This window comes from Herpailurus yagouaroundi, unplaced genomic scaffold (genome assembly GCF_014898765.1).
Source record: "Herpailurus yagouaroundi ecotype Mexico unplaced genomic scaffold, PumYag 159, whole genome shotgun sequence".
NCBI classification, from domain to species: Eukaryota; Metazoa; Chordata; class Mammalia; order Carnivora; family Felidae; genus Herpailurus; species Herpailurus yagouaroundi.
Genome location: NW_024412400.1, coordinates 3,605,044 through 3,677,132, shown reverse-complemented (window position 1 = coordinate 3,677,132; position 72,089 = coordinate 3,605,044).

Sequence of the window (72,089 nt, the reverse complement as noted above, 5' to 3'; positions counted from 1 at the left end):
GTTTTTTCTTCTATCTCATAGCATAGAATAAATCAGTCTTGGAAATATACTAAGTCCCTAAAAATACACACACATATACTGGTGCATATATACACATATACAAACCCTGGTCAGGGTATGGTTGCAATATATTTTCCTGAACCATAAAAAATGACCATAACAGTCTGGCTACAGCATAATGTGAAATGTTTTACTATGAAAATGTTTTACTCAGTCAACATTCTAGGAATTTTATTTAAAAAAAAAAATTTGTGTTTATTTATTTTTTGAGAGAGAGAGGGTGTGTGAACAGGGGAGGGGCAGAGAGAGAGAGGGAGACACAGAATCTGAAGCAGGCTCCAGGCTCTGAGCTGTCATCATGGAGCCCAATGTGGGGCTTGAACTTACAAACTGTGAGATCATGACGTGAGCCTAGGTCTGACACTTGCTTAACTGAGCCACTCAGGCACCTCATACAATCTAGGAGTTTTAAAGATTGAGAATGTTGGGGTGCCTGGGTGGCTCGTTGGTTAAGCATCCGACTTCGGCTCAGGTCATGATCTCACAGTTTGTGGGTTCGAGCCCTGCATGGGGCTCTGTACTGACAGCTCGGAGCCTGGAGCCTGCTTCGGATTCTGTGTCTCCCTCTCTCTCCCTACCCCTCCCTCACTCATGCTGTTTCTCTCTCTCTCTGTCTCTCTCTCTCTGTCTCTGAAAATAAATAAAGAAACATTAAGAAAAATTTTTAAAAATAGGTAAAATAAACTTTGAGCCTGTCAATTCTGCAGATTAGGGTTAACATTCCGGGCCCCTCTCATGGCATAGCTAAACATGTTCCTCTGGCAAGAGCTATTCATAATGTTACCCACCAAATTATAAAATTCTAAGATAGTTTTATTTTGTAGTAGTTTTTGTTGGTTAATTTTATTCTCAAAGATTTAAGATGCTTCTTTTTGAAAATGAACTATTGGGTCACATGGGTGGCTCAGTGGGTTGAGCGTTGGACTTTTGATTTCTGCTCAGGTCACGATCCCAGGGTCTTGGAATCAAGCCCAGCATCTGGCTCCATGCTGAGCAGGGAGCCTGCTTAAGATTCTCTCTCTCCTCTCTCTCTCTCTCTCTCTCTGCCCCTCTCCGCTGCTCGCACTCTCTAAAAAATAAGCAACGAATAAAATAAATTTTAAAAATCCATGAAAAAAAGAAAATGAACTATTACCCCTCCATCCAAAAGGAGAGCTTAGGAGGAGACTAGCCACACAATAATTCCTAAGAATTCAATTCTACAAAATAAATAGGTGACCTTGCTACTTCTACAAAGCAGGTGGGAACAATTAAAATTCCACCGACGTATGTCTAGATAAATTGAAATGTTTCTAGAAAGATTTCAAGGGTGTTTTAAAGGACAGGGTCCACCTTTCTTACTGCCTCAGAATGGAGAGGAAAAGTAACTCGTATTTTTAAATTAGCTTTGAGTAATGGTGAAGAGAGACCTGAATGAAAGTAATTATCAGGTACATAATCTCATTAACTCGAAATAGAAGTGAACCAGGGACCTGTAGTTCTGAGTATTAGTTTCCCGAGTCTGTTCATAAAGGCATATATATAATCCAACTTTTCTCCTGTATCGCCAGATATATACTCAGTGGAAATAATTTTGTAATGAACAATAGAAGATTTGGACAACATTATGAAAAGACTAGAGAAAACTTAATTTTGGACCAAGGCTCGTTGATGCATCCGAGGAGTATACAAAATTATTTTATTTTAATTAAAATACTTTAGCACAAACTATTCCTCCCTACTTGTTGTTTTTAAGCTTACAAAATACCAAATATGCACAAATTTTTAAAATTCAGGCAATTAGAAAATATGTAAAATAGAAAGTTGAATTCTTCTGTTAACTTGGTTAACTTCTATTAGTATATCATTTATGGGTTTCTAATAACATCCACTGGGTGTATAATTATATACTTATGGATTTATATTTACAAATATGTATTATATACTTACATTTGTAACATAAAGACAAATATTCCCCACACATTTTCTGCAACTTTTTTTTAATGTCATGTCCCTTTTCTTGACAATTTGTATTTCCTACCTGTGAAAACTTGTAAAGTATTCCATAACATAAGTGTAGTATAATTTATTTATTGAAAGACATTTAGGTGATTTCTATTGATTGTCAATTTTTTTTAGAAAAGCAACATAAAACTGAAAGTAAATCACTGGGTCAATACGTATGTGCATTTTGATTTTTGATGGTCTCAAATTTTCCTTCTAGAGTAACATTAATTTACATTCCCACCAGCTCTAAGAATTTCCTCCAGGAATGGAGTGATCCACTGTCGTCCCAACAGGCAAAAATTCAATTATATTAACAGGGCCCATGAGGACAAAATGGACAATTATAGAAACAATCCATATTTTAATAATATATATTTCAAATATATTTTTATCCTTTTACCAACTGCATTCCAATTTTTTCCTGTACTATATTATAGTATTAGTATAGTATAGTATAGTATAGTAATATTTCCTACACTGTATTATGCTTTAGCTTATGTTTGTACTTTCTAAACATTCAATAAGTATTTCCTGAGGGAAAGGCTGCATGAATTCCCATGCATAACTGTCGCATTAGTTAGGAGGTCCCTGTCTGGCTCCATTTCAAGAGCTATGAGAATATCAAGAAAACAAACAGACAAAAATATTGCTTATCTCACCTCATGGGATTATTGTCAGGATTAAGTGAAGTCTTTAATGCAATTCTTGGCCCCAGAATAAAGTCTCCATGAATAATGAATAAATACGTGTGGTACGCAGGGATTGCAACCAAGGCCAGCTTTTCCAGAAGCAGAGGCTGAGACAGGAGTTTGCTTGTAAGTGATTTATTGAGGAGCTGCCCCTCAGAAAAACTCCAAGAAGGCTGTAGGGTAGAAACAAGGAAAGCACTGAGCCGCGGCAGCTCAGATTAAGTCTGTCCCTGGCCTAATCCATGAGGCACCCTGGAACATAAATGTTGCCACATGGCGTCCTTGCCTTCAGGTAGGAGGGGAAGCCTGTCGTACATACAAGTCAGGCACTGGTCTCCCAGGTGAATGAGAGCCGTGGCTTCCAAAGTGATATATCGCCATTCACAGGAGGACAATCCTCCAAAATAAACGAATAAATAAATAAATGACAAGGGCAGCAGCTACCAAACACAGTAGGAGAGGGACGGGTGCCAAATGGTCAAGTAAAACGGATGAAACAGGCCACGCCTCACATCCACCACGGATACAACCCATTTTAACATTGAAATGTAGTATTAAAATACAGCATGTCACTAAAATATAATATTAAATATAACGCAAGATAGAAATACGCATTTAAAATATTTTCCCCCAAATACTATAGGCTAGGGCATATCAAACTGTGGAAGAAAGGGGTAAAGAATTGGCAAGGAAAAAAATGGTAACACAGAGCCAGTCGGAAGAAACAAACTCCCTAGATTCCATCCCCTAACAAACACCACGCACATCCGCACGTATAAGCACACACACATATAAGCACACACACACACACACACACACACACACACACACACACCCAGACAACACGAGCACAACACCTTCTTAAAAATAGGCACAGGCAGTACCTTTGAAGTGAAAGTTTTGAAATATGTAAAGGATAATGTGCTTTTAATATTCCGCTGAGTGCAATCATAGAAGTGTTCATCTGCCGATGTGCACGTCAGCTGTGAAGTAAACTCGCAGAAAACTTTTACAGGGTTTTTTTTTTTTTTTTTTTTGACCTTGTGATTGGGATTTCATTATGACTGGGAATAATTTTTAAATATGTTTGCATCGAGATGTTAGGTGTCTTTGAACATTGCAGGCCAAAAAGTTTTGAAATAGGCTTTTATGACAGCAGAGAGGGATAGAAAACCAAAGCACTGCCATTAGGCGCCCTCACAAAGGCAAGCACAAGGCATCATCGATTTATTATAAAGGAGCCTCTCTCGGAGTGCTGCAGAATTTTATATTTTGAGTAGTCACAGGGGGGGAATTACAATATTATTCTGCTGCAAAAGAAATCTTTGCCTTGCATATCTCAATGAATATTTGATACACTTAGCTTTCATTCTTTGCCTCTCGAAATGCATCAGAGACGATACACTTTCTGTCCAAAATATTTAGAAAAAAAAAAAAAAAAAACCCGATTTTTTTTTTAAAGTTTTCGAGATACTCTTTAAAAAAAAAATGATTTGTTCTTTAAGACAATTCAGGATGTTTGTGTTTCAGAAGCACTCGGATTTATTATTACACCTTCTACAATTGAATACATTTTATGGGTTTCCCCCACTGTCTGAAAGTATAGCACTCTTATGAAACCTTTCATGAGCCAAAATGGCATAAAGCAGGGAAGCAATTACCATTAATTTATATGGAAATTTATTTTAGCATTCCCAGACCCCAAAAAATAACCTCTCTTAAGCAATTCTGATACTTTAGGACATATCTTGCTAACGGATGCATGAAATAAATCAAGCTAAGGCACAGTTGCTTGAAGGTACAAGTCAAAACCATGGCGGCTGGACGTGGAGATGTTGAGCTGGGATCCCCCAGATGGGAGCCGGGCGGCGTCACCCCTCCCCGTTTTGGGGGTGCACTGCCTCCTTAGCCACCTGGGGCAAAACACAGGCGGAATGCTACTTTCCCCCTTCTTTATCATGTATGTGAAAATCCTTTCCAGATCTCTTTCAGTTAACAAAAACAAGTGCTCATGTAGGATAGCAGGAGACTCGCGGTCACGAACGACGGCTAAGTCCACCTACAGAAACTTAGGGAGGAAATGGCATGTCCATTTCTCCCTGCAGAGATGCTTCAGACGTGGAGTCCGAAGATCTGTGGTCCTGTCTCAGGTTGCCACAAACCAGCTGTGGCACTTTGATCTGTCACTTACCCTTCTAAGCCTCAGTTTTCTTGCTTCTAAAGTTGCAATGTACCACCTCCAATATCTGTCACACGCTTTCACCCCCCACGCTCTGGGAGACACAGGCCCCTGGCACTTAACTTTTTGTCTCTCCGTCCATCTCTGTCCAGTGTCTCCTGGTAAAATCCTTACCATTCTTCAACCCAACTCAGAGCTCCTTTCCCTTGGAAACACTCCTAGTCCCCACTTGGCTGTTGTCGCTCCCTGGCGTGTGATACCATGGCACTTCTAACGTGACTCCACGATAATAGAACAGGGAGGTGGAATTGGAAATTAACACATTTGGGGAGAACTTTCTGTGTGCCAGGCACTGTGCAAATGCTTTTCACACATTTTCTCAATTAATTCTAAAAACAACTTTTAAAGTGGATGATGGTATCTCTATTACCCAAATGAGAAAACAGCCTTTGGTAGTTAAAATCATTGAGGTAGTGATCAGGGGAGTTCACAACACAGCCCATTTAAGATGCTGGGATTTATACATTTCCCTCTAAATAGCACTCCTTGTATTGATTTAGTTTTTTTTTTCTTTTGTAAAAATATTTATCTATTTATTTATTTAGAGAGCGGGGGAGGGACAGAGAGAGAGAGAGAGAGAGAGAGAGAGAGAGAGAGAATACCAAGCAGGCTCCATGCTGCCAGCACACAGCTCAACGCAGGGCTCAATCTCACAAACTGAGATCATGAACTGAGCCCAAATCAAGAGGCAGAAACTCAACGGATGGAGCCATCCAGGTGCCCCTATTTTTAGTTTTTATTTATTTTATTATTTTTTAACGTTTATTTATTTTTGAGCGGAGGGGCAGGGGCAGAGAGTGAGGGAGACACAGAATCCGAAGCAGGCTCCAGCCTCTGTGCTATTAGAACAGAGCCTGACGTAGGGCTCGAACTCATGAACTGCTAGATCATGACCTGAGCCAAAGTCCAACGCTTAACCGACTGAACCACCCACGCGTCCCTGTTTTCTCTTTTCATTAAATATCACTCTTGTTTTTACCCATGAAGATTCCATTTATGTGACATCCTCTTTTTAACGGCTTAAGTTGAGAAATATAATTCATATAACATACAATTTACTAAAGTGTATAATCCAATGGCTCTTAGTCATTCACAGATATATGCAGTAAAAAATACTATTTTAGAACATTTTCATCACTTCAGAAAGAAACCTTTTAGCTATCACCCTTCTCCCAGTCTTAACTAACCACTAATCGACTTTCTGTCTCTGTATATTTTCCTATTCTGGACATTTATGAATTTAACCACATATTATGTGGACTTATGTGGACTTATCATATATTTCTTTCTGTAGACAGACCACATTACCCACTCATCAGTTGATGGGCATCTGGGTTGTTTCTACCCTTCAGATCTTATTTTAGCTGTGGATAATGCTTCTATAAACATTCATACACAGGGGTGCCTTGGTGGCTCAGTCAGTTAAGCAACCAACCTCGGCTCAGGTCATGATCTCACAGTCTGTGAGTTCGAGCCCTGAGTCGGGGTCTGTGCTGACAGCCCGGAGCCCGGAACCTGCTTCGGATTCTGTGTCTCCCTCTGCCTCTACCCCTCCTCCACTTGTGCTCTCTCTCTCTCTCTCTCTCTCTCTCTCAAAAAATAAATAAACATTAAAAAATATACAACAAACACATTCATTACACAAGTTTTTGTGGGTTTTGTGCAGGTATATGTTTAAATTTATCTCGGCATCTACCAAGGAGTGGGGCTGCAGGTCATAAGGAAACTCTAAGTTCAATCATTTGAAGAACCTTCAGGCTATTTTCTAAAACATCTTCATCATTTTACATTCCCACCAGCAATATAGGAAGGTTCCATTTTCTCCAAACTCTTATGAAAACACTTGTTAGTATCTGACTTTTTGATTCTAGCCACCCTTGTAAGTATGAAGTGATATCTCATTGTGGTTTTGGTTCACATTTCCCTGGTAACTAACGATGATGCTGAACATCTTTTCATACTTATCGGCCATTTGTGTATCTTCCTCGGAGGAATGTCTATTCAAGTCCTTTACTCATTTTTAAATGGGGTTATTTGTCTTTTTTATTATCAAGTTGTAAGCATTCTTTATATATTCTAGACCTAAGTCCTTAATTGGATATGTAATTTGCAAATATTTTCTCCCATTCTGTGTGGTGTCTTTTCATTTTCTTTATAGTGTAGTTTAAGAAAAAAAATAATTTTTGTTGTTAAATCATTCATCTTCCTGGGTTCTCTTCCTGACCCCTTCCCTCTGCTGATGACAAGTATCTTAGGAGCGAGTGCTGGCACATTAGGTGGTAAGCCAACACTCACATTGAATTGACCTGAATTGGCTTTTGTTTGTTTCAAGTTTTTTGTTTAAACTCTAGTTAGTTACCATACAGTGTAATATTGGTTTCAGGAGTAGAATTCGGCGATTCATTGCTTACATACAACACCTAGTGCTCATCCCAACGAGTGCCCTCCTAGTGCCCACCACCCATCTAGCCCATCCCCCCACCATCTCCCTCCATCAACCCTCAGTTTGTTCTCTATAGTCGAACCTCTTGTGATTTGCTTCCTTCTCTTCCCCCATCCTTCCCCTGTGTTCATCTGTTTTTTTTTTTTTTTTCTTTCTTAAAGTCCACCGAGGAATCGGACAAACTTGCATGGTTGCTGCAAGGATTTTGTGGCCAAAAGAGGCCTCGGAGATTTGAAGCAACCTAAGTGCGGAGCAAAGCTCACAGATCACAGGGTATGAGCTTATGGCTCCCCCAGAATGAAGAGGAATTTCAAGGGGTTTGACGTGTTACATGCATAAGAGTTTTATTTTTTCATTTTACGTTTACTACTTTGCTAGGAGTTTCATCATGGATTGATGCTGAATTATATCCCATTCTCCGTCCACACCTTGAGAAGATTGTATTTATTTTTTCTTCTGTTAATATGGTGAATTAATTCCATCGATTACATTTCAAACGTTAAATCCATCTTGAATTCCTGGAATAAATGTCACTTGGGTCATGATGTGTGTTTATATATATAGCTTTTACAATATTTTGCTTAAATTTCATTATAATTTGATAATATTTTGTTTAGTGTATTTGTATCTGTCTTCCTGAGATTTATCAGGCTGTACGTTTCTTCTCTGCAATATCCTTGCATTCATTATGTTGGATTTTAAAGTAAGCTGGAAAGTGTGCTCTCTCCCTCTATTCCCTGAAACAGTTTATTAAATATTTGGTATTATTTCTTTGTTAAATGTCTGGCAATATTCTTTGTTTGAAGAATGAAAAGAAATATTGGAATGGTCACATTTGCTATTTCTTCTTGTTGTCCATGATGATGTAAGAGCAGTTTTGTTCAAGGATTTTTCTAATCCACTAAATGTTTTGAATAATAAGCATAACATGGTTTATGATATATTCTAATTATCTTCTTTAATGTCTGGAAGATCAGTAGTATGATGCCCTTTTTCTCATTCCTGGTACTGGAAATGTGTGCTTTCTTTTTTCTTCATCCATTTTGCCAGGTGCGTCTGTTATTATTTTTCAAGACACCAGCTTTAGTCTTTGTTGAGTAAATTGCATGTTTGTGTTCTGCGCTGATCTTTCTTATTTCTTCCCTTCAGTTTGGGGGTTCGGTTTGCTCTAATTTTTCCAGCTTCCTGGAATGGGATCTTAATCCTAGGTTTTCACTTTCCTAAAATGTGCATTTCTAGTTACGAATTTATTTACACTCCTCAAGTTTTGATACATCGTTTTTAAAAGTTTCCCTCAGGGGCGCCTGGATGGCGCAGTCGGTTAAGCGTCCGACTTCAGCCAGGTCACGATCTCACGGTCCGTGAGTTCGAGCCCCGCGTCGGGCTCTGGGCTGATGGCTCAGAGCCTGGAGCCTGTTTCCGATTCTGTGTCTCCCTCTCTCTCTGCCCCTCCCCCGTTCATGCTTTGTCTCTCTCTGTCCCCAAAATAAATAAACGTTGAAAAAAAAAAATTTAAAAGTTTCCCTCATTCAAAATTTAAAAGAATCCCCTGTGAATTTGTCTTTGATCAAATGACTTTTGAGAAATGTTTCTTAGTCTCCAAACTTACTTTCAATTACTGATTTCTAGTTTAACTTCTTTGTGGTCAGGGAAAATACTCAGCATGATTTCCCCCTAGTGGACTTGTCCTTTCCTCCATTAAATGGAGAGGATTGACTGGTACTCACCTCCATCCGTTCCACAATTTAGCCACATAATGTCAGGTTGTAGGTTTATTTGGACTCACTTCATCGCTGATGTTATCTCTCCAGAGAAAACTTGTGATATGTTCGTTTAGTCTCTTCCTTCTACTGAGGTTTGGTGTCCTCCATACTGGGAGTCTGAGAAAGACTCTGTATTTCTATACGAGGCCCCCGGTTCCAGCAAAAAACTTTTTAGGCGAACTGATCATTTTCTAAAAGATGTTCAATATCAATAGTCATCAGGGAAATTTAAATCTAAACCACAGTGATATATCACCTCACCCTTGTCAAAATGGCTGAAATCAAAAAGACAAGAAATAACAAGTGTTGGTGGGGCGTGGAGAAGAAGGAACCCTGGTGCACTGCTGGTGGGAATGCAAATCGGTGTGGCCGCTGTGGAAAACAGGATGGAAGTTCCTCAAGAAATTAAAATAGAGATACCATACGATCCAGTAATTCCACTACTGGATATTTACCCAAAGAAATTAAAAACACTGATTTGAAAAGATATATGCACACCTGTGTTTACTGAAGCATTATTTACAATAACCAAGATCCGGAAAGCAACCCAACTTTCCGTACATAGATGAATGGGTAAAGAAGATGGGGTACATGTATGCCATGGAACATTACTCTGCCACAAAAAAGAGAATGAGATCTTGACATTTGCGACAGCACGGATGGACCTTAGCATTATGCTAAGTGAAATGTCAGAGAAAGACAAATACCATACAATTTCACTTATATGTGGAACCTCAACAATAAAACAAAACAAATAAACAAAAAACCAGACTCTAAAGTACAGAGAACAAACTGGTTCTCAGTTTGGGAAGACTAACGGGAATGACACATTACGTTTAAAATTTGCTCACTCTTTATTATAAAACCCCACACCCTACAGCATACCTCCTTGACTCTAAAAAGTCTACCCATCCTCATAATCCTTATAGTAACAGGAGTCCCAAACCAGTCAAATCAATGAACCCTAAGCCATATCCCACTGTATTCCATCCAACTCAATGATACCCACTGCCTGTTAACTCCCTAGTTTGGTGTAATTATTTTTTTATGTTTTTTTAATTTATTTTTGAGAGAGAAAGAGAGAGAGAGAAAGAGAGAGAGAGAATGAGTGCAGGAGGGGCAAACAGAGGAAGATATAGGATCTGAAGCAGGTTCCAGACTCTGAGCTGACAGCAGGAAGCCTGATACGGGGCTTGAACTCGTGAACCATGAGATCATGACCTGAGCCAATGTCAGATGCTTAACTGACTGAGCCACCCAGGAAACCCAACTCCCCAGTTTTTTCATTCACCTAATTCTTGTAATTAAGACTCAAAGCCTACTTGGAGCACAAAGTGAAACAAATACAACTGTGTGATTCCAAATTATTTTTTAACCCAAATTTTCTCAATCCAACTGGTAAATAGAGGAGTGATATGAGTAGAACATAAAAATTGTACTGGTTCATGCAAGATATTCCCCAATACATTAGTGGTTTGAAACATTCTGGGTGAGTGCCCTCACATGTAAAGAGAAAGACTTAGCAGTATATGAAGGCAAATTTTAAAAGGTGTTTGTCCTACAAAAATACCTTCTTTGAGTGCATATAGTGGATGGTTGGTATGGCTGATGCACCCAAAGGTGGCCCCTGATAACTTAACACCTTTATATAATCCAGTCCTCTAGAATATGTTTGAAACCAGCAACACCATTCACGCAAATAGAATATCACCAAGGCGACAGGAATGGCATTTTATGCAGTGATTAAGTTATGTTACTTTAGACTTCGCCTTAGCAAACTGGAGAAGAGATGGTCCTCAAAGCGTAGAAGTAGCTGCCATGTTATTGGAGGGTTGAGTGAGAGCCTGTGAGAAGGACATATGGCAAGGAGCTATGGGCAGGTCCCAGACTCAGAGAACAGCCCCCACTGACAGCCAGCAAGAGAGGGATCTCGGTCTTACAGTAGCAAGAAACTGCATCCTGCCAGTGGGCTTGGAGAGGGCTCCAAGCTCCCAAAAGGAACACAAACAACCTGACTGACACCTGGATTGTGGCTTTCTGAGATTCTGACCAGAGGACCCAGTTTAGCTGGTCAGACTCGGACACAGAGAAATTGTTATATAATAAGTGTGCCTTGCTTTAAGTCCCTAAGCTTATGGTAATTTATTATACAGCAGTAGAAAACTAATACAATTGTTTTAGTGGATTGAAAAACTGCCATACTTTCCATCATGTTAAATTATATGGGGAACCTGGGGATATAGATGAAGGAGCTACAAAGACATGTCCCCGGGATTAAAATAATTGAATGTGAAGACTTTCCACGCTCTAGATTAGATTTTTAGTTTTAAAGAACTTTTCTCTCTTATAAGCAAATGACCCCAAGTGCTTCATTTGGAAGAAGAAGTTACATGATCCAGTTCAAGGCTGTAAAGAATCAGCTGGCTGAGATGTTTGTGATAATGAGATTGATGACAATGGAGATTTAACCATGCTAGTTTTTTTTTCATTTCGCTTGTTTTGATTTTTAATATTTTTTCCAGGGCTATGGTTATAGAGTTTCATAAGTTTTTAATGATTTCCTCTACTCTATTTTCCCCATAAGCCCTGTAATTTTTAGTGCGCTATGTTGCTGAGAGTTTTCTGAAACACACACACACATACACACACACACACACCACACACACACACACACCACACACACACACACACACACACACACACACACACACACAAATATATATAGATACAGATACACACATACTTAGACATGCATATATGCCATTACAGCAGAAATGCATATATTCTGAATGTCTCCACCCCCACATCAAAAGTCACAAATGACCCCCCCGAGCCTGGAGACAATGGTGGCTTCTCCCTTGGACCCTCTCTCCGAGAGATATGAGTCCACTAGAGAATTAATGTCTTGTGCTTCCTGTCCTAAGGCCCATCACAAAATATAAGTTAAGTGTGAATTGAGTAACCCCCTTGACCAGCTTGACATACATTCCACTTGGTGCTACTAAAGAAACCACATTTTTCATACAAACACTCATTTTATATATTGACGTTAATGAAATGTGGGGGGGGGGGTGTTTGTTTGTTATACTCAGGAACTCTATACTTGCATCATTAGAGCTTCTTTGTATTTTCAACTAGATTCATGTCATCATTGATCGCCCATTTCCTGGGGTGAAAAACAGTAACTTTTTTTTTTTTTTTTTTTTTTTAGTGGACAAACAAGAGACATGGCACAGGACAGAACAGGTGTTAGCAAACTCTGAAACTCTGACCCACAGGCCAAATCCCGCCCACCTCCTGTTTTCGTAAATAAAGTTCCATTGGCCCACAGTGATATCCATTCATTATATATTGCCTTTGACTTTCTTGGAGCTACAATCGCATAGTTGAGTAGATGTGACTGACACTGTGGCCCATGGAACCAGAAATATTTCCTATTTGTCACTTCACACACAAAGTTTGTCAACCCCTGAGGTAGCAGATTGACCATCTAAGGCCTCTGAAAACTTTTAGAGTCTCCGTTTCTTTTGACAGATATTTATTCCCAACAAAGGCATCAAGGGGGTACCTGTGCCATCTAGTAACTCCTACCTCCCTAAAGGTATTTTAGGAAACAGGCAGTGCTGTCACTCCTTCCCCAGCCAACTTAGAAGAAGATTGGAAGGATTAAATACATGTTCTTATTTTGGCAAACGAAACCAGTTTTAGGTTTGATTGGGAAAAGAATGATAAATACCTAGATTTTGGTCCTTTGCATCCACATTTGTGTTGATTTTGTGTACTTTGTACTGTATATTAGGGTCTGTATGTCACACACACACACACACACACACACACACAAGCGTCTCACAGAACGTACGAAATAGTTGTCTCCCTTATCCCCTGCTAAAATAAATCGAGATACAAACCATCCTCGGGGCTTGATTATTTATCTTTTAGCCTAAATAAGAATGGGTATAATTTGTATCCCTGTAGATGCACCTCCACCCACACCCAACCGAATGCATAAATTGAAAGAAGTTAGCCACCTTCTTTCTGAGCAATTGAAAGTAAATTCTGTTGAAAGATACTGGGTGAGAAAGGGTAATGCTAAAATAATGCAGGCACGTGATGGCTAATGCAATTGAAATGATGAATGATCCCTTGAATTTTGTCTCCAGTGCATGTGCGGGGTGGTGATGAGCTCAATGTGTGGTGATGCTGTCTCCTATTTGTCATAATTACAGAATAGATTTCAGGTCATTTACCTAGAAAGAGTGTCTGGAGTTTATTGTTTAAATGGAAACTCTTCTCTGCCTGGAAATCTTCCTGTGATCTTTTATCATCCGAGATAGATGAACACTCATCCTTGACAAATTGAATGAAATTGTTATTAGTTGGGAAATGGTCTGTTCTGGAAAGTCTCACACTTGTTCTCATGCTTTTAAATACTGTGTGGCTGTTTATTTTCTCTCTCTTTTTTCTTTAAATGTGAGGGGATGTACGCATGCTGAAAAATACATTACTGGGTTTAAATGTTACCCCAGTCAAATGCCTAGTAGGTCCAGGCTTTATTCATCATAGAAAAGAACAAACAACAACAACAACAACAAACTCTACCAAGCTGGCCTGTACACATTCTCTAAGTCTAAGAACAGTAGAATCTGAAAAAAAAAAAAAAAACCCACTTTTAGAAAAGTATAAATGTTCTCTTGGAAGATATCAATCCCATGTCACACATCTGAGTTTTATTAATGGATATATTTTCCAAGACACAGTATATTTAAAGCCAAATGTAAAACAAAAAAAGTACCAAGCAAATTAAAACACCAGTCAGTACTTCCTCTCCATCTTAATTATCAGCATATACCCTTATTTAAAAAAAAAATAATGTTGGGGCGCCTGGGTGGCACAGTCGGTTGAGCGTCCGACTTCAGCCAGGTCACGATCTCGCGGTCCGTGAGTTCGAGCCCCGCGTCGGGCTCTGGGCTGATGGCTCAGAGCCTGGAGCCTGTTTCCGATTCTGTGTCTCCCTCTCTCTCTGCCCCTCGCCCGTTCATGCTCTGTCTCTCTCTGTCCCAAAAATAAATAAATGTTGAAAAAAAAATTTAATAAAAAAAATAATAAAATAAATAAATAAATAAATAAATAATTTAAAAAAATAATGTTTTTATTTATTTTTGAGAGAGAGAGGGAGACAGCATGCGAGCAGGGGAGGGGTAGAGAGAGAGACACACACAGAATCTGAAGCAGGCTCTGGGCTCTGAGCTGTCAGCACAGAGCCCGTCGTGGGGCTGGAACTTATGAGCCGTGAGATCTTGACCTGGGCTGAAATCGGACGCTTAACTAACTGAGCCACCGAGGCACCCCAGCATATGCCCTTATTTATATTTCATTGGAAGGATAGAAGCAATCAGAGGAACATACCGATAGGTCCCCAACATATAAACTCAGCCACTTACATCGGGGTCCACATGCTCCTCTCCCTCCCCCAGGAGAGAGTATCCAGGAGAAGTATCCATGTTCCTACTAAAGGCCAGTTCGTCTACTTGTGCACGAGGTCTGACAACATGGTTTTCTTCACTGTTGGATAACTCCTACCAGCATTAAAACTGGCTCTTATTTTTCCATTTGAACAAATCTTCAAACACACAAACACGAATCCCTCTTGACTTCCTTCACCCCTCAGTATGGCATTATTTATCTCCCTATGCTTACAGCTAATTTCTAGAAAGGAATCATGGATGTCTTCCATTTCTCTTTTTCCATTCTCTTTTCAAGTCACTTCAATCTGGTTTGTGTCTTCAATTCTATTGAAATTTTGTTCTATTGAGGCCAGATCACCAATGAACACCATTTTGCTAGATTAAATGATAAGTGTTTGGTTCTAATGTTGATTCATATTATCAAAAGCATTTGATCAGAATATCCCTTTCTCTTCATATGTGAAACTAGTATTACACTGATACCAAAGACACTAAAAGAAAAAAACTACCAACTATTTTCCCTTATGGATATTAGTACAGAAATTCTTAACCAAATAGCAACATGCTGAACTCATAAGCGTATGAAGTAGATTGTACGTCATCACCAAGTGGTATTTTCTTTCTGAAATGCAAGGATGGTTCAACATATAAAACTAAATCAACAGAATATACTACATTGATAAAACAAAGGGGGAAAAAAACCACATGATCATCTTAATTGATGCAGAAAAAGCATTTGACCAAATTCAACACCCTTGTACTAACTACTACCATGATAGTTGCACTTAGGCATAAAAAGAACTAGAAACAGAAGGAAACCACTTCAAGATAATAAACGTTGTATATGAAAAATGCACAGAGAACATGAGATTCAGTAGTAAAACCTGAAGGCTTTTCTTCTAATAACAAGAACAAGGAAAGGATGCTGCTTTCACCACTTTTATTCAACATCATACGGGAAGTACTAATCGGAACAATAGGAAAGAAAAAAAAAACAAGAGGAACCAATATTTATATAGAAAAAAGTATTTTTGTTCACAAACGGTATGATCTTATATATAGAAAAATACTGCACAAAAATTGTTAAAAGTAATAAACAAATTCATCGAAATGCAGAACACAAAGTCAACATGCAAAAATCCATTGCATTTCAATATACTAACCATCTGAAAGGAAATGTAAAGCAATTCCATTCATAATTGCACCAAAAGAATAGCACACTTAGGAATTAATCAAGGAGGCGAAAGCCTAATATAGTGGAAATTACCAAAAATTGCTGAAAGAATTCAAAGAAGACATAAATAATTGGAAAGACATCCCATGCTCATGGATTGGAAGTCAATATTGTTAAGATGGCAATATTACCCACCAATCTACAGATTCGCTACAGTCTCCATTAAAATGTTCATGCTGTCTTGCAGTAATAGAAAAATCTTTCCTAAAATTCACATGGAATCACAAGGGACTCCAGATCACCAAAACCATCTTGAAAAAGAAAAACAACACTGGAGGCTTCAGACTTCCTGATTTCGAAACGGACTACAAAGTGTCAGTAATCAAAATGGTGTGGTATGGGCATAAAGGTGGACATAGATCAATGGAATAAAATAAAGAGCCCAGAAATAATGTATATGGTTAAATATGTGTTTAAACATGCATTAATATATATTTCATGCATATTTTTAACTATATTAATCATTGAATCATTTTCAACAAGGGGGCCAACACCATTCAGTGGGGAACGGACAGTCATTTTAACAAATCCTGCTAGTAAAACTGGATATCCACATGCAAAAGAATAAACATAGACCCTTATCTAATACCACATATAAAAATTAACTCCGAATGATCAAAGACCTAAATGTAGGACATAAAATTAATAACTTCTTAAAAGAAAACATAAGGAAAAGCTTCAGGACATGGGATTTGGCAATAATTTCTTGGCTATGACATCAAAGGCATAGTCAATAAAAGTAAAATAAATAGAAAAATTGAACTTTATTAACTTTTTTTAAGTTTACTTATTGGGGCACCTGGGTGGCTTAATCAGTTCAACGTCTGACTCTTGGTTTCTGCTCAGGTCATGATCTCACAGTTCGTGAGTTCGAGGCCCACGTCGAGCTCCAGGCTGACAGTTTGGAGCCTACTTGGAATTCTCGCCCTCTCCCACTCTCTCTGCCCCTCTCCTGCTTGTTCTCTCTCTCTCTCTCTCTCACACACACACACACAAAATAAATAAACTTAAAAAAATTGTTTAAAAAATAGTTTATTTATTTATTTTGAGAGAGAAAGTGCATGCAGAATGGGGAGGGGCAGAGACAGAGGGAGAGAGAGAATCCCAAGCAGGTTCTGTGTTGAACCTGACATGGGGCTCGAAGTCATGAACCGGGAAATCATGACCTGAGCCAAAACCAAGACTGGGACGTTTAACCGACTGAACCACCCAGGCAACACTTCATTAACTTTTTAATTGTGCATCTAAATATACTATCAACACAGTAAAAAGGCAACCTACAAAATGGGAGAAAATCTTTGCAAATCGTGTATCTGATAAGGGTTAATATCCTAAATATATAGGGAACTCATAAAACTCAATAATGAAAACAAAAACAAAAAATTCAAGGGGCGCTTGGGTGGCTCAGTCGGTTGAGCATCCACCTTTGGCTCAGGTCATGATCTCACGGTTTGTGAATTCGAGCCCCGTGTCGGGCTCTGTGTTGACAGCTCAGAGCCTGGAGCCTGCTTTGGATTCTGTGTCTCCCTCTCTGTACCTCCCCCATTCATGCTCTGTCTCTCTCAAAAATAAAAATAACCATTAAAAAAACTTTAAAAATGTAAAAAATGAACGAAGAGCTTGAATAGACATTTTTTTTTCAAAGAAGACACACGAATGGCCCATAATCACATGAAAAGATATTTAAGGTTACTCAAAGGTTATGAGGGGATGCCATTCGAAACTACTACATCAATGAGATGTCACCCCACACCTGACTATCTATATCTATATAGCTACTATCAAAAGAAACAAAGAAACAAAACAGAAAACGAGTGTTGGTGAGAATGTGGAAAAACTGAAAGCCTTGTGCACTATTGGTAGGACTATAAAATAGCACAGCCTCTGTGGAAATCAGTATGTTTCCCTAATTTGAAAAATTAAAGATAGACTTACTATATGACTCAGCATTTCGACTCCTGGATGTATACCCAGGAGGACCGAGAACAGAATCTTGAAGAGATCTCTGCATGCCCATGTTCATAGCATTAATGCTATTATGTGGAGCAACCCAAGGGTCCACTGACAGATGAATGGGCAGACAAACGGGGCATATACATACAATGGAGTTGAGCACACTTTGCTAAGTAAGATAATCCTAAAAATTATACGTTGTACATTTCACTTACGTGACGGACATAGGGCAGCCACGTGCGTAAAGTAGAATGGTGGTTTCCAAGAGCTGAGAGAAGGGGAAAGGTGCCATTATTTAATTGGCACAGAGATTCACTTGTGCTAGATGAGAAGAGGCCTGGAGGCGGAGAGTGGTGGTGGTTATGCAATAATATGAATATAGTTAATACCGCTGAACTGTACGCTTAAAAATGGTTAAGGTAATAAATTTTATTACCGTGTCATTCACCACAATAAGTATATTGTTCAATTAGCACCTCCTTTAATTCCAATTTTTTTTACAGGAGTGAAAAATGAAGTCGGAGATATCAATCGAGTTCTTCCTAATGTCTGTGGACCAATCATGACCTAACCGATGCTTAGCAGACCGACGTGTTCTTACCACTTTTCTAGACAGCTCAATGAAAAACGAAACAAAACCCTAAATAAACATCCAGTAAACAGTCATGGTCCAAGTAAAGTGCCCCCAAAATGGTTTGTCTTCTTTGTTGTTAGCAAATAGACACTGGCTTTGTTTGTAGTGATGTTAGCATATATCCATCCATGTTCTTTCGTCAGAATTTTACCTGGGTGGTGTCACTCCCTCTAATCACCTCCAATTCTCCAATCATGCCTTCCCTAAGTAGAGAGACGTCTTCTTTTAGTCCAGACGCATGTGTTATTTTTAAGAAAAACAGAAAACTGTGGACATTTCCTTTTTTTTTTTTAACTCTTATGAGAAACATGAAAAAAATGTAGAGACTGGTAACTAAGCAACTGAAACAAAAATCTAAATAGTGTCATCTTGTTAGCAAGATTTGAGAACACCCTGAGCTCCCCGACTGCCTCACTAATGGTCATTAATCCTAGGTGGTGACATATCTTCTAATGTAGCCTTCATTACAGCTATGTGGACATTTGTCAGCCATCCTGAATTCTTTGAGAAACCAACGGTTCTGAGTATGCGAATTGCGCAGCACAGATATCAACTTTTACAAAATACGCACTAGAGAGAAAACAGAGTGTCAATATCAAAGTACTTTCCCTGAGTACTTATACTGAGCAATTTGAAGAAATTGGTAATGAAAGCCAATGGACCCCTGTACTTTTCATGGAAGGAAATATTCTTACAAGTTCAGTACATTTCCTCAGTATTTAGACAATGTGTGAGCACATTAACATGTATTGACCATCTATCATCTCTAGGTACTGTGCTTTGTGTGTTCACATACACTATTTTATTTAATTCTAAGATCGTTTCCATATTATTATTATTATATATGGGAGAGAAGAGTGCCCAGTGAGAGAAAAAGCTGACATTAAATTCATGTCTGTTTGATTGAAAAGATAACACAGATTCTACTGGTATGTGTTAGTTCGTTCATCAGTATTTATTGACATTCTTCTTGGTGCAACGGTTCTTGGTATAGCTATTTGAAATGTAGTGTCTCTCATGAAGAAGCTTGCTCTCTCATTGGATAGCTACAGAAAAAAATTCATGTAAGTATGATACAGGGAGAGATGTGATAACTGTGATGGGAGCTCTATAAACTAGATGCAGCACAACAGGCACAAAAGACCAAGGTTTTGCATCTATCCAGGCAGTCTGGCATGAAAACGTTCAACATTAGAGAAAGAAGTCTTGAAGCATAAAAACTAATCAGTGAGGAAGAGTATAAGCCCAGCCCAGTGGTTTCGCTTCATCTCTCTTCCAATATGCACCAAAATATCATTTGGATGCAGTCACCGCCTCCAACTACTCGACGTCCCTCTTTAGCTTGTACTTGTTAAGTGAGTGTCTATATAAATACATATTTTTAATGGCATGATGGGAATGAGCTTTGGTAGTGGTGTATCTATGTTTTTCCAAGTGGCATCAGAAGAGAAATTCATCTTCCCAGCTAAGAGAAATAAGATAATAGAGTAGCAGATATTGGCCAGACTGAGAGATGCTGACAGAAGCTAAATCGGAGTTTTGTGTGAAAGCCCAACAGGCCTGCTGACTGGACTTCAGAACTAGACCAACATGCCCAGTGAGTCTTAGAACACTGAACCAGAGCAGGCTACTTGTCAGCTCATTGCAAAAGAGGAGTGGTTGATGTGAATCTCCAAGATGGGTTTATCTGCATGTTTAACAGTAAGAGAAATCACATCACCTATACTAAAATTGGCAGAGATGAGTGAAAAGAAAGGCTCCAGGCACCTGGAAAGAAATTTCAGGAGTTGGAAATAATTATCCTTCCTTAAAAATATATAGCATAAATTGGTATAAGTCTTCATTTTGGAGGGGAAAAAAACTAAGTAAAAACTAATAAAAATAGCCTGAGCTAATAAAAGCTAATATTTTGAGTCCTGCCAAGTGGTTTATACACATTAATTCATTTGGTTTTTCAGCCATCGTATGAAATTGTATTATCCCAATTGTCTAAATTGAGTGATTTATGTAATCCCATCCACCAATGAATGGCAAAACTAAGATCCAAAACCAGGTGGTCAGTCCCCAACTTCTGTCTCCTAAAAGTAACACCTCATGACTTCTCAAGTAAAGGATACAACATTTCAGGAATAAATTCATCAAAGAATGTCTCTTAGGTGTGGGTGGAAATATCGAAGGAGAGAAAGAAACCAAGATAAATCCGAGGTTTCAAGACTGGATGACTTCAGTCATTTTATTGCCATTAACAACAATAGACATGCTGGGGAAAGGCAGGGGAGAGGAGGATAAATCCTGTTTAGGCTTCCTTTGATCTGCAACAGTGAAGAGGAAGAGAGAGAGAGGGAGAGCGAGAGGGGGAGCTGAAGTATGGAGTCATCTCAGGGGATTTAAGAGTCATGTAGACAGCAGAGACAATGGTAACCAGAGCACTAGAAGGAACTTGTACGTGGTGATAGTGTAAGAAAAGAAAAGTAGAGATGGGGAAGTAGGAGACACCCATGTTGCAAGGGAGGGAGGAAAAATAAATGTCTAAGAAGAAGCCAGTAAAGTTAGAATCAGAGAAAGATGAGATCCAGACATAGAAGTCTAAGAAGTAAATATTTTTGAAGAAAGACCTGTGTTAACTACGTAAGCTCTTGCTGAGTTGCTGAGAGGGTTGGAAATGGACATTCGATTTAGTGATCATCCAGCTCTTGATGCCTTTCCCAAGAAGTTCCAGCTGAAAGAAAAGTTTGAACTCAAGATTTGAGCATAGGGGCGTACAGGAGAAAAATTAGGCTTCCAGAAATGTTTGAAAACGAAATAAAAATGGGACCGTAGACAGGAACTAAACTAACAAAGGGAGATATGATTTTTTAAATGGACAGACATGTAAGATAGATAGAAAAGAGCCAGAAGCAGAAAAGAGAGAAACACTATCTGATGGAACAAGAAAGATCCCGAAGAAGCAAGAGAGGAAAGAACGAAATGCCGCACGTAGTGACTTGAGTTTTCTCTGATTCCCCTTCCAGACTTCCTCAGTCCCACTTTCCATAAATATTCCTCTTTTTCCAATGACTCCCAGATCCTCAGCCCATACTTCTTTTTTTTTTTTTTTTTTTTTTTGAGCTGATCTCTAATTTCTCACTTTGGCCCAATTTCCTGTAAGAGTTATGATACATCTACATAAGAAATTAGAGTAAATCTTTGCAGCCATACCTCTTTTGGTCCTAACAGCAACTATACAGCATGACATTCTAGGTGTATCTGGGAGGCCGGTGTTTGTAGCCTCAAAACAAAACTCTGATACTCACCATACTCTGATACTAAATTCTCTTGACCTCAATTTCCCCGTTTAGAGAATGGATACTGGCATACTAATTTTATAAGCTTGTGAAAATATAATGAGATAAAGCTAAGGAAAGCATTTGGGAACAGCTAGGTATTTAAAGAGTATCAATTTCTCCTTCTTTTTAAGATTCTTTGGTACTATTCAGTACAAGGAAATCTGCAATGGGGAGTCTTCTTGCAACGAGCATTATAGAGCAGGAGAGATAAGGAAAAGATAAAAATGAGAATGCATGCTCAATATCCCATGTCTTTGTAAGGATGGTAATAATAAAGCCATCAGTTGAGAATGAGGGCAGAAAGGCGGGGGATGAGAAGTTTTTCAGGCCAGAAGAATTCTAGAACAACCACTTGGGGAAGATGCATTGTGTGTGTATGGATGGGGGGAGCAGTATATGTACGTTTGTGTGTGTGTTTGTGTTCTAGCAAATAAAATAGCTTTTTGGTAGAATCTTAAATAAACATAGACTGGCTTAGTAGAATATCCCAGGTCTTGACGGTAGAAGCACCTTAATTGTCAAAGCCTCATTCACACTCCTTTAGCAAACATATTTTGAGTTCCACATAATTATCAGACACTGAGTTAAGCAACAGAGACATAGAGAGAAAGTAGACCGTGACTGTTATCAAAGATCTTACATCCTTGCAGAAGAAACATCTATAACAAATCATTAGTAGGTTACAAAAAATCTGGGGGAGTAGGAAATCACCATTCCACTGTGGTGAACAGGAGTCAAATCAAGAAGAAAATGGTGAATGAAGATACAAAAGATTCCCAAACGAAGGGAACGTAGTAGGACATTGTTTGCCAGCATATATGCTGTATAAAAAATACTCAAGGAAGCTCTTTAGGCTTAAGAGAAACAGTATGAAAGGAAAACCTGCATCTTCAAGAATAGAGAGCAAGAGAAATGGTCAACATCTCGGTAAATAGAAAATATTTTTTTCTTAAATTCTTTAATACAGGCATGACCATTTAGAGCAAAATTTGCCTGCTTGGTGTTTCAATATATGCAGATAGCATGTAAATGGAAAATTATAACATGAATCCCACTGGAGGTGGTCAAAGGGACGTACACAGTCCTACAGAAGGTTTCTACATTTTGAAGTGTACAATGTGAACTCTAGAGTGTGAAGGCATGGGGGGTGCAATTCCCAGAAAAGGCATGATAATCAGAGCAAGAATAGAAACCAATGAAGCCAGGATGCCAGCAAAGAAATTAAAAGGGAACCTGGAAAATATATGAAAAATCTAAGCAATCAGATAAAATGTATATTAAGTATACAAGCCTGGAACACAGATGTTATGTTAGATGCTGTATTTAGATGAGTCCACCAAGGACACAGGGAGAACATTCCCAGCCCTCAAGGGACTCATGATCCAGCCAGGAATACAGATATTTTTATTTATTTATTTATTTATTTATTTATTTATTTATTTATTTATATAAAGTTTATTTATTTATTTTGAGAGAGCCGAAGTGTGCACACACACACATGAGAGAGAGGGAGGGAGCGAGGGAGCAGAGAAAGGGCAGAGAGAATCCCACGCAGGCTCCATGCTGTTTATGTACAGCCTGAGGCAGGGTTCGATCTCACAAACTGGGGGATCATGATCTGAGCCAAAATCAAGGGTGTGGTGCTCAACTGACTAAGCCACCTAGGTACCCCAAGAATATAAATATGTTAAACCAATAAATGTACATGTTAACTTCGGGAACCTGGCTATTTCTAGCTAAGGAGTGAAGGAGGAATGAAGTTGGAGGGTATGTGTCCATAGGTCAAGGTTTCTCAACAGTGCTACCGCCACTTTTTGCCAGAGAATTCTTTGTTTAATGGGCAGTATTGTGCATCATAAGATGCTGAACATCGTCTGTAGGCTCCACTCACTAGATGTGATTATATACAGATACATACATATATAGGTATAATGATTGCATGTAAATGATCATTAGAAAATTGTGTTACATTAAAATTAATGTTAGTATCTATAAATACTTATTAAATCTGGTTAATGGGTGCTGACACTCCTATTACGACATTTTCTGTATGTTTGAAATAGTTATAATTTTAAGCATTACAAATAATAAATGACATTATAAAAAATGATTAATGGCACAGGGGGAAATATAGGATTATGGTATCAAATTATTTGGAGGTCTTAAAAAGGTGAGAATTTAAGGTCAGCTTCAGAAGTTTAGTGAGAATTAATTGGGCAAAAAAGGGTGTGGAAATTTTGGTTGTTAATTAATACGTAACATACTGTAGCGTAACCACTCCAAATTTATTCCTTTTCAAGGTTGCCTTGAATATTATTGGACTTTTGCATTCCATTTTGCATTTTAGAATCGATTTGTTAATTTCCAATAATGCTCTGCGTGAGATACTGATTGGGATTGCATTGAATTTATACATCAATTTGAGGAGAGCTGCATCCTAATAATATTGAGTTGTCCAACCTGTGAACACGATATGACCAACTATTTATTAAGATTTCTTTAATTTCTCTTAATATGATTTATTTATTTTTTTTTTTAATTTTTGAGACCAAGAGGGAGCATGAGTGGAGGAGGTACAGAGAGGGGAACAGAGGATCTGAAGTGAGCTCTGCAGGGACAGAAGAGAGCCCAATGCGGGGCTCAAACTCACAGACTCAGGTGAGATGATGACCTGAGTCGAAGTCGGACATTCAACCAACGGAACCACCTAGGTGCCCCATTTCTTAATATGACTGTAATTTTCAGACTACAGGGCTTGTTCAACTTTCATTACATCTCTTCTTTTGTTTGAGCTATTGGATGTTATTATAATGATAGTTTTAAGCAATCTATAATTAATTTTATAGCAAGTCACAGGTAGTAAATCTGCTGTGCTGACTTATTAGTTGTAATAGTTCATTGAATCTTTTGTATCTTTCTGTCCACAACAATGTTATCAGAAAAAAATAGCATATTATTTCCAATCATTATGGATTTCATATTTTTTCTTGCCATATTGCACTAGCTAGGGCCTATAGCATAACGATAGTAGAAGTGACGATAAGAGATGTTCTGCTACTCTTCCCTATCTCTGTAGGAAAGCCTTTCACCATGCATCTAACAGGAACCAGACGGAGTGGGGAGAGGGAGACCCCGAGAGGTAGAATTGCCAGGAGAGAGCAGTATTTCCAAAGCCAAGGAAGAAGGGGATTTTAAGGCGCTAAAGATATATCTGTATCTGTAGATATATCTGTAGATAAGATCTGTAGATATATCAAGCAAAATAAGGCTTGAAGAATTTGTCGTGATCAATTATTCTTTATTTGTCAAAGGCAAATGACAAGAACTCCCTTAGAGACATGTTTAGAAAGATCAAATAAGGAAATGCAGGAGCAGACCTACACTATTTATATATCTAGTGCACAAAAAGTTTTAGTTTTGTTTTTTTTTTTCTCCATCTAAAATAAATGAAGATTTGTCATACGAACAGGGTCTTCTGAGACACAGAGATGATACGCTAACTGTTGTTTACCTAATTGCTTTCTGTTCTCTCAAGCTAAACCTTGATTTATTGGCTATATGTATTCTACAAAAGTGATGTGTTCCACATTGGTTAGACACTTTTTTTTTTTTTGAGAGACAGAGAGAGAGAGACAGAGCACAAGTAGGGGAGGAGTAGAGAGAGAGTGAGAGAGAGAGAATCTGAAGGAGGCTTCGGGCTCTGAGCTGTCAGCACAGAGCCTGACATGGGGCTCGAACCCACAAACCCACAAACTGTGAGATCATGACCTGAGCTGAAGTCGGGTGCTTAATCAACTGAGACACCCAGGCACCCCTCATTAGACACTTTCTGAATGATTTGCTGTTTGTTTATGAAGAGCAAGAATTCTTTTATAATGCAAATGCTAATTTGAAAGTATTGGTCTGGAACTGTGGCCTTTCTTAGGTTGATTAGTGAATTTTACTCTGAATTGGTGCAAATGGTGCACCTCACTTTGTCAGTGTTACAGTAACATGCTGGTCTGTTGATCATATGGTATGTTTGCTGTGTTCGTAAATTAACACTTCAAAGAAATGTTATCCAGAAGCCTGTATTTATAGAAATAGGAGATTACTATAATTGTCCTTTTAGCAGTGCTCGATACTTTACCATCTGCAAAGTAAAAACAACTTTGCCGTAAATAAATGGTAAGAGTTACTAAATGCTAGAAAATCACCGGGACCCCAAATTTGGGGGGTGGCTACACAAACCATTGGATTCTAAGATGACAAATCAACGCTTTTTTAGAGATGGCTGAAAGATCTATGGCTCAAAATGGAGTGTTTATTTGGTGGGTCTGGTGAATCCCAAAGCAGAATGAGTCGGAAATCCTCATCAAAAGACTTCCTTCTCTCTGACCCCATGGTTCTTTGTGACCTTCCCTCTAGGATTAGTTTTCCCTTTGTCTGTGACTGTTTAGCCAAGAAACAGCACTTCTCCATTAACTCCCAGGTAGTTAAAGAGAAAAAAAAAGCCATGGCTCCCTATCCACAGGAGTGTTCTCCATTTAACACTTTAGAAGCCTAGTCCTCCGAAATAATTTAAAGTTGAAGCTTCTCCTTTCAGTCCGCTCAGGCCCACCACTGGTGGGGAGAGTCTATTGAGAAGAGGGGACAAGTTTGACCATTTTGTGATTTTTCCCTGCCTAATCCGGCTTCAGTTCTTGCCCCTCCACTCCTGAGCTGGGAAGGGAGAGGAATATGGATACATATCTCCCTTCCTTCCTTCCTTCCTTCCTTCCTTCCTTCCTTCCTTCCTTCCTTCCTTCCTTCTTTGAAATGTGAGTCTCATACTCTATTTCTTTTTAAAGTTTTTTTTGTTTTGCTTTATTTTGTTTTTGTTTTTTGAGGGTGGAAGGGGCAAAAAGAGAGGGAGAGAGAGAATCCCAGGTGGGCTCTGTGCAGTTAGTATAGAGCTCTACAGAAAGGGGGGCTCGAACCCGTGAACCATCAGATCATGATCTGAGCTGAAACCAAGAGTCCCACACTTAACCCATTGAGCCCCCCAGGTGCCCCCTAGTCTCATATCCTCTTGAGGCACATGTTTAGAGTTGAGTCTGTTTCCTGTGAGGTGGTTTTATAGATTCTTTGGAGACTCCCCCCTGTCCTGGGAATCCTCTAACATGGGGATTCGTTGCTTGTCCACCGAGAACTCACCTTCAATCTACAGTTTCACCTCCTCACAGGCTCTCTCTCCCTGGGGGTTCTGTGGCCCACACAGCCTTATGTCTTTTTCTGTCTTTGATCCAGTCTTTTTTTCTCCACCTCTGCTCCATAGGAAACTTGTACCTGTCTTCTGTCCATTGGTGCAAGTGAACATTTTGCAAATCTCAGATCTCACCTCTGCTCCCCAGACTACCCTCCTATTACTGGGGTGTTGGCTTGAGTCTGTGGTGTCCCACCAACTCCAGTGCATGCATGCCAAGCTGTCTAGGCAGACCTCCAAAGCCTCTCTCTGGGCTGAGTTAAGACAGAAATACTCCCTACCCTGAAAAAAATGATCTCAATCATTATCTGTGTTTGCAGTCATTGTAAAATGCTACAGACAACCAAATAATCAAAGCGTGAGCATACTCAATCTAGAAAAGTGAAGTTATTTTCTAGTTATTTGCTAGAATTTATATTGTTTTTCCCATTAAGAAGTAGAAGGAGGAAGCAGAAGGTGAAGTAAGGAGGATAATGCCAAGGAAATAGGATGAGGTAGGAAAAATAAAAGGAAAGGAGAAGGGAGGAGGTAGAGGAGGAAACAGACACAGGCCAAAAAGGAGGGGAAAAAAACTATGGATTAAAACTGTGGATTAAATAGAAAAAAAAAAAAAAAAAAAAAAACCTTCACCAATTTGGGGGTTTAAAGCTGATCAGCTTGATAAAATGTAGTTACCATTCACTTTGTGAGAATTCCACTCCTTCAACTCATTTAAAATTAACTTTAAAAAATTAACTTAAATTCTCACCTAAGCTTAAGCAAAAACTGTCTCCATGGAAACCATCTAAATGCGGCATATCATGGAAGCACTAAACCCAGTACGCCTTAAAGAACACACAGATACACACACTGCTTGGGAGAAATGAAAATCTTTCAAAATTCCAACTCGATGGCAAGGAGTTATTTTTGTAATTGTGAATGATTTATCATAAATATTTTAAATGAAGGATCATAAATTATTTAAAAAATCCATTTGATGTTTTTCTAATGTGCTAATAAATTGAATATGATTCTCCAATCTGCTCTTAAAAAGATGTTTTATAAATGGATACCATAAAAAAGTGTACCATCAAGTATGGTGTTGACTAAAAATGAAGTTGTTAATCAAAGCTCCAAAGTGAATAATTTTCGTAGTGAGCAAATGCATAAAGTAAAATATGCTGTCTTGCAAATATTTTCTCCCATGCCAAGGTTTACCTTTTACTCTCTGGGTGGTATCTTCTATGAACAGAAGTTATTGATTTACATGTAGTCGAAAGTACCATTTTCGGCTCTAGAGTGTTGGTTTCACCCGGGACCCAATTTCATTACAATGGGTTTAAAATGAGCTTTGCTTTCTGGCAGCCATTCAATACTTCCAATTCTTCTTTTGAAGAAATAATAAATCAGGGGTGCCTGGGTGGCTCAATCAGTTGAACATTCAACCCTTGATTTCATCTCAGGTAATGATCCCAGGGTCGTGGGATCCAGACCTGGGTCGTGCTCTGCACTGAGTATGGAGCCTGCTTGGGATTCTCTCTCTCTCCCTCTACCCCTTTCCCACTCGCTCTCACTCTCTCAAACAAAAAGATAATAATAATAAATAATGCACTATGTTTCCATTTTACTTTCCATATTAATTTTTGTACTTGAGCTAACACAAAGGATCAAATTGCCACATCAGCTAATATGAATCAGAAATCCCACCCATTATGAAACTTGACTATTAATTCCAAGGATACAAATAATCTCAAAGTACAGGTAAAGCAAGGAGAAATCTAGAACCTGCAATGCCGTACGGTTTCCTTCTTTTAGCATCGGAATGCTATCTGGTCCCAGATAAACATACAAGGTCTCTAAACAAGGTGTGCACTCCTGAAATATCTCCAAGTTCTACCCAGATACAAAGTTTACATGGAGCCACATGCTATAGATCTAAGTGACAGGTTCTTTACCAAAAGAAATATCCTGGATAAACAGGTATGAATATCCTAGATATGCTGAAGATAGAATTACTTATATAAAGGCTTCTTTACTAGAAAATACCACTATCTTCTTTTCAAGTGAGTTTTTACTACAAAGTTTACAAAGATACTTGACCTAGTCACTTCTTTTCTTTGAATACTTCCTTTCACTGGACATCCTTAGTGAAAAAAGAATGAATTACAGACCTGATACTTAAGTGATTTATCTTCAAAGACCATCTAATCTTGTCATATAAACTATTGGGGGAATGTGACTAAAATGGTCTATCATTCATAGATTAATTAGGATTAAGTCACCATTTTTATGATAGTAAGCCTTTCAACAGAAAAAACATACCTCCATCTTTTTAAGTGTTATTCTATGTCCCTAAATATTTTAATGATTTTCTCTATAAAATTCTTCAATATCTTTTGAAAAACATATTATAAGCATTTTGTGATGACGGGATGGTAACAACACTTATTGTGGTGAACATTGTGTAATCTATGGAGTTGTCAAATCACTAGGTTAAAAATGATAATGTTTTTGCAATTGATGGCATTTGTTTAATGTTTATTTTATTTTGGGGAGGGACAGAGACAGAGCACAAGTGGGGGAAGGGCAGAGAGGGAGGGAGACACAGAATCCGAAGCAAGCTCCAGGCTCTGAGCTGTCAGCACACAGCCCAACGCAGGGTGCAAACTCAAAAACCACAAGATTATGACCGGATCCCAGATCCAACACTTAACCCACTGAGCCACCCCGTTGCCCCTGCGATTGATGACATTTTTGTCAAACTGCATTATTTTTCTTTCTCGTCTTAGCCATTTTAATGGCTAGGATCTGTAGTACAATGTTGAGGATATATAGAAATAGTAGTATCACTTATTCTCCTATCTTTCGATATAAATACATAAACTAGTAGAATAATGTTTTATTTTAAGTGATTCTTAAGTTTTTCTATTTCTAAAGTAGTTATTTAAAAACAAAAGAAATCTGAATTTTATTGAATATTTTATTCATCTCATAAAGTGATCATATACGATCTTTCCCTTTAAAGGACATGTTAAATTACATTATTGAAAGATCTTTTTAAATCTTAAACTGTCCTTTTATTGAATTAATTCTAGGTGCTGGATTTTGTTAGCTAGTATTTTTTGTTGTTGCGATTGGCCTATATACCTTTCTATGAATGCATAAAAGCTATACTCAGCCTATAAATTAAGTTTCAAGGGTTTCCTCCTTTCATAATTTCTGTAACATTTTGTATAATGTACGAATCATCTTTACTCTGCAAGTATGTTCAAACTCTTCCTTACAAATCTCTGGCCATGTCCTTTTTTCCTGAATAGACTTTTCTATTGGTTTATTTCATTAGCAATTAATAAATATACATTAAATAAAACTCCCCTAGCCAATTATTTCCCTTCTCTATGGGCAATAACTGTTCTCAGAATTGTTTATATTCTTGTATTCTCATTTCTTATATTCTGCAATTACCACTGCATTATTTTTAAGCTTCTGTTTTTGCTCGCCATAGTTTAGGCCATTCTTACTTTAAATAATGAAAGTATTTCTCTTATATTTCTTTCTACTACTTTTAGGATCACTTTTCCCATAAAAATATTTCATCCACCTGATACTTGTTGTAAAATATGATATCTCAATATCATTTTTTTAAAATTCTCACATCAAAACTCTATTGCCATCCAATAACCTAATTTTAACCCAATTTTGAATTAAATTGCCAGTTATACTCTAAATTCCAGTATTTGTATGTATTTTGACTGTTGAGTTGATTGCATTTGTCTGCTTATTTATGTTTTAGTAAACTTCTCTTTTAATGTTTATCATTTTGTAAAGTTAATGTCTGAAATAGTAGGTCTTCTATTATTGTGGGTTTTTAAAGACTTTACATTTTGAGAAGTTTTTAGAAAAATTGGGTGGGAGGTACAAAGATGTTCCATATACTCCTTACCCCCAACACATGCAAAGCCTCCCCTACTGTCAATACCCGCCAGGTAAATGGCACATATCTTCCAATTGATGAACCTATACTGATACATCATAATCACTCAAAGCATAGTTTACATTACGGTTCACTCTTGGTGATGTAAATTCTATGGATTTGGACAAATATACAATGACAACTGCCACGTATCCATCACTATATGATCATACAGAGTATTTTCACTGCCCTGAAGATCCTCAAAGCTCAGTGTATTTATCCAGCCTTTTATCCCCAACCTCTACTGACTACTGATCTTTTTACTGTCTCCATAGTTTTACTGTTTCCAGAACATGATATAGTTGGAATCATACAGCATACAACCTTTTCAGATTGCTTCTTTCACTTAGTAATATGCATTAACTTTCCTTCACGTCTTTTCATGGTTTTATAGTTCATTTCCTTCTTATTTGTCAAACCCCGAATAATATCCCGTTGTCTGGATGTAGCATAGTTTAATGATTCATTCAACTAATAAAGGACATCTGACTTCTAAGTTTTGATAATTATGAATAAAAGCTGCTAGAAACATCCATACACAGATTCTTGTGGGTACACAAGGTTTTTGGTTACTTTGGGTCAATACCAAGGACTGTGATTGCTGGTATGGTAAGCATATGTTTAATCTTGTAGATAACCTCCCAACCGTCTTCCAAATTGGCGGTTCCATTTTGCATTCCAACCAATGAATGAAGGTTACTGCTGCTTCACATCCTTTCCAGAATTTGGTGTTGATGGAATTATGACCATTCCGGTAGATGTGTAATGGTATCTCATTGTTTGAATTTGCATTCCATAGGAACACACGATGTGGAGCATGTTTTCAGATGTTTTGTTTTGTCTCGTCTTGTTTTGTTTTTTGCCATCTCCGTATCTCCTTTGGTGAAGTGCTTGTTAAGGTCTTTGCCCCGTGTGATTTGTTTTATTACTGTTGAGTTTCAAGGCTACTTTGTATATTTTGATAACAACCCCTTATGAGGTGTGTCTTTTGCAACTATTTAAATCCTCCTAGTCTGTGACCTGTGTCCTCCTTCTCTTCACAGAGAATTTGTCTTTTACAGAACAGACATTTTTTTTATTTTAATAAAGTTCACCTCAACCAGTATTTCTTTCATGGATCATGCCGTCAGTGTTTTATCTAAAAGACATTCCCATGCCCCAAATCGTCTAGGTTTTCTCTTCTGTTATCTTCTAGGAGTTTCATAGTTTATGCTTCCAACATCCCTGCCATTTCTGAGTCTGGTGTTCATGCTTGTTCAATCCCTTCAATTCACGTTTTGCCTTTTAGTATTCCCTATAATTTTTATTGAAAAGTGGACGTGATGTACTGGGTAAAAGGAATTATGATAAATAGGCCTTTAGTTATGTAGTGGTTTGTGTGTGGTGGGGGGGGAGGGGAACATTCTACATAGTCCTATGATTAGGGCTGTCTTCAGATGAGCCGGTGCCTCTGGGCTGTGAACTTCACCAGTTTTTCTCAATTATTTTCCTCCCATTTAGGTGGAAAGAATGTCTCAAGAGGGGCACGTTTGGGTATTTTCCCTCCCTCAAGATCTGATCAAACCTCAGCAGGTTAGGCTCTGGTAAAACCCCTGTTCGTTTTCTTTTTTTTCCAGAACAGCTTTTTAAGTTGCTCACAATTTTGTGGGTTTTGTGATAATTGTTACCTTAGAACTTATTTTTTTAGGATACTTGTTATTTTTATCGGGCTCTACATTTCCATTTGTTTATGTTTTCTTCCGTATCCCATGGTAGCATTTTAAGGTTTTCTTTCTAGAGATTTTACATATTTTTAACACAGTTTTTCTTCATATTGCATATATATTACTAGGTATTTTATCTATTTTGTTGCAGCTGCCAAATGTGTTCTTTCTTATATGTCTGTTAAATATAAAACTCTAATACGTATTAACTTTTTACTCAACAACCTCCTTTAAATTTTCTGTCATTCGTGAGAGTTTGTTGGATCCCGCTAGAAAACATTTAAATCATCTAAAAATTGTGATCATGTTAAATATTCTTTTCCAATATTTACATGGACCATTTCTTTCTTTTTATATTTCTGTTGGGTAAGACCTCTAGAACAGTTTTTTGGCCTTCTGACTTTATTAGAAATTAATATAATATTTCCCAATAGCCACATATATTCCTCATGCTAAGGTAATATTCATATTACAAATTTTATTAGGATATTTTATTAAGGGCAGATATTGTCATTCAAATATCTTTTCAGGATATATAATACATCTTCACACAATTTTTCTCACTCAACCCATTTATCTGTTATATTTTATTCATAGGTTTCCTAATACTGTTCTATCCTTGGATTTCTGAAAGAAATTCCATGACTCTGAGAGAAAGTCATGGGGTATTATTGTCCTTTAATTATACTGTTGAATTATGCATTTTTGTGATTTAAAACATATTCCTTGATGTATTTAGTTATGTCACCTTTCCCATTTCAAATATATTTATATATGTACATACTAGCTTTTTCATTGCTTCAACTTTAAATTTTTTATGCTATGCAATATACACGCGCGTACACATAGGAATGTATGTAGTATATTAAATGTAAATCGGTGCAGCCGCTGTGGAAAACGGCATGGAGGTTCCTCAAAAAATTAAGGAGAGAAATACTATATGATTCAGTAATTCCAGTACTGAGCATTTACCCAGAGAAAATGAAAACACTAGTTTGAAAAGATACATGCACCTTATGTTTTTTGCAGCATTATTTTCAATAGCCAAAATAGGGAAGCAAACTAGGTGTCCATTCATAGAGAAATGGATAAAGAAGATGTGCTATAAGTATACAATAGAATATTAGGCAGATATAAGTATATAACAGAATATGAGGCAGCCATTAGAGAGGATGAGATCACACCATTTGTGACAAGATGGTTCGGCCTAGAGTGTATTATGCTACGTGAAATAAGTCAGTCAGAGAAAGACAAATATCATAGGATTTCATTCCTATGTGGAATCTAAAAACACCAAATGAATAAACAAACAAATAAAAGGTAAATCAGATCTCTAAACATAGAGAACCAACTGATGGCTGCATGAGGGAGGGGTTTGGAGGGTTAGGCAAAATGGGGGAAGGGATAGAGTCTTTGAGTTACGGAATGAACACATCATGACAATAGGAGGCACGACCTAGGGAAGACAGTGCCGTCTGGTGACAGATGGCGACTTGTGGCGAGCACAGCGTAGCGCATACACGTCGGATCACGATGTTGTACACTTGAAACTAATATACCATGGTGTGTCAACTATATTCAACTAAAACATAATGTAAGAAAATATAGTATATTTAATTCTCCTTGTCAGTTCTGTAAAATAATTAAATATGACAATCTTTTTTTTTCAGTTTAATACTTTTGAAGAGTTCTTTTCTTTGTTTTATGTTTACTTATTTATTTTGAAAGAGAGACAGAGGGTGAGCAGGGGAGGGGCAGAGAGAGAGAATCCCAAGCTGGCTTTTGCACTATCAGCACAGAGACCAATACGGGGCTCGAACTCCCAAACCGTGGGATCGTGACCGGAGCTGAAACCAGGAGTCGGACGCTTTAACTGACTGAGCCACCCAGGTGGGGCCACTGAAGAGTTATATTTTCTTGATTGATCAGTAGTGAAAATAAAGACTGGCCTTTTTTTTTTTTTTTTTTTTTTTTTACAAAATAGTGCCTCGTTTACTGTGGGTATTTGACAACTCCTGAGGTTGACTATCTTTATAAATTTTTTCTTAACAATACCCGCTTAACTGCTCTAATATAAGAAACAACAATAACATTTAGTTGGTGCTTTTCATTCAACAGGGTGATCATCACACAGATTTTAAATGACAATGTGGCAGCAGTTCTGTGAAGCAGTTATTATGATTATTATCCTATTTTCCAGATGACAAAACTCAGCCACAGAGACATTTTTAAAAATTGCCAGTGGTCCCCCAGTTTTGATCAGTGTATCCGGGAACCTGAACAATCTTTTGCCTCCAATACTGGCTCTTCCTGAAATCCAAGGCATGGTTACCTTCTATGTCCTTCGGAATATGTCCTTCCACCCCTTAATCGGCCCAAATGATTTAGTTTTCTATTGTTTCTCTTTTCCACCCTACATACCTCCTTTTTATGCCCTTGACAGATGACTCTGAAATAGTACATAATTACCCTTTGTACTGTATTTTAAAATGAGTGTGCTAGTTCATGGATGTTTCAGCAGGATTGATGGAGTAGAATTTTTTTTATATAATTTGTTGTCAAATTGGCTTTCATACAACACCCAGTGCTCATCCCAACAGGTGCCCTCCTCAATGCCTATCACCCAATTCCCCTCTCCCCCACACCCCTATCCACCCTCAGTTTGCTCTTGGTATTTAAGAGTCTCTTGTGGTTTGCCTCCCTCCCTGTCTGTTTTTTTTTCCCCCTTCCCCTCCTCCATGGTCTTCTCTTAAGTTTCTCAAAATCCACTTATGAGTGAAAACATATATCTGTCCTTCTCTCACTGACTTATTTCACTCAGCATAATACCAGCACTTTCAACAACAGCCAAATTATGGAAAAAGCCTAAATGTCCATCAACTGGCGAATGGACAAAGAAGATGTGGTTTATATACACAGTGGAATACGACTTGGCAATGAGAAAGAAGGAAATCATGCCATTTGCAGCAACGTGGGTGGAACTGGAAGGTATTATGCTGAGTGATGGAGTAGAATTTAATTGATATGGAATTTTCTTAAAAGTTTATGTGGTTCTTAGGTAACTTCAATTTTTTTAATATTAAGAATCTAAGCTTCTTAGCACTAAAGCATAAAAATAAAGTCATATGTTCAGAAAATACATCAATAGCTGTAATTATTGAAACAGTTAATGTAAAACATTAAAAACAAAGCTGATCATGTTATTGTCATTCAACAACTGTAAATTGTTACCGTGATAATTATTGCTACACTGATTTCCAGTATTGCCCTTCACAGTTTAGGGCTTTCTCTGGGCCATAAAAATTGCTTAGTAATAGAAGTGTAACTTTTTCCTGACCACTTACCTTGTTCTGTCTTCTCAGAGGTAAGCATGCCAAAAATTCAAGAGAAAAGGGATGGGGAATAAATGATTGGTCAAAGTACAAAAGAAGGTACCAAAAGACAAAGTCGAGGACATCTTGAAAGTTAATCTCTGAAACAATAATGTAAGAAATGCAACCATACTCAACTGGAAAGAAAGAGAATGTAATGAAATAAAAAGGGCATTTGTAAGGATTAAAAAAGACCAAGCGTAAAGTCTGGAATGTGAGAAAAGAAATTAAGAAAAATATTCTCCGTAAGCACACACCCTTAACTTTTGGAAATTTACTTTCCTTGCTTAAAATAAGACCTGTTGTTCTAAGGCTCCCTTTCTCCAAATAACTTGATATCCCATCATTCTAGGCTGTATGGAAGTGTTTTTCATTGACGCAGTTTTCATTCTCTGAAAGAAGAAATGGGATCATGCGGTCAACTCACACTGTCCCACTGGTCTAACTTTCATCTATATGGATTTAACGGGGTACAGGCTTTCTGACTAGGCTCAGTTTCTCTTTATAAAATCTGAAGTGATGACCTCCATGCTTCGTTTAAGATAACCAGTCCTGAAGAGGCCAACCTAAGACCCATGGAGAGTAACGAACATCAGGTGTTTCAGTGCTTCTGCAACCTGATTCTGCTACTACTTATAGCCTTGTCTGGCTTCCTTTTCCTTAGGATAAAAGACAGATGTTTAGACATGGGCTACGAAGTCTAGGGCTAGCTTCACTAGCCATTTCTCACCACCCTTAAGCGACATCCTCTGAAACAGACTATACTGCACTGTTTGGAAATCACGGACCATATCCTAATCCACATTTTATTTATAAGTCATCGAATATTTGAATTTTCGTGACAGTGTTATCCATGTCAATGCCTTACAGGCAGACGGTGACCAGAAGAATATGTCCACAGTTGAACGAGTTGGTTTCATGATGCCTTGCACAGATTGAACATATACCATGGGAACTGTGTGACCATCTCATTAAGTGGGTATCTAAACCTATTATAGGATTTAGCCTGTGGTTGAGCGTCTAAGGAAATAGGAGTTTGCTCTAGACTGGGTACTTCAGCAAGCATTGGAAATTCAGTGGTTGGATATCTCCATAAATCTTATGCATAGAGACAGAGAGTGAGGATCCTACATTAAAAGAAGGTAGTCAGCGGTCACTCATTTTGGCTAAGAAGGGATATGTTTGACATTTTGTGCATGGCACATTGACCTTGTTTTTGCCATAGCTTAAGTAAAATTATGAAGCGTAAATTATAATTATGAAATCGTTTTGTCTCATTGTGTGATAGTTAATTCTATGTGTCAACTTCATTAGGCTGTGGTATTCAGATATTTAGCCAAATACTACTCTAGATGTGTCTGTGAAGGTATAATTTAGAGGAAAAATTTTTTTATGAAATTTATTGTCAAATTGGTTTCCATACAACACCCAGTGCTCATCCCAACAGGTGCCCTCCTCAATACCCATCACCCACCCACCCCTCCCTCCCACCCCCCATAAACCCTCAGTTTGTTCTCAGTTTTTAGGAGTCTCTTAGGTTTTGGCTCCCTCCCTCTCTAATCATTTTTTTTCCTCCCCTCCCCCATGGTCTTCTGCTAAGTTTCTCAGGATCCACATAGGAGTGGAAACATATGGAATCTGTCCTTCTCTGTATGACTTATTTCACTTAGCATAACACTCTCCAGTTCCATCCATGTTGCTACAAAAGGCCAGATTTCATTCTTTCTCATTGCCACGTAGAAGAAATTGACATTTAAATCAGTGTACTTGGAATAAAGCAGAGTAGTACCTCCTGTAATGTGGGATCAGGGTTATTATGGTAAGAAAGGCCAAGTGGAACCCACTAAAATTGCTTCTACCTAAGAAAATAGTAAACCAAAAGCAAGGCCACACTCCCGGACGGACTGCAGAGATTAGTGCCCCAATCAAGAACCTAAATGATGCGGCGTTCTTTCAGCTGATCCAGATCCCCATTCAACTTGCTTATTTAGCCTGTGCTGAAGGGATGGGGGCAATATATAGACTCCGCAAGATGATTACTAACCACCAAGTCCTACCTAGCTACAGCCACTGCTGAGTTCTCAGACTGGCAACAGCAGAAACCAACCCAGAGCTCCTGGTGGCCCACCAGTCCCTGGGGTGATCACCAGCTACCTGCTGGACCTAGCAGCCTGGAGCTAGGAGCACTTCCTTCATCAAAAGAGGAACGTTTGGTCTTACTTGGAAGAGGCATTTACTTCGGATGTGCATTTGCCTTCCTTGCATGCGATGCTTCTGCCCAAACTGCGACCAATGAACTTACAGAATGTCTTGTCAACCATCGCATTGGACACAGCGTTGTGTATGATCGAGGAAATTGCTTCACAGCACGGGAGGTACGGCCATGGACTCGTGATGGTGGAATTCGCCAGTGTCACCATGTTCCCCACAGTCCCCAAGCAGTTACCTGGATTGAACAGTGAAGTCCTGGTGACGATGCCGGACAAGTGGCAATACCTTGGGCAAGGGCTGGGACAAGTTTCTCCGGAAGGTTGTACATGTCTATCAGCATCCACTGTCTGGTGTTATTCCTCTCATAGCCAGGATTCATGGGTCCAGGAATCAAGGGGTAGAGAGAGGAGTGGCACCAATCTCTTACCCCTACTAGTATACCAGCAACATTGTTGCATTCTGTCACCACAAACTTATATTCTGTTGGCCTAGATGTCTTAGTTCTAAAAGGAACAAGTCTTCTCCCAGAAGAGACAGTGATTCCATGGAAGTAGAAGTTAAGAGGGCCTCCTAGCTACTGTCAGCTCCTAGTGCCTCTGATTCCATCAAAGAAGAAAGGTACTGTGCTGGCGGGGGTGATTCCTCATTAGCAAGGGGTAACTGGACTGCAAATCCAAAATGGAAGTAAGGCATAGTACGTTTGCAATACAAAAGATCCCTTAAGGCGTCTCTCTTAGTATTGCCATGCCCTGTGGTTCAAGTCAATGAAAACTACAACAGCCCAATTGAGGCAGAACTCCTTATGGCCCAAACTCTTTAGGAATGAAGGTTTGAGTTCCTTAAAATCAGCAACTTTAAGAGTAGGATTATCCTTGGTGTGGAAAGAAGTATGTAGGCAAACTAGCCCGGGGTAAGGATATTTTCCATTTTGTTTTCTTTTGTTTTGTTTTGCCTTAACTTTTTCTTCACCAGTTGAGAGCCACCGCCAGCTAGGTGCTTGCTGAAGGCAAAGGACGCGTGGCAATGTGTCGCAGAAGAAGGTACTTGTAAAGACCACCTACGATCACGTGACCAGTTGCGGAAAGGAGCACTTTAACTGCCACGTGTATTTCGTTCTTATTTTGTTAGGAACCTGTGTGCGTGTTTTAAGTAAGTACCTTTGTTTTCCTCCCTATTTTATCCCTTTATCATGTAACAAAATACGTATTAACCTCATAGCGTAGTGTTTAAGTTACAGGACATCAAGGAAAAGAATCAACATCACCCAAAGACTCTGTTTCCTCCCCTGGGAAAGGGCTAGTACATTCTTTATTATATGCAGTATAGTTACATTGTGTTAGGTAGGAGTATTACTGTACTGCTGTGTTTACTCAGAGATTAAGTATGTTTTAAGGAGATGAGTACAGGTGCCCCGCTGACAAGGCGTGGACTCTGATAGTTAATTTTATGTGTCAGCTTGGCTAGGCCAGAGGGCTTTGACATTTGGTCAGACCTGCTGAAGGTATTGTTTAAATAAGATTAATGTTTCAATCAGTAGACTTTGAGTAAAGCAGATTACCCTCCCCCTAATGTGGGTGGGCTTCATTCCTTCAGTTGAAAGCCTTAAAAGAAAAGACTACCTTCCCATTTCAAACAGAAGACATCCTGTTGGCCTAACACACACACACACACACACACACACACACACACACACATAACCCTATGACACACACGTATTTATAATTTGCTGATTTTTATGTAATATGTAAACATTACTTGGGTACAGATTTTTATCATTTTCATCGAATGCTGGCTGTGTCCCCAGAACTTAGAATGATGCATGGCCCATAGCTGAGGCTCCGCTAAATATCCATTGAATGAATGAACGGAACACAGAGAAGTTCAATAATTTATCTAAGCGCCATGGTGGGTAACAAGGCAGAATATCAACTCAGGCTGACCCAACTCAGAACTCAAAGATTACCCAAGTAACTAATATGTCTCAAAATGCATATCCCTAAAATCAGCAGCTTTCATTCTAGGATTAGAATGAATCTATCCTTAGAGTAGAATCGAAGATGTGAACAAACTAGGCTTCGATAAGAATACTTTTGTTTTTGTTTTAACTTTTTTCTTCAATGAAAATGGTTCCTTTTGTCCTTTGAAAATAAAAGAGTTTACATGGGTTTTTTTTGTAAATTTTTTTTTAACGTTTGTTTATCATCGAGAGACAGAGAGACACAGAGTGCAAGCAGGGGAGGGGCAGAGAGAAGAGGAGACACAGAATCTGAAGCAGGCTCCAGGCTCTGAGCTGTCAGCACAGAGCCGGAAGTGGGGCTTGAACTCACAAACCGTGAGATAATGACCTGACAGGCTGAAGTGGGATGCTTAACCCACTGAGCCACCCAGGCTCCCCTACTCTACATGTTTTTAATGCAAATATCTTAAGGCAGACTTCAGCCTGTTTTCTAATCTCATCTGGAAGTCACAGGTACCTTAATATAAAGAACAGTTAATCTGTAACTTGAATGTTTGTATGGCAAATAGGAAGAGTACAAGGTCTTGGGGCACCTGGATGGCTCAGTCTGTTAAACATCAGTTAAAACTTGGTTTTGGCTCAGGTCAAAGTGAGTTCAAGCCCCGCATAGAGTTGGTGAGTTCAAGCCTCACATACAGTTATGTGCTGGTTGTAGGGAACCTATTTGGAATTCTCTCTCTCTCTCTGTCTCTCCGCCCCTCCCGTGCTCACTCTCTCTCTCTCTCAAAATAAATAAGAAATAATAAACTTAAAAAAAAACCAAGATTTGGAGAGCAGAAAGATAGACTTCCTCATATTAATATAGTTTAACAGATGATTAATACTCCTACAAAACAAGTTTATGTTCAATATTCTCACTGGTTTTCCAAAGCCCAAAACAAACATGAAAATATTACGTTCATGAAAGCTGTGTTTCCTGTGTCAGAAGTCAGTGTAATATTTGCTGGCCTATCTGGAGCACATCTTATGGAGGTTGTATTTATTCTGCCTGTTCAGATGAAAGCTGTAATAATAAAACTGTCGTGGGGAAGGCGATTGTGCTCTCTGAGACTGTGTTATAAAGCATTGCTGAGTGAAGTGGGTTCTTGTCCTTTTCTTCAATCATTGCCAGGATCATGGTTCCCAAGTTCAGGTCTTAGCAAAATACCTGCAGGGATATCTCTGAGTGTAGCCGCATCAAGTCAGCTAAACTTGTTTTATTAAAAAAAGTAAAAAAAAAAAAATCCAAATCCCAGACTAAAGACAGGTACATACACAGGGGAGACTATAATTAATCTTAATGTTAGTAATGTCAACTATTTTCATGACTATCATGATAAAGCCATCAATTACTCCCAGCATTAACAGAGAAGTTCAGCTAGTGAGCTGACAACTTCACCAATAGTCTCTGACCTAATCCTTGCACTAGCTTTGTGGATAAATATTATCAAAACTATTTCAATGATGAGCAAACAAAAATAAAAAATATTCAGTCACTTATGAAATCGGTGGCAAATGTCATGCTTCCAAACTCATGCTGCTGTTGAAGTACATGGGGATTTTGTAGTTCTCTCAGATGTGACAAGTTATAGAATTGATTAGTTTCTCCTATTTGGGGCCATTTCTGTGAAATTTCTAGAGAGAACTACGTCCTGGGTGGCCGGAGAGTAAACAAGTCCTTGCAAAAAACCGTCCTTGCAAAAAAAAAAAAGAAAAAAAACCAAACAAACAAACAAAAAAACACTTGCCAGGGGTGAACTATTACAGATTCAGAAAATAATTAAGAATCACCATAAATTTTATGTGTCTGTGTGTGTCCCCTTACTCATAGCCCTTTAGCACCGAACTATCCATTTTGCTATTATTTTGAAATTGAGAAGATAATATGTAGCCACAGACAAAAGGGCTCCATTTGTATCCATATGTTAAGCAAAGAATGTATATATGCATAGACATATACAAGTTCTTGAGGTTAGCGGCCGATCAAAGTATTTACAGAATTATAAGCCTTGCGACACCATTCACTAGTATTCTTTTTCTCAGAAAAGTTTTTGAAATTTAATAGCTTCTCAGATTGCTCATGTTTCAAGAACGGCAGGGGAGAGTATAGTTTAAATCGAGGTGAACTTGAGTGTGAATCTCATTTCCAGATACTAGGTGTGTGACCTTGAACAGTGAGTGTGGTGTCAAGGCTGCCTAACCGGAGATTTGGGGAAAGCTACAGAAGCTATAAACACCATGGTTTAAAAAGAACAGAGCCTGACATGCTTAACATTCTGATAAGCAGATGTTATATGTCTCCTCCTATGATAGGCTCAGCGGTATGGACAGAAAGCATGAACCCTGGAATCCAAAGAATTGTACCAAGCCCAAGTTTTTGCCATTCCCTAGCTATATGACCTAGGTCATTAAAAATAATCACACCAGTGTTCTTAGATTATCCATAAAATAGAAACAGAGACATATAATGACAATCTGAGAATAAGATGAAAAATAGTTAGGGGAATATTTTCCAGTATATTTCAGAATAAAGAAGAGTCTGCCAAATTTTTATTTGTTTTAATTCATACTTTGCTACCTTTAATTTCTTTTATCTAAAAACATGATTTCATTTGTTTTTCCCTCTTTTAATTTAAATTTGAATTTGTTAACTTGCAGTGCAATATAGGTTTCAGGAATAGAATTCAGTGATTCTTCACATACATATAAAACCCAGTGCTCATCATAACAAATGCCCTCCTTAGTACCCATTACCCACCTAGCCCATCTCCCATCCACCTCCCTCCATCAACCCATAGTTTGTTCCCTATCATTAAGAGTCTCTTGTGCTTTGTTTCCCTCTCTTCTCTTTCTCCCCCTTCCATATGTTCATCTGTTCTGTTTATTAAATTACACATGATTGAAATCATATGGTATTTGTCTTTCCCTGATTGACTTATTTCACTTATTATAATACATTCTAGCTCCATCCACATCATTGCGAATGGCAAAATTTCATTCTTTTTGATGGCTGAGTAATAATCCATTATTTATATCTATATCTATATCTATATCTATATCTATATCTATCTATCTATATCTATCTATCTATCTATCTATCTATCTATATATATATATATATATCTCTTCACGGATTGGAAGAATAAATGTCTATACTATCCAAAGCAATCCACACATTTAATACAATCCTGATCAAAATACCACCAGCCTTCACAGAGCTAGAACAAACAATCCTAAAATTAGTATGGAACCACAAAAGACCCCAATAGTCAAAGCAATCCTGAAAAAGAAAAAAAAAAAAAAAACACTGGCAGCATCGTGATTATAGATTTCAAGCTATATTACAAATCTGTAATCATCAAGACAGTATGATACGGGAACGAAAACAGACACACAGGTCAATGGAGCACTATAGAAAACCTAGAAATGGACCCACAACTATATGGTCAACTAATCTTTGACAAAGCAGTAAAGAATAGCCGATGGAAAAAAAGACATTTTCTTCAACAAACGATTCTGGGAAAACTGGACAGCGACATGCAGAAGAACGAAACTGGACCACTTTCTTACACCAGACACAAAAAGAAACTCACAATGGATGACAGACCTCAATGTGAGACAGGAAACCATCAGAACCCTAGAGGAGAGAACATAGGCAGCAAACTCTTTGACCTTGGCTGGAGCAACTTCTTACTAGACACATTGCCAAAGGCAACGGAAACAAAAGCCAGCGGGGACTACTGGGACTTCGCCAAGATAAAAAGCTTCTGCACAGCAAAGGAAACAAACAAAAAAACTAAAAGGCAGCCTACAGAATGGAAGAATATATTTGCAAATGACAATCTGATAAAGGGTTAGTATCCAAAATCTATAAAGGACTTATCACACTCAACACCCAAAAAACTAATAACCCAGTTAAGCAATAGGTAGAAGACATGAATAGACATTTTTCCAAAGAAGCCATCCAGATGGCTAACAGACACGTGAAAAGATGCTCAACATCACTCACGATCACGGAAATACAAATCAACGCCACGATGAGATACAACCTCACACCTGTCAGAGTGGCTAAAATTAACCACACAAAAAACAAACAGGTGTAGGTGAGGATGTGGAGAAACAGGAACCCTCTTGCACTGGTTGGTGGGAACACAAACTGATGCAGCCACTCTGGAAAGGAGTATGGAGGTTCCTCAAGAAAGCAAAAATGATCCATCAGTTGCACCGTTAGATATTTACCTAAAAGATATAAAAATACAGATTTGAAGGGGCACATACACCCCCAATGTTTATACAGCATTATCAACAATATGCAAACTATGGAAAGAACCTAAATGTCCATCAACTGATGAATGGATAATTCATACTTTAAAATTCAATACTGGGGCGCCCGGGTGGCTCAGTCGGCTGAGTGTCCAACTTCGGCCCAGATCACGATCTCACGGCTTGTGGGTCCCAGCCCCACGTCGGGCTCTGTGCTGACAGCTCGGAGCCTGGAGCCTGCTTCGGATTCTGTGTCTCCCTCTCTCTCTGCCCCTCCCCCACTCGTGCCATGTCTCTGTCTCTCAAAAATAAATACACATTTAAAAAACTTAAAAGAAAATAAAATTCAATGTCAACACACATCCATCAGAACCAGAGATCCCCAGAGAAGAGGCAGAGATCCTGGAACCTCTTGTGCCAGAAAGTAAGTGCTCATATAAAGGGTGGGGACCTGTCGAAAAGTACACAACAGTCGACCTGAGTGTATTCCAAGTCACAAAACTGGAACAGTTTTGAGCAACAAAATAATAACAATAGTACCGGATTAAAAAACATAGAATAAAACTAATATCAATGATTCCAAATGGATATAAATACTCCAGTAAATAAACAAACAAGGAAGAGAGACAGCTCCTCCTTAGAGAAGAATTCCAAAGGTAAAAGGAATGATGGAATATATAAATTACAAGCAGAGTTCCTGCTAATGATTGTTATGGGCAGGATTTAACAATGGATGATAAAATCAGAGAGCCAAAGTTTGAGAAAAAAACAATGTGTGCATAGTCTCAAAATATATACCCCAAGATATTTACTAATGACCAAGGGGGGGAATAGGAAATTTACAGTGGAGAAACCCAGCAAACCCCACTTTTGACAAGTGGATAAGAGTAATACCAGTCATAAGATACACTGACATTGTGTAACCTGATAGAAAATACTAAAAAGGAGGGTCGCCTGGCTGGCTCAGTCAGTTAAGCATCCGACTTTGGCTCAGGTCATGATCTCATGGTTGCTGGGTTCAAGCCCCACGTCGCGCTCTGTGCTGACAGCTCATAGCCTGTAGCCTGCTTTGGATTCTGTGCCTCCCTCTCTCTCTGCCCCTCTTTCCCCCTCAAAAATAAATGAACATTAAATAACAAAAAATTTTTAAATACTAAAAAGGACATGTCACTCCTGGAGTCCTCTATAAAAAAGACATAATGTCTGTCTAATCATGAAAAATATGTATCAGGTAAACCTTAATTGAGGGACAGTCTAAAAAATCACTGTCCAGTACTCTAAAAATGCCAAAGTTATGAAAGACAAAGAAAAACTGAACAAATGTCACAGACTGAAGTAGAAAACTAAATTTCCATGTGGGATCCTGGAACACAAAAACGATCTTTAAATAACAGGTGAAATCCAAATAGCATCTTTATTTCAGTTGATAGTATTTGCATGGATATTAATTTCCTAGTTTTTATCATATACCATTAGTACACGTGATGTTTACATTAAAGGACTGTGGCTGAAGGGGATACAGGTAATCAATTTATTTAAATCTAACATTATGTCAAAATTAAATCTAAAAAATCAATAGTCTTCGCAGACTATCAATAATAAATCCTAATATTGATTTTTTAAAGAAAAAGTAATACCATTCAAAATAGCAAAAATATTACCAAACTCTTTGAAGCATAGCTATCAGGAAATATTGAAAATCTAAATAAAGAAGAGTATAAAACTTTATGAAAGGCATATAAAGTGTCTTCATAAAGAGACCCACCATATTGGTATATATGAAGCTTCAAGATTATATACAAAAGTATTGTTCCTGACACAATCAGAAATTCAAGATGATACTAATCAGATTATTTATGGGGTATAGGACGAAGCCTGACACTCTGACTCAAAATTAGTATATGGATCATATACAACTACTGAATAATATACAGTATAGAATACAATTTAAAATAATAAAGAGTGATGAGAGAAGACTTGCCACACCAGATTGCCAGCTTCCTATTCTATAAATCAATGGCGATTAAAATAATGTAAGATTTATACCGGAGGGAAAAGACATCTGAGACTTATATAACTGCATATAGGAGGCTGTAGGAGTGGGGCAATATTGTTCAGTGGCCAATGGCATGTGAACTCCAAACATATTGAATGAATTCACAGAAAAATACGATTTTTTATTATTGATAAAGTTAATTACACTCCTATGCTTGCAGTTCCTTATCTGCAAAATGCTTACGTGAATAGTCAACTTACGTGTTGATGTGACTGTTAGACAAGTTATGTAGAGCATTTAATGGACATTAACACTCAAAATGGTAGGCTATCATGATTTGCTATTCTCGTGATTCGATAAGGAAGGTATTCCAAGACAATGGGGCTAAGATTGAAGTTAGATCCTTGTACTTCCTTTTAAAATATAATAATAACTATGTATAAAGAACAAAAGTAATTTTCAAAATTTCCCGAGAAACTCTTACAGCTGGAAAAGATTTGATCTTTCTCCTGAGGCCGGATGAAAGACTTCTGTGCTAAAATATTTTAAATTGTACCACTCTTGCACAGAACTTCAAAACATGCCATCCCTAAAATGCAAGAACAGAGAGAGACACTGAAAGAAACAGAGTGCCTGTTTTACGGCCACAGAATGCAAAGCTGAAGTATCTGTTTTTCTTCTTTCAGACAAAAAAGAAGGGGGAAAAAAAGTTAACATATTAATAATGTAAAAGGAGAGAGATTGAGTGACAGATATTTTTTTTTAATTTTTTTTTAACGTTTATTTATTTTTGAGACAGAGAGAGAGACAGAGCATGAACGGGGGAGGGGCAGAGAGAGAGGGAGACACAGAATCGGAAGCAGGCTCCAGGCTCTGAGCCATCAGCCCAGAGCCCGACGCGGGGCTCGAACTCGCGGACTGTGAGATCGTGACCTGAGCGGAAGCCGGACGCTTAACCGACTGAGCGACCCAGGCGCCCAGAGTGACAGATATTGTAACTATCATCTGAAATTTGATTTTGTTCTCCCTCACAGAAACCTCACCAGATTTCTGGTAGGGACGAGGCACCGTTCTACTGTGCCTGATTAAGCAAAAACAATCCATTAGAACAACGCTATTTTGGATAGGAGACCAAAAACACAGGCAACAAAAGAAAAAAGAAAAGAAAAAGAAAAGAAAATGGAATTACATTCAATTTAAAAACTCTGGCATGGCAAAGGAAGCAATCAGCAGGGGGAAAAGGTGACCTACAGGAGATTTTTCAAAATATTAAATATACAACAACCAACTGACCCACAGGATCTACTTATCCCACTTCTGAGGGCATGTCCAAAGGAAATGAATCAGTATCTCAAAGAATTCCCTCCACCGCCATGTTCCTTGTAGCATTATTCACAATAGCCAAGGCATGGAAACAACCTAAATGTTCCTTCGAAAATGAATAAAGGAAATATAGTATTTACATACAAATGTTCTTCAGGCTTCAGGGAGATCCTGCCGTTTGTGACAATGTGCACAAACCGGAAGCACCTTACGCTAAGGGAAATAAGCCAGTCGCTGAAGAACAAATACAATATGATCCCACTATATGAAGAATCTAAAATAGACAAACTCGTAGGAACAGAGAGTAGGACAGTGGTTGCTAGTGGCTGGGGGGTGGGGGGGGGAGAGGGAAATGGGGAGATGTTGGTAAAAAGAGTACAAAGTTTCAGTTATGCAAGACAAATAAGTCCTAGAGATACACTTCACAGCATAATGCTTATAGTTAACAATACTGTATTGTATTGTACTGTCTTTCAAATTTAAAATTTGCTAAAAGGGTAGATCTATTTTTTTTTCTTTTGAGAAAGAGAGAGCACAAGCAGGGGAGAGGGGCAGAGGGATAAGCGAGAGAATCTTAAGCAGGCTCCCTGCGGAGCACAGAGCCTTACTCAGGGCTCCATCCCACAACCCTGAGATCATGACCTGAGCTGGAATCAAAAGTTGGATGCTCAACTGACTGAGCCACCCATACGCCCTGCTAAGAAGGTAGGTCTTATGTTAAGTGTTCTTACCATATAGAAAAAAAAAAATAAGGAAGACAGGAGAAAATTTTGGCAGTGTTAGATATGTTTATGACATTGATTGTAGTTTGCTGTTTATGACATGATATATACAGCTCTTTGAATGTCAGTGATACCTCAAGAAAGTGGTTTAAAAAATAACCAAACAGGGGCGCCTGGGTGGCGCAGTCGGTTAAGCGTCCGACTTCAGCCAGGTCACGATCTCGCGGTCCGTGAGTTCGAGCCCCGCGTTGGGCTCTGGGCTGATGGCTCAGAGCCTGGAGCCTGTTTCCGATTCTGTGTCTCCCTCTCTCTCTGCCCCTCCCCCGTTCGTGCTCTGTCTCTCTCTGTCCCAAAAATAAATAAAACGTTGAAGAAAAAAAAAAATAACCAAACAAAAAATCAACCACGAAAAATCCCAAAGCATGAGCTGTCTCTAATAAAAGCTGTGACATTTGCATTGTTAAGAACTCCGCAACGGCTCCAAATCTATGAAGCAATTCCTAATTACCACCTACAAAATTGACCTGCGAGGTAGATTAAATTCTAATTAGAAATGCAAATCCTGCTCAAGAAGAGACTACCTTAATCTATCCGTGATCCAGCTTGGCTGTCTGCGACTACCAGGAGATGAATCATGCTTCACAATTCTTGAGTCTAGGGTAGTTGTTAGGAATCTGCTTATAAAAGTATTGTGACCTGTCCCATCGGCACATAAAATGAATCCATGCATTCGGTCACTCCATCCTGCACTCATATATGTGTCTGCTCCCATCTGATTGCTCTGTGGCAGTACATGCAGGAGAAAGGTTTTCTTCATACTCCAGTGGAAAGACGGAGAAGTCAAGAGGTAGTTCCAATAGGTGCTCTTAAGTCCTACAATGCATCGCGTTGGAGGACTGTTATGTGCTCCAATGTCATGGACCATGTGGGTGGTGGGCAGTGCTCGTGAACCTAACCTGAAGCCATCGGGGAACACTTTGTAGCCAGTGGGCCATCTAAGAGACAGAGGAGAATGTTACCTGATCTTTCTCCTCTCAGCTATATGGCAGGGTGGTTAGAGAGTGGCGTGGTGGCGAAGTTCATAAATCAGGTGTGAGTAACTTACGGGTAGAGGAGATTATATTAAATTTAAGAATATGAAGAGCTCTAGCATCAGGGTCAAATGTTAAACAAACGTCACCGGTGGATGTTGAAGTTACCCAGAGTAATGACAGAGCTTGGAACGGAACGCAAGACGGTAAACCAGAAGACAAAGAATAGAATTGATCGATCGATTGATTAACCAGATTAGTCAAAGGGTGAAGGGTAGAGGGTGGGATCTTCAGGGTCACAGTGTCCCTTTCCTTGAGGGTAGAAGATAAAAAGGATCAAGAGTTATGATGTCCAGGGGAGCCTGGGTGGCTCAGTCAGTTAAGTGTCTGACTTCAGCTCAAGTCATGATCTAGTGGTTCACGAGTTCGAGCCCCACGTCAGGCTCTGGGCTGATGGCTCGGAGCCTGGAGCCTGCCTCAGATTCTGTGTCTCCCTCTCTCTCTGCTTCTCCCCCACTCACACTCTGTCTGTCTCTCTTTGTCTCTCTCAAAAATAAATAAAACTCATTTAAAAAAAAGAATTATCCTGTCCAATATTATAGACACAAGCACATTTGAATATTTAATTTAAATTAATCAAATGAAAGAAAAAATTAGTTCCTAAGTTACCCTAAACACTTTTCAAGTGCTCCATTGTCACATATAGCTAGCAGCTACCGCATTGGACAACACGGATATAGAATACGTCTGTCACTGCACAAAGTCCTATGGCACAGAACTCTGAGAAATTCCAAGCTACCTCTAGAGCCTGAGGTATATGAAGTATAAAAGCCTATGCAGCACAAACGTGAGATAACTTCAGGGAGCAAATGCCTTCATTAGAAGAAAAAATTATATGCTAATGCCAGAGGAGAAGGGACACTTCAAACTGTTACGGAGAAAAAATGGGTTCCTTTGGGCGCAATGGAAAGCCTTGGGATGGAAGAAAGTAGACAGAGCTAGGGACACAGGACAGAAAGGCTAAAAGAGATACATAGGCAAGGAGGTGAGAAAAAAAAGAGTCCACAACGAAGATGGAGACTGAGAAGTTGTTACGGGCGACGAGAAAGTTTCCAAATTAATTTTTTTGAGGGTTCTTCTGGTAGAAAGGGAACTCAGGTCTGAGCCGCTTGCCCTTGAAAGAGAGGCATGTTCCATGTGAGCAGAACGAAAAAAGGGCTGTCCCTGCATGCTAAAAACTATAGCAACCTTTCCTGGGGTACAAGGTACTCACTGGAAAATGCCAATCTCTTTCTACCCACATTGTTCTCAGGGGGGTTAGCCAAAAGCCACCGAGACTCCTAAGTCTCCAGCCAATACTTCAGATTTATAATAAATATCATTCATTTTACAAGTCATAAAACACACAGATATTTCTTAATCATGGACATTTAATGCTTTGGAGAGTTGAATTAAGGCATTGTAAATTCTATTTAATGCTTGAAGATTATCTGAATTTACTCACGTCATTAGCCTGGAAAATCTTGTAAGATACTTTCCCTCCAGATCATTAGATAACTTTGGTTACATTATTTTTTTCAACATTCAGTGATTCATCAAAGTTTTATTGAATCCATCTCTGTAAAGGACATTGTGCTAGACTTTTTTTTTTTACTAGGATAATATATTTACCCTAACACCAACACCCCCAGGTAAATATTAGTAATGCCCATTAAGAGAGGATCAGAGGTAAGTTAATCACTCAAGACTTACAGTTAGAAAGTACCACAGTCATAATTTCATCCAATAATTCATTCCTTCCACAAATAATTTTTGAGTGACTACCACATATATGAAAAGCACTGTTTTAGATGCCACGGATACATCAGTGAACAAAAAAACAGAGCCCTGGTGGCTGTGAGAGGAGAGTCAAGAGATGAATTTTAAAAAACCATGCCTGTGAGGTTAAGTGTTCTGAAACAAAGTGCAGGACACATAGAGTATTGGACAGGGTCATGTTTTACGTAAGCGAAAAACAAAGAATAATCTTTCCGATGAGTTTAAGTTTGAGCAGAGATCGGAATGAAAGGAAGGCGTGAATGATGAGGGATCTGGGGTAAGAGATTATCTGGCAGAGAAGACAGCATGCAGGTCAGGGTGAGTGGAAATTAGATAATAAGGGAGAACAGAGAGCAGACGGTAGATAAATACCGCAAATCAGAAAAACCAGTGCCTTAAAGGGCATCCATCATAAGGACTCTGGATTTTACAGAGGCAGAGAGGATCCATTGGCAGGGTTTAAGCAGAGGGTCAGACTGATATAACTTACTTCCAATAGCCTCCCTCTGTGTGTTCTGATGGCCGGGGCCCAGGTGGTAACAAGGAGACCAATTGTGGGGTCATTGTAGCAACCCACAGAACAGATGATGATGGCCCAGACCAGGTTCAAACCATCAGAGGGTGATTTCTGTAACTGCTGTGAAAGGTTCAATAGGATTTGCTGATGGACTGAATGAGAAGAGAGTCAAAGACTCCCAAGTGCAGTTGGTGAGACCAACGTGGTGTCATGATTTATAAAGGTAGAAAGGTGGCAGGATCATACAGAGGCGAGAAAAATCAGAGGCGTGCCAATGGAACGATGGCATGTCATTTTCAGGGAAGGAAAACCCTAACTTACCAAGATTCCGGTTGAGTTTTCCTCGCCGAAATGAACAGGGCGGTGCGGCCTATGGTTGTGATGACCGCTTCACTCTGCGAAATTCTCAGCAACTCGGCCTCCTTTCAGCATTGGTGGGTGGGGGGGGCTTGATCTTCAAATCGCCAAACCTGCAGGCTCATTGCAATCACCAGAAAACACTAAAAAGGCAAGAGGGAAGTAGGGCACAGTGTGCCCAACAGCACCTCCTTTCAGGGAAAAGATAAAGGACGTTATCACACTGGCACACATAGCTGAAAGGGCTGCAAGAAATATATACGTTTTTTTGTTTCTTCTAAATAGGCATACGCCCAGCCAAGTAGTCATTGACTGTAAAGAAAGGGAGAGGAATAAAAGGGATAAAGCTGATTTTCCTAAGGGCATGCAGGCAAAACGTGGGAAGGATTTTCTCAGGGAATGTATGATCCTCATTGAGCAGGCGTTAACTCTTAAAAATCTTTTAACTTCTTTCAGCCATTCTGATGTTTCAGGAAAAACGTGCGGTGTACTTACAGGCGAGAGGGAGAGTCAGGGCAAGTTCAAACCACTCAGGTATGGATCGCAGGGATCTCGAGAGGAGGGCAGAAGGAGGAATCTCATTCAGTACCTTCATGTTTGTCATGGAAACCTCAGCAGTGACTTATCTTAGGTCCCACCACTGGTTAGAAGCCAGAGCAGGAGAAAAATTTAAATTTCAGGTGGTGAGAACCTCCACATGTTCAACATTGGTACCCAAGCACTGAAAATGGATTGATTAGAGTTTGCGATGCGTCTGTGATGTTTTATACACAATATTTTTAAAAATTATTTTTATCGATATGTAATTGACATAGAACATTGGGTGAGCTTAAGGTCCAACAACATGTTGATTTGATACAATTACACATGGCAATATGATTGCCACTCCAGCTTTAGCTAACATCTCTATCATTTCACATAATTACAGTTTATTTTTCTATGGTGGGAACAATTCAGACCTAGTCTCTTAATGACCTTGAAATTTATATCGCAGTATTGTGTCTGTAATCTCTATGCAGTACGTTAGATCTCCAGGAGTTACTTCTCTACAAGGTCCAAGTTGGTACCCTTAAACAGTATATCTCCAATTCCCCTCTGCCCCAGCCTCCGATAACTACCAGTCTACTCTGTTTTTACTAGTTGGGCTGTTTTAGATGCCACATATTAACGACATCGTACAATATTTGTCTTTTTCTGACTCATCTCACTTAGCATAATGCCCTCAAGGTCCATCCATGCTATTGCAAATGGCAGGATTTCCTTCCTTCTCGTGGCTAAATGATATATAATGTTTCATTTTGTGTGGGTGAATACATACATATAGATATAGATGATATAGATAGATATAGATAGATATAGATATAGATATAGATATAGATATAGATAGATATAGATATAGATATAATTTGCGTGTGTATATGTGTGCGTGTGTGTGTGTGTGTGTGTGTGTATCACGACTTCTTTATCCACTCATCTGATGGTGGACACTTAAGTTGTTTAAATATCTTGGCCATTGTGAATAATGCTACAATAAACATGGGAGTCCAAATATCTCTTCCCGAACCTGTTTTCACTTCCTTTGTGTATATACCCAGAAGTGGGATTGCTGGATCATACAAGTAGTTCAACTTTTATTTATTTGTTTTCTTTAGAGAGAAAGAGAGAGAACACATGTGAGTACGAGAGAGGGGCAAAGAGGGGCAAAGAGGGAGAGAAGCTTAAGCAGGCTTCATGTTCAGGGCAGAGTCAAATGCAGGGCTCAATCCCAGGACCCTGGGATCATGACCTGAGCCAAATTCAAGAGTCGGACACTCAACCCACTAAGCCACCCAGCCACCCCTCTATTTTTAATTTTTTGAGGCAAGTCCACACTATTTTCCGTAGGGACTGGATCAATTTACATTTCCAGAAAGGCAGAGCAAGTGCCTGAGGGGAAAAGCCTTCAGGATACAGGCTAGGCAAACAGGTAGCTATGGTCTCCCAGGTGACTTTCCAGGCCCTTTGCTACTTCTGGGCACCGCCCAGAGGAACAACTGAACCCAAGGATATACAATGGAAAGTCTCCTTTTGGGGAGCCTGGGTGGTTCAGTCAGTTAAGCATCAGACTCTTGATTTCAGCTCAGGTCGTGATCTCACAGTTGTGAGATTGAGCCCCACATGGGGCTCCATACTGAGATTGGAGCCTGTTTGGGATTCTCTCTCTCTCTCTCTCTCTCTCTCTCCTGTCTCTCTCTCTGCTCCTACCCAACCAAATAAAAATTCCAAAAAAAATTCCAAAAAAAATAAGAAAGAAAGAAAAGAAGAGAAAAGAAAAGAAAAGAAAAGAAGAGAAAAGAAAAGAAAAGAAAAGAAAAGAAAAGAAAAGAAAAGAAAAGAAAAGAAAAAAAAGAAAAGTGCTTTTGGTTTGCTATGGCAGTGGACCCTATTTGAGTTGGATCGGAACACCAGGTGCCTATACCAGAAGCCCAAGTTACCTCCCAGCCTTGGGACTCTGGAAATGGACAGACTTACAGCCTGAGCAGGTGCATTTGACTCCCCCAAAATGGTCTCCGGGACTGCAGCCCCATCACAGCTATTGGGCCAGACCCCTGTCCCCCACAGCTCCAGGCCCCTTGGGTGAGCTTCAGCTGCCCTGTGACTTTGCCCTGGGGAGGGGATGTCAATGAGGACTTGGGTTTGCTGGGTCTGTGGTGTGAACCAAGGTCCTTTTTGAGGAGACTGGGAGGAGAGGCGTCAGGCACCAGGGCCCCTAGAACTTTCCCATCCCAGGGCTCTCCTGCTGCTGTAGAACTCCCCACAGCCGGGGAGATTTAGCCTCCTCTGAGAAGAGGGGTTGTAACAGCAGCTTCTCCAGCCTGAATGCACCTTCCTCGGAACTGCCCCGATGCCCAGCACATCCCAGCCGCTCCTTGTGGACCTCTGCTCACTCTCCCCTCCATGCTAACACATCCGAGCCACAAAGTGCTCTCTGTGGTCTCCGGCCCCCCTCTCTTTCCCTTAGGGGCAAACTCTGCCCTCTACCCACCTGGACCAGGCAGGAAGGGAAGGGAAGGGAAGGGAAGACTACAAACAAAGTAACATGTGGTAAGTCCTATTTTTCCATAGGCCATTGCCAATTACTATTTTTCAAGCTATGAACAAGCTTTTGAATACCATTTTTGCTCATTTCTTAATTGCAAGTAGCCATTCTCCTCTTTGAAAGGTCATTCCATAAAAGAAAGCTTTTTTCATGGTTGAGGCCTTTAGAGAAAAGGGGAGAAAGCATTACTCATTAGAAGTAATGAGATTCACCCCTTTTTCACTGAGGTATAATTGATAGAACATTAGTTTCAGATGTACAGCCTGGTGATTCCATACTTGTATCTATTGCAAAATGGTCACCCCAGTAAGACCAGTTCACGTGGGTCACCACACAGAGTTACACATTTTTTTCTCATGATGCGAACTTCCAAGATCCCTTCTATTAGCTACTTTCAAAAATGCAATATGGTGTTAAAGATAGTCACATGACTTATTCATTTTACAACTGGATTTGTGTACCTTTTGACCTCCTTCCCTTATTTTACCTACGCCTCCCACCCCTCACCTCAGACACCCAGCAATTTATTCTCTATATGCATAAGCTCAGGGGGTGTGGGGGTCTTTTTTGGGTTTTGGTTTGGTTTTGGTTTTGGTTTGTTTTTAGCTCCTACATATAAGTAAGATCATATATAAGTACCTTTTCCTGTCTGACATATCTCACTTAACGTAATGTCCCCGAGGTGTCCGTCCATGTTGCAAATGGCAGTATTTCATTCTTTTTATGGCTGAATGTTTATAATATTCCACTATTATATCATTATGTAATAGAGCATATAATAAATATTAATATATTCTATTAAATAATATATAATAATATAAACATTTATCATATATAAATATATATTTATATATTTCTTTATCCATTCATCCACCGATTTACCCACTAACAAACCTTGAGGTTGTATCTATGTCTTGGCTAATGTACATGATGCAGCGACGAACAGGAGGGTTTAGGTATCTTTTTAAATTAGCGTGTTCATTTTCTTCAGATAAATACCCAGAAGTGAAATTATTGGATCATATGCTCATTCAATTTTTAATTTTTAAAGAAACTTCCATATGATGTTTTCATAGTGGCTGCACAAATTTGTATTCACACCAACAATGCGCAAGAGTTTCCTTCTTATCCTTGCCAACCCTGGTTGTTTGTCTTTTTTATGGCAGCCATTTTAGCAGGTGTGAGGTGATATCTCATGGTTTGGGTTTGCATTTCTCTGACGATGAATGATGTTGAGCATCTTTTCATGTGTCTTTGGAAAAATATGCCTTCTTTGGAAAAATATCTATTCAGATGTTTTACCCATCTTTAAATTGGATGTTTGGGTTTGTTTTTGTTTTTTGCTGTGGAGTTGTATGAGTTCTTCATATATTTTTGGATGTCAGCCCCTTATCAAATCTATGATTTGCAAATATTTTCTTTTATTCAGTAGGTTGCCTTTTCATTTTGCTGATGGTTGCCTTTCTGTGCAGAAGCTTTTTAGTTTGATGTAGTCCTACTTGTTTATTTTTGCTTTTGGTATCAATCCAAAAAATTATCACCAAAATCCATGTCGAGAAGCTGACCCCCTATGTTTTCTTATATACTTCAGGTCTTACATTCAAGTGTTTCATCCATTTTGAGTTAATTTTTGTGTATGATATAAGAAAGTGGCCCAGGTTCATTCTTTGGCACGTCGCTGTCCAGTGTCCCCAACACCATTTATTGAGGAGATGGTCTGTCTGTCACTGAATAATCTTGGCTCCTGTGTCATAAATTGATTAACTACCTGTTTTATTTCTGGGCTCTCTGTTCTATTCCATTGATCTATGTGTCTGTTTTAATGTTAGTGCTCTACTGTTTTGATCACTGTTTTGATTACTACGGTTTTGTAATAGAATTTGAAATCAGGGAACATAATGCTTCTAGCCCGTTCTTCCTTCTCGAGATTGCTTTGGCTATTCAGGACCTTTTGTGGCTCCATACAAACTTTAAGATTGTTCTATTTCTGTGAAAAATGCCTTTGGAATTTCGGTAGGGATTTTATTGAATCTGTAGATTCTTTGGATGGTAGGGACATTTTAACACTATTAGTTCATGAGCATGAAGTATTTGCGTTTCTTCAATTTCTTTTATGAATGTCTTAAATTTTTCACTGTATAGCTCTTTTACCTCTCTCGTTAAATTTGTTCCTAGATATTTTTTGATGAAATTGTAAATGGGATTGCTTTCTTAATTTCTATTTCTGATAGTCTGGTGTATAAATATGCAACAATTTCTGTTTATCGATAATAACATCTACTTCCATGTAGATATAATAGCTATGCAAACTAATATATGAGAGTACAGATGGGTTTGTCACATTTTTACCAGCATGACATTAATTTAAAATATTGTGTAGGGCTCTTTAGCTCTCCACACAAGTGGGAAATGCATCCCATTATATGTATAGATATAGTTAAAGTGTATATACAAAAATATACATATATTTAAATATGCATTTAATATGCACACATACGTGTATAGATAGGTAATAAATGAGTTTAAATATATATCTATAGACCAAGATATGTGGAAGAAAGTACAAAGATTAAGATGATTATGATACTGTTTCTGGATTTTTTTCTTTTGCTTTCCCTATACTTGTCTATTTTCTGCAATAAACATGCAGAACAACACTAGGGGTGCCTGGGTGACTGAGTCGGTTAAGCATCCGACTTCGGCTCAGGTCGTGATCCCGTGGTTCATGAGTTCAAGCCCCACGTCGGCCTCTGTGCTGACAGCTCGGAGCCTGGAGCCTGCTTTGGATTCTGTGTCTCCCTCTCTCTCTGCCCCTCCCCCTCTTACACTGTCTCTCTCTCAGAAAACAAATAAACACTAAAAAAAATCATGAATGACTAACCGTATAAAAATTAACATATGCATTTAAAAATACTGATCAAGATCCATTAATTTGATTTCAGGGTCTACTAATGTGGTGTGACCCAGAGTTTTCAAAACTGCTCCGTTTCAACCTTCCAACTGCCATTTAATCCCTTTTTATACACTTAAACTCAGTAGATACTAAGTATTTTCAAAAATTCCTCCAAGACCAGAGAACTGGCCACCTCATTGCCATTCGGCTTCCATCGTGTTTAACTGTTAGACAGTTCTTCCTTGGTCTGAACAAAATAGTGCTGTCTTCCTTTAAAATATGATGCTGACTCTATTTTTGGATGCCCTGATAATAAAACTCATCTTTCTTCCACAGGTTAATCTTTCGCTTTTAAAAACATAGGTACTATATACCCCTAATTGTTCTCTTTTACAAGCTAAATATCCCTAGTCTCTTGCTTGATCCTAATGCCTTAGCAGAACTAGTTACACTTGTAGGAAGGAAACCCCGGTGAAAATTTCCTATATTCTTATGAATCAGAAGAGGAAATATTCCAGGTAGTAATCATGACCCAAACCAAAGTGGTAATGGATGGGGTAGTGTATTTAGATGTGGGGGAGGGCCAAAAATGTGGCACATCAATATATAATGCAGACATCTTGGCGAAAGTATTCTTTGAAACTCCCTTGCAAGACTTAGAATTTCCTAGAAAATATACATTGCATTTTCTATTTATTTACTCATTTACAGCAATCTAACTCTTGGTCATATTGTTTTTGCACTATTTATTTACTTATTTACTTAGTTTTTTTTTATGTGTATTTATTTTTGAAAGAGCGTGCGCGCGAGAGACAGAGCATGAGCAGGGGAGGGGCAGAGAGAGAGGGAGACACAGAATCCAAGGCAGCCTCCAGGCTCCGAGCTGTCAGCACAGAGCCCGACGTGGGGATCGAACCCACAAACCTTGAGATCATGACCTGAGCTTCAGTGGGTCGCTTAACCAACTGAGCCACCCAGGTGCCCCTGTTTTGCGCTATTTAAAAACAATTTACTAGTTCTTATTGGTCTCTTCAACACCATTGATTCTTATTAGCTCTCTTTTATTTTTTTTAATCGGGATTTAAAATTTAATTCTGTTCTTTTAATCAGTATTTCCCTTGCTCACCTTGGCCTCATTTAACATGCCAATATACGTAGTGTTCTCCAGAAGGCTCTGCAAGGTAATTAAATTTTTATTTACAGTATGTTTTATGCTGCAGTTAGTTTTGTTTGGCTTTGTATGATATACTCCCAAGTCTCGGGTCACATACGTTTCCTTAGGCACCAATTAGTGGAAAGGGCAATATAAAAATGATCTGGGAATACTGAATTCAGTGAACCATATAGCTTTTCTTGCAGAACTTATTCTCATAAACTTAGCATAAAAATGTGTCTGTCGCCATGATCTTTTGGGGTTGTGGTAGAACCTAGGATAGAGAATTTGCCCAACTTCATTTGGACAAGAACGCAAGAGCTAGAACTCTCACAGTATTTAATTTGTTTGTTGACCCAGATTCCCCTCCCCCTGCCCAATATGTTCCTTTCTCTGCCTAAAATATTGAGGGAGAATAACTTGCCTAAAGTCACACAGGTAGTTAATTGCAGGGTCCAAGCCCTTCAGCATCAGGTCCTGCTTTTTCAACTTGAATGTCCTCCCCACGTATAAGTGAGTGTATCTATCAATCTCCCCACGGGGTGGGGGGGTACACTTCTTTAGAATAGGCATGCACCCATTATTTCCACCATGTATCCAACAAAATGTTTCTCACATAACACAGCGTGAGTTCTTTAATAGCAGGGTTTGTGGGGTCTTTTTACTTTTGTCATTTCAGAGTCAAGAACGATATACATTGGATAGACATGTAGGCTGATAGATGGGCAGATGGATGAATTTGAACACATTCTTAACCTGGTTTCTGGCTGTGAGACTAGTTTTTCTTTAATGTTTATTTATTTTGAGAGAGAGAGAGAGAGAGAGACAGTGAGCAGAGGAGGGGCAAGAGAGAGGTAGACAGAGAATCCCAAGCAGGCTCCGTGCTGTCAGCACAGAGCCCAATGTGGGGCTCAATCCCACGAACCGTGAAATCATGACCTGAGCTGAAACCAAGAGTTGGCCACTCAACCAATTGAGCCACCCAGGCACCCCTGAAACTCATTTTTTATCAAGGCTTTAACACAGTGAAAGGCTTTGCCTGCTCTCACGCATCTGAGAACCTCCCCCTGATGTTGCCTTCATGCCACGCGTGATCAGGGAACACCTCTGCATACCGGCCTCTCTCCCAGATCCATGAGTCTGAGAATTGTGTTTTTCCATGACAGGGTTGTTGTGAAAACCGGTGGGGTTATGTCTGCTAAAATACTTTGAAAATGCATCTTCGAAATAGAGAAAAATGCAATAAAATAAGGGAAATGAGGCAGAGAGGGACCGTGAATGAAATGGAGAGAGGAAAGAAAGAAAAAAAAGGGAGAGTGAAAGAAAAAAAAAACATAAACACCATGGTGGAAAAGGGGTACTGCTCTTACTGAGTCTCTGGGTTCCCTGGGAGGGTCTAACTCACCGGTGAATGGGTGCATGGACAGCATGGGGAGGTGATAACAAAATTCAGCTGAATCCGGTAGGCCTGGCCGTAGTATTCACCTGCTATACCTTTGAGCAAAACATACAAGCCCTCTGAGATAAGTGAGGCTTGAATCCCTGACCGACTTACTACCCCCAGGTGGCTACAGGTCAGCGGAACTCATGTGCACCAAAGGATTTGACTCACGATAAAGTCAAGGGCTCGGGCAAGTCGATATTCCTGCAATTGACATTGTATCTCAGGATCTAGTAGCTATCAGTTTGTGAAGGTCCCTGTTCTCTATGAGGCCCACAGATGAATGTCCTGTATCTCGAAAAAAAAGGATTTTTGTCATCAAAGGCGGTCATGCAATTCCTCATCATAACCAGTTCGTTTGTCTCTCATCCTTTTGAGCCAAGCCCTTGATGGAGCCACGTCTGACAAAGAAGGTGCCACATGAGCTCACTCATGTCACCAGGTGGTGTCCAGCTTTCTTTCTCTGTTCTGTGGAGAAGGCCCAAGGAGGTACGGGAGAGAGTAAATGCAATACACAAGGTCACTCTGCCAGTCGTAATTAGCAGAAAATCCTAATCTGAGAAACTGCTGCACGAATCAGAAAGCGGGAGCTCGGTGTGAAATAAAGTTTTTACGTGTGACCATTCATTCCCTTTAACTTTGAAAGTTTCCTTTTCTAAAATAGTGTGGCTATTTATTTTTTCCTGGGGTATTTTCTTCCATTGCTTACTGCTGGTTCAGTTAGCAAAGCATTCCACTGGCCTCTGTTTATCTAGATAATGATATTTTCAATCTTTTATTGGGACGTGCGCCCAGCAACATTTAATTTTGAGTCAACAATATTCTTATCATTGGCAGCATACAAATAGGTGCTCGTCTACTTCTAAGAAAACATGCCTGATTGTTAAAATCAATAAAAAGTAGGGTAAAATTATTTAAAAAATTTTTTAATGTTTATCTATTTTTGAAAGACAGAGCGTGAGTGGGGGAGGAGCAGAGAGAGAGGGAGACACAGAATCTGAAACAGGCTCCAGGCTCTGAGCTGTCGGCACAGAGCCCGATGCAGGGCTCGAACTCATGAACCGGGAGATCATGACCTGAGCCGAAGTTGGACGCTTAACCGACTGAGCCACCCAGGCGCCCCATCATTTTGTTCTCCATCGTAAATGGTTGTTTGCTTAGTTTAATTTTTTGTTGTTTCAGTTTGTTTTATAAATACCTGGATAAGATGGGAAAGGGAACCATCGTTTCAAATTTTCATCCATTGTGATACGTTAGTCTTTATAGCAAACTGGGTACTATTATACCTACTTTCTCTCTAATCAAAGGTGAATCTGAGGTTCAGAGTGATAAGTAACTTACCCATGGACACATGGCCAGTCAAATGATTGACCTGGAATTTAAATCCAGAACCATCAGAAAATAGACATTTCCTCCATTCATAAACAAGCATCCTTTCTTGTTGGATTAGCCAGGACTCTTTGGATTGAAATAAACAGAAAGGCAACCTGAGCTAGGTCCACTTGAATATCTTGTAATACTTTCTTCCAAACAATAATGGGAATTAAAAAAAAAAAAAGGGTTATTAAGCTCATGCTTCAAGTCTTATCACTAAAGAAGAATAGTATCTAATTCCAATCTGGGAAATCCTGGGGAAGATTTCTGACCCCCTCTGGTATTGACTCAACTGTGTACCAAACAACTAACTGGTCAGTGATCTATTGCAATGTTTGTAGCAGAGATAAGTAAATCGAAAAGGAGCGTGTGTGTGTGTGTGTGTGTGTGTGTGTGTGCGCGCGCGCGCGCGCGCGCACTGTGGTTGAGAAGGATGAGAGGGGTTGAAATCAATAGACACCCAATACAGCCACTTCCAAGTTTAATTCATGGTCCAAGGAATGGGCTAATTGCAAACTTATTTTTTTAAGTCCCAAATTATTTATACACCAAGGCAAGTGTAGATTTTAATTTAAGGAAACCTAAATATGATATTTTTTCTTTTCTTTTTTATTTTTTTAATGTTTATTTGTTTTTGAGAGAGAGAGAGCAGGAGAGAGGCAGAGAGGGGGGCACAGAGGATCTGAAGCAGGCTCTGCGCTGACAGCTGAAAACCCAGTGTGGAGTTCAAACACACAAACCGCGAGATCGTGACCAGGGTTGGAGTTGGACGCTTGACCGACTGAGCCACCCAGGTGCCCTTGAGTTTTTCTTTTAACATTAAGTACTGAGAACACAAAAATTTGGTGAAGAGGAATTGAAACACCTATCTCAGAGAGTCGAGCGACCGGAAGGATTATTTATGTTTGAATTATCTAAACACTTACCTGAAATCTTAGTTAGTTTCCCGTACCGTTAACCGCACCATCAGACATTATTCTTGAGTACCCAAACCTGTTTGCAATCGATCCTCAAATTTTTCTGCCCAGAGACAACACGTTCTTTACAAATGTTCGATACCGTCTCTCAATTTCAACACAACAATCACCAGTGCCCGTTTTAAAGTTGCCATTTAACCTCGTACATTTCCGTGCAAGTGTCAACCTCAACTAAAAAGCTATCATTGCAGTCACGGTGCTATTATTTCCGGTATCCAGGAGTGAAGGTACAATTATAATTGTTAACAATCTGGAGTGCTTTTAAGAGCTCTGCTAGGAAACAAACCACCCTGGAGTATTAAATCTTTCTGTAATCGATTCTTCAATTTCCATCGAAATGTAGGCATAGGAAGAAAAGAAAAAAAACCCACCTTCAATGTTTGTGTCATTCGCGGGGGTCAAATGCCCTAAATGTGGAGAGGAGTGCTTGGTCCTGATAGCTTTTCCACCGTGTGATTTGTCAAAGTTCACCCCATTCATTCTGGGAAATGATAATTAACGGATTCTGTTCCATTGTCCCGTCTGAAGGCCTAGGGGCCCACTTGAAACAGGCGTTCTTAGACAAGAGTTCTGTTTACTGTGCCTTAATAATAGCTCAGCATTTTCAAAGGAAAATTCACAAAGAGGAAAAAAAATGTGCTGGACGGAGGGAAGATGAAATTGTTCACAATGTAAAAGTGAGTCTCAGAAAACAACCACAATATTGAAGCTGTTCACAGATTTTAAGAAACACCTTCCCACAAGTTAGGCAAAAACAGTGATGTCGGAGGCATACCGCCGAAGAAATCCTGAGTGGACATAGCTTTTCTTCATGGTGGACGCTCATGAGAATGTCAACTTTATGAGTCTGACACGTCGAAATGATATTCGGTGTCATTTAAAAGAGGATCGATTCCAGCCACTTTGGAGCATATGCAGTAGTGGTTTGCTACTGCTCATTAGAATCATCAGACATTGTACCAGAATAAACATCCAGAATGTCAGCCACCATCAGGTCTGTGATCAGTACGTTCTACACAACAGGTGAAGTGGCGGGGGGGGGGGGGGCATTTAAGTCACAAAATGGCGACCGAACACCCTTCCTCCTCAACAACATTCTTGGAAGCCTCACCGGACCAAAGGAGTCCCGTGTCCCATGGCTACCCTTTGTAAGGCTATTTGATAGCCACCTACATCAAAGTGGACACAAAACAGGGTTCCCCTCGTCATCTGTGGAGGCCATGGTCTTTCAAACATTTCTTTCTGATAAACTCCCTACTTCATTTTGAGAGATAGAAGTTATCTAATTAAAATGATGCATGACATTGAGACACAGGAAATAATGGGGTTCTGATTCAGAGCACTTCATAGAGATTTGGGACCGAGCACTGTAACACAGAATCTGCAAATTCTGTTTTTCTATCTCTAAAACGGACCTCCAGGGACAGAATAGAGAAAATGGCATACCTCACCAGGTCCAAAAAGGAGTCTTCACTATTGAGGACCCTGCAAGGAGCAGCCATGATCTGAGAACCCAGTGGCAACCATCTGGAAACAATGCCCAGAGAGTAATGCTTCGCCTTGTGGAACACTTTATTATTCATAAGGCATTTTTCAAGTTTGCTATCTTATTTGATCTTGGCAGTGATACTATGTGATAGGTGTTATTAACCAATTTTACACTTGAGGATATTGAAATTCAGTAGGTACCGGGGAAGGCAGTGTAAGGCAGGGTAAGATACAGAGCTGGGAAGGGAATGCATTGCAATGAGGTGTGCGAGTTAATCGCTTAAAATCCCAGGATACTATCTCTGTAACTGAAAATGATGATACTACCGTTCACACATTGGGCTGACATCCTCACGTAAGGCAAAGTGCTCTGGCCAGGAGTGCCTGGCTGGCTCAGTTGGATAAGCGTCCGAATCTTGATTTCGGCTCAGGTCATGATCTCATGGTTCGTGAGTCGGAAGCCTGTGTCGGGCTCTGTGCTGACAGCTTGGAGCCTGCCTGGGATTCTCTCTCCCTCTCTCTCTGCCCCTACCCTGCTCTCTCTCTCTCTCAAAAATAAATAAAAACATCAAAAAAATCAAATAAAATATAAATCAAACCCTATCATTTCCTTGCTTAAAACCATTTAATAATTCAGCCACTTTTCATTGCATTTCACCTAAAATTATCTTTGCTGGTCTTCAAGAATCTGCATCAGTGGTTGTAATGTAAGCCCTGATTTTTTTTTTCTTTTTCTTTTATATACGCAAATGGCTGACTTAAACTTTGATTGCCCAGGCATTCACTTCAAAGACAGCCATCTCAATAACCCATTACCAGCCATACAACCAGATAAAAAGAGCCAGGCCACCTTCCCCCACAGAAGCTCCTTTTTTTCAAAGATCTGGCTTTATTTGGATAATTGACCATTGGGGCCACTTGTCTTTTCTCACACTTTAAATGATCACTCTTACATTTTAAATTCACCAATAAAGCGCGAGCCCACAAAACCCTAGACCTCTATCTTCATCCTCAATAAAATTAGAGCCCCAGGACCATGTCTAATCTCTCTTTCCCTCTACCTGTGACCTCCTTGTGTGGTCCCTTGTGTGCTATGTAATTTCCAGGTCTTGTATGTAATAAACCTATATTTTTTCTAAGTTTCCTGCTGGTTATTGCCAAAGTGCATCTTGCAATCACAGTAAGAATCACTAGGGGGTATAGCTCAGGGGTAGAGCATTTGACTGCACAATAAGAATCACAAAGGTTCAATCACAGTAAGAATCACAAAGGTTGATCAAGTGGGAACACTGGTTTAGAAAGGGGAGATGTCTGTGGGACGCTCATTGGGGCCCAGATGAGCGCCTCTAGATATTTCTAGCATGCAGCTGTAGTACGGATAGACCGAGGCACCAAACAATAGTACTCAAATTTGAAACATGCATCAGAATTCCTTGGAGGATTTGCCAAGACAGACTGACGGGCTGCATGGCCACAATTTCTCACTCTGTGTGTCTAGATCAGCCTCAGAATGTGCAATTCTAATAAGCTCCCAAGCGACTCTGATGATGCTGTCACTGGAACCACACTTGGAGGACCATTTCTCTGATATGATTGAGTCCCTCTTATATCTCTGACCTGGTCCCCTACACGCTGCCCACTGTCACTCAGAACCAGCCACACCGAGCTTCTTTCAACGGCACTTTTCTCCTGAAATCTCTTGCCATACATATAGGCATGGCTGGCTTCTGTCTTCAGATTGAAGGACAAATATCACATCTTTAGACTCACATTTCCTGACCACTGTTTCTCATTTTTTTCTCTTAGCCCCTAGCAGTTGATTTTTTTTTCATATCACCCTGTTTTATTAAGCTTATAGCAATTATAACTCTCTGAAAATATTTCACTCCTGTCCACCTCATACAATGTAATGTTTGTGAGAGCAGTGACCTTACCTGTCTTTCAATGCTACGTCTTTAAGGCTTAATATGAACCTAGACTCTTATTTTCAAAGAACATCTGTTAGCAGATTATGGAACACTAGTTGTTTAGAACAGAGTTTGGGAAATGTTGCCTATGCATGATGGGAAAATATTGCTTTAACTTCAGATGTGCAGCTGTGAAGTTAGGGAACAGTTCACAAGACCACCCTCCCTTTTGGCAACGACTGCAGAGCTCAGAGGTCCCCATGATCACCCTTAGATCGAATACTTTGCCCCAAAAATTATTCAGAACTCACTGAAAGCTGTCACATTTTTGGTTCAGTAAAAGAACACAGATTAAAATTAGGCAAGGGGAAATGAGCCTAAGGCAGAGTCCATCAAAATTCCAAATATGGAACTTCCAATTGTCTTCCGCCCACAAAGTTATAGACAGCATCAACCCCTCCCAGCAATGACGCGTAGCAGTACACGTGAAGTATTGCGTACCAGGGAAGCTCATCCGAGACTTGATGTCAAGAAATTTTACTCGGGCTTGGTCACAAAAACATGGTTCACTTTCCCTATGGCTGAGTCTCCAGCTGTTCCAGAGGTAGACCAGATACCTCATGGCCTAAAGAACCCACAATAAAATGTTGACTATCCAGTGTGGCCCAAGGACCCCAAGGTAAATATACCTTTAATAGGTAGGACATTCCAAGGATGTGAAGATCACCTCCCAGGAGCTGAAGACAAAGGCCGGAACTTTCTTTGGGTGAGGTTAAGTCTTTACTACATAGTAGCTCTACAAATTGAGTGATAACATATGCACATCCTTTGTGCACACAGAAATCCCTTTGAGAAGATTATTTACTGATGAATTCTTCCTTTGCTCATCCATTGACTCATTTACTTTATGCAATACTGATTATATGTGGAACTAAGTCCTTTTCCTCAAAGAGCTCGGAATCTGATAAGGAAGACAAACATGTAAACAATTGCTAAAGAAATACGAGGATTTTGGAGTTGTACGAGGACTGAGCAACTTGGACAAGGACAGAAGTGGCAAGAAGTCATCAGGCAAAGATACCATGGGACTGGGTCTTCCAAACTGTGTAGGAATTCTGGATCTTAGTGTGTTAACAATGAAATGAAGCAAAGGGACTATGTGGTTGATATTTCAGTAATGCCTCTCGATTCATTTACACCTCCCTGTAAACACCTGCTTCGGTGATCCCCTCACGCACGAGCCCTAGGTCTGACCGTGTAGTTTGCACATCCTTGAAAGTCTTTCTTCGTTTTGGACTTTTCTTCTTGATATTCTTTGAGAACACTGTGTAAATAAGCTTGAGCTAACCTGTTAGAAAACAATAGACCATAGGCAGGAGAAGCAAGCCACTTTGACCAATATAGCCTCTCAACCAATATAGCTGACTAAGGTCAACCCCAATCCTTCTGTCATGAGCCCACCCGCCTACTGACCACAGGCCAGCAGAAATCAGCCAAGTGGCTTGGACCAGAAGAATAAACTACCCAGTCCACACCCTGTGAGCTAAATAAAAAGGCTGTTTTAAGCCATCAGTTTTGTGGTGTTTTGTTACACAACAAAAGCTACATATGTATAGACACAAGATTAACTCTGTGTTAATCTTGGATCATACATAATCTCAAATCATAATGTTTTCTATTTCTAGGCCTAAACAAGTTGATGTGTAGCCTGAGAGTAATAGGGATAAAATAGGTCAGAAGGTTTTCAATGATTTTTATTCCAGGAATAATGTCATCTTTTGTGCTGAATTGTCACTTCGTTGTGTCATCATGCCCTCTCAAAAACTGTGCGCATGTATGAAAACAAATAGCGGAGAGCATATTAAGAAGTCAAGAATGAAATGTTTTTCATAATATGGCATAGAAAATTGCTTGCTTCCATTTTGCATGCCTAGCCGATGCTAGTAAAAAGCTCCAAACTTATAAATAAGATTGTAGTAGTCAGAATGCTATTATAAACATTATCTTTCTAGCCCATAGCTTGTTTGCAAAACACGTTAATTAAATTATTTAAAAATTCACACACTGTCTCCGGTTTCACTTTGTTCCAATGTTTTCTCACCCTTCCAGAATCTATCTACAAAGAAAAGTGCAACAGAACTTGCTTGAGAAGAAAAAAAAAATAGAAGTGTTTTGGTGTTATTTGTGTTGAGAGAGAAGAAAATATTAAACATCTTGCAGAAAACTGTTTCCAGAGAACTCCTGGAGTCCCTCGAGGTCTCTCAGATAAGTCTCCAGGAAGCATCTGAACTTTTCAAGGATTATCTAAGGCCAACTGAAAAAGTGAAAACTTGGGAGAATTTCCTCCACTGGCTTCCGTCTTCAGGTGTAGTCACAGGTGCTGATATCTTGCCTTTCACTGAGTTGCCAACCTGAATTTTGAAATGAGACCTGATCCCCAAAGCCTAAGAGAGAGCGGAAGTAAAGCCTTCTGCAAAACAAACTCGATACAAGAGAGAGTCCCCAGTGGCTTTAAATACATCACGGGGTTCAAAATGTGTCTCTTTGAAATAAGTATCCTCTAACCGTTTGCTGTTTGAGATTTAGTGACCGATTGTTGTTGTTGATGTCCTCATAAATTTGGAATTCTTGGACTCCATTTAACAATTTTCCTTTTAGAGAAGCCTTGAAATGGCACGTTGATTTGCTGCGTTGGGTTTTGATGACTGCGGAGAATGGTTCTTTTCAGCCTACTTGTGTCTTGAGTTCCTTGTGATAATAAATGTTCCATAAGCTGACTTTCTTTTCGTTTTGATCTCAGGCCTCCTGTGCAGGTGCATGTGGTTGTGTGAAATAAACCAAGCTGTAGACTATTGTGTTTTTATTAAAATTAAAATCAAAATCCAGCCCAATGCCCTGACCGTGTGGTTTTAAGAACTAGCAGCTGTCTTTCCTGTCAAGGAAAGATTTGGGTAAATATGAAAAGGGATTTACATTCTGTTGAGTGTTGCATGTCAGGGACTTCAGAATACTTCCTTTCTTAATCTTTTCAACCATTTGGTAAATATATATATATATATATTAGAAACAATAAATATGAGAAACTATGGAGATTAAATAACTTGCCTAAGACCATAGGTTTAGAAAGAAATACAGTTACCTGTTTCTTATAAATACCTTAATTTTAGGATAATATCCTTCCAACAGATTTCACGAAAGCCTTAGAAGGTGAGAATTCAGTAAGGACTCCCTCTTTTAGTATTCAGAAGAAGCAATAATGTAGTATATATGTACATACGTATGTTGTTAGCAATTTGTTTAAAAAGTCATAAAAATAATACACAATTATCACATACAAATTAGCAAGTATTGAAAGGGAAAAGGAAGGGGCTATGTCTATACATGAGTTATCTGTGAGTCAAATATTTAAAATTACTGTCTCTGGAACACTGTTTGACGTACTGCTTGATTATATTGATTTTCTTCTAATTTATTATTTTGTTTTTTTCTTTACTCTTTACTATCTTTATGCATGCAGATAACTCTATATATCTCTTTAGTATCTCTATATATGCAGAAAAATGAATGAATTACAGTTTTTGAGAATGTTGAATTATCACAAAATGAACACACCAGGGGACCATCACCAAAATCAAGAAATAGAACTTTAGAATATTCTGTAGTTCCAGAAGCCTCCTTTGTGTCCCTTATAATTCCTTCTTCCTGTCTACCCTCATCACTATCCTATAATTGAGCATGGAGCCTGCTTACAATTCTCTCTTTCTCCCCTACCCTTTGCCCCTCTCCTGCACTCACACACTCTCTCTCTCTCTAAAATAAAAATAAATAAAAAAAAAGAAAAAAAAAGAAATGAGCTATCAAGCCATGAAAAATGGAGGAAACTTAAATGCATATTGCTAAATGGGTGAATATTTTTGAGTGAATGAACCAAAGGGTAAGAAAGCCAGTTGAAAAAGGTTACATTCTATACGATTCCAACTACATGACATTCTGGAAAAGGCAAAACTGTGAGACGGTGAAAAAGCTAATGGGGATCATGAATCATGGTGAGGTTGGGTAAGGAATAAACAGGTGGGGCAAGGGGATTTTTAGGTTGATGAAATGATTCTGTACACTGGTTGATACATTTTACATTTATACAAGGGTGAACCCAAATATAAGAGATGCACTTCAGTTAATGTATCAATATTGGACGACTAACCGTAAAAAAGATATCACATCAATGCATGATGTTAATAATAGGTAAATTAAGGAGAGGGGACGGGGAGTATATGGAAACTCTGCACTTCCAACGCAATTTTTCTGTAAACCAAAAACTGCCCTAAAAATAAAGTATACATTTAAATAACAATATATGTGTACACATATAAACATCCAAAAACTTATGTCTAGAGAGATACACCACGTTGTTACCATCAGGTAGAGAAAAAAGAACATTACGGATGAAGGGAGAGTTGGCCACTCCCACGAAAAAATTAAACTAAGAGCGCAGATTCATAAATAATATCTGAGCTTATTTTTCTAAAAAAGATACCTAACGGGATAGTCATGCAAACATTAACGATGATTATATCAAAAAACACATTTCTGAACATGGCTTTCTCCCTGATATTTTGCAGGCAGTGTTAATTTCTACAATTATGAGTATAGTTTATAAAATTGGAGGAAATACCAAGTATTACTAATTTTGTTGAAAAATATATGAACATACAGTCAGGACCCAAGGGGTTCTCTGGGCTTTAAAGTAAAAATATATACTGGCAATAAAAATACAAGTGTTTCTCCTCCATTATTTTTGTTCAGTTTTATGACTAAAAATACTTCTGTTTTCCCGTAAATTTATTTTACTATGGTGAATTCTTATTCCAAAACAAATTTGCTTTCATTGCTATTCTCAAATATACACGTTTATAGGAAAAATGATAGCGATATCAAAGCTATGAGGAACCGAGTATTATGGTGGTAGCTTTTATTAGATGTTCACAGCATTTTGCGCATAGACACAGGCTGAGTCAAGCATAGATGCGTACTTTCCTGCACACGTACAATATTGTAGGTCCTCCAGCTACGTTCTGACTAATCGATAAAAATAACTATGAAGAGGTGCAAACCGGTACAGCCACTCCGGAAAACCGTATGGAGGTTCCTCAAAAAGTTACAAATAGAACTACCCTATGATCCGGCAATTGCACTGCTAGGTGTTTACCCAAAGAATACAAAAATGTTAGTTCAAAGGGATATATATGCTCCAAACTTTATGGCAGCATCATCAACAATAGCCAAGTTATGGAAACAGCCCAAGTGTCCAATGACTGCTGAATGGATAAAGAAGATGTGGAATATTACTCAGCCATAGAAACAGAATGGAATCTTGCCATTGGCAATGACATGGTTGGAGATACAGAGTATTATGCTAAGCAAAACAAGTCAGTGAGAGAAAAAAACTATTATATGGTTTCACTCCTATGTAGAGTTTAAGAAACAAAACAAAGGGGAAACAA